Source organism: Helianthus annuus, chromosome 16, assembly GCF_002127325.2.
Source record: "Helianthus annuus cultivar XRQ/B chromosome 16, HanXRQr2.0-SUNRISE, whole genome shotgun sequence".
In the NCBI taxonomy this organism is placed as follows: Eukaryota; Viridiplantae; Streptophyta; class Magnoliopsida; order Asterales; family Asteraceae; genus Helianthus; species Helianthus annuus.
In genome coordinates this window covers 33,250,502-33,322,590 of record NC_035448.2, presented here as the reverse complement: position 1 = coordinate 33,322,590, position 72,089 = coordinate 33,250,502, and the positions used below count along the sequence as shown (strand labels likewise).

At 38.3% G+C, this 72,089-nt stretch overlaps 2 protein-coding genes and 2 long non-coding RNA genes across 5 annotated transcripts; all 4 read right to left on the bottom strand.

Annotated features, from left to right (window-relative positions):
- Positions 1 to 6,777: 6,777 nt before the first annotated feature.
- Positions 6,778 to 8,331, bottom strand: LOC110919194. The gene is made up of 2 exons (XM_022163472.1): positions 8,293 to 8,331; positions 6,778 to 8,178 (listed from the first exon to the last, which is right to left on the bottom strand). The coding sequence occupies exons 1-2, from the start codon at positions 8,329 to 8,331 to the stop codon at positions 6,778 to 6,780; spliced, it is 1,440 nt and encodes a 479-aa protein (XP_022019164.1).
- A 35,784-nt stretch (positions 8,332 to 44,115) lies between these two features.
- On the bottom strand, positions 44,116 to 46,264 carry LOC110915209. Its single transcript, XR_004884322.1, has 2 exons — positions 46,060 to 46,264; positions 44,116 to 45,628 (listed from the first exon to the last, which is right to left on the bottom strand). It is a non-coding gene; the product is annotated as an uncharacterized LOC110915209 (long non-coding RNA).
- Positions 46,265 to 53,519: 7,255 nt separating this feature from the next.
- Positions 53,520 to 56,239, bottom strand: LOC110917951 (serine/threonine-protein kinase prp4-like). Of its 2 annotated transcripts, XM_035985771.1 has the most exons (7): positions 56,056 to 56,239; positions 55,787 to 55,977; positions 55,506 to 55,696; positions 55,361 to 55,420; positions 55,207 to 55,275; positions 54,697 to 55,109; positions 53,520 to 54,580 (listed from the first exon to the last, which is right to left on the bottom strand). In XM_035985771.1, exons 2-6 carry the CDS (start codon positions 55,833 to 55,835, stop codon positions 55,023 to 55,025), a joined length of 456 nt encoding a protein of 151 aa, XP_035841664.1. In that variant the 5' UTR covers positions 55,836 to 55,977; positions 56,056 to 56,239; the 3' UTR covers positions 53,520 to 54,580; positions 54,697 to 55,022. The 2 variants fall into 2 exon arrangements, with proteins under 2 accessions (XP_035841664.1, XP_035841663.1); XM_035985770.1 differs by lacking the exons at positions 55,207 to 55,275; positions 55,361 to 55,420; positions 55,506 to 55,696; positions 55,787 to 55,977; positions 56,056 to 56,239 and having other exon boundaries at positions 54,697 to 55,027.
- A 112-nt stretch (positions 56,240 to 56,351) lies between these two features.
- On the bottom strand, positions 56,352 to 57,373 carry LOC118488350. The gene is made up of 3 exons (XR_004884321.1): positions 56,860 to 57,373; positions 56,714 to 56,776; positions 56,352 to 56,539 (listed from the first exon to the last, which is right to left on the bottom strand). It is a non-coding gene; the product is annotated as an uncharacterized LOC118488350 (long non-coding RNA).
- Positions 57,374 to 72,089: the final 14,716 nt, after the last annotated feature.

Below are 72,089 nucleotides of genomic sequence, written 5' to 3'. Positions count from 1 at the left end.
GAAATTGATCAGTTTTGCGACTAAATCTGACAAGTTGAATATTCCTTGTCCAAAACCGATCAATTCAGTTCCGATGAGTGAAAAGGCTACAAACTTTGACAAAGTCAAAGTCAAAGATTGTGATGGTAAAACTGATGAGGAAAATGAGAATTTTTATTCAGCAGATGAGTCTGTGACAGAGTCTGATGATGAAAATGTTAAGAAAGAAAAACAAAAATTGTTTTTAAAGTTGAAAGAAAAATTTCAGAAAACTGTTCTGCAATCAACTGAAAAAGGTGAATGCTCTAAGCAAAAACCTGTGAAGAAGATTGTAAAACAGAATCAAAACTTTAAAAATGAAGGAAAAAACTCATCAGTACGATCATCCAATCAAAAGAAAAAATTACAAAAAATAGAAAATGAAAATTCAAAATTTGTTGTGTGCAGGACGAACCACAGTGCAAAAGCGTCAAAACCAGCACATTTGAGGAAGGAATATCACCAAGCCAGACAATGCTATGATCTGAGCGTTTGGTGTGAAAATGGTAACTGGTATGATAACAGGGTGTGCTACAGCTGCGGATATCAGGGGCATATTGCTGTTAACTGCCAATACTGGAGTTATGAGACCAGGAGGTGCTACAATTGCAATATCAAAGGTCACATTGCCAGAGATTGCCCAAAGAGATCGCATGACAGATTGAGGGCTAATTCTCAGAAAATGGCAAAGAAGATACCAGTCGTTGTCAAGCCCAAAGAATTGAAAGTTTCGGGCCAAAACGTCAGAGAACAGAAGGTCAAAGAACCTAAAGTTCAAGAAACAAAAGTGAAGCTTTCTCAGGGGCAGAAAGATCGACTGAGGAAAAAGAGAAAGAAAGCGAGAGAATATTTCGAAAAGATTTTGTCCTCGGGTTCACGGGATAAACAGAATAACAGTTCTGATGAATCTACTCCCTCAGTTGCAAAGACAAGCAAAAAGAATTCATCAGATACAAATCTGGGGACAAAAGAGGATAAGAAGAAGAAGAAAGTGAAGTTTTCACTTCCTGGCGATGAATCTGTTTCTTCGAAAACAAAGGAGCCACATGTCGGCGATGAATCTGATTCATTACTGTCAGACAAGCCACATTCAGGCAATAATTCTGGTATGGTAAAACCAGAAGAGCCATGTGTTGAGGTAAAGGTCGAGAATTCTAGTTTAACAATGGATGAGAAAAATTTTCCACCATTGTTGAACAAGAATTCAAAATCACCCAAGGCTGGTCAGGCTTGGGTGAAACTTTTCAAATAGAAAAAAACCTGACTTGCCGGAGCTCCCAGGTTTGTAAGAGTGGAGCATGAATCGGCATCTTTTTAAATCTGTGTTTGAAGATTTTGCAGGAACTGCCGGAGATCCCAAGATGGTATCGTGGATCATGAATCGGCATCTTTCTTGAATTTTATTCGGTAACGTCAATCATGCAAACGGTAAAGAGGTTTGGTTGTGTTTGTGAATGTTTTACAAGTGGTACAGAGGATTCTGGACTGCATATGGTAAATCAAGGACATTAACTTGTACTTGGATTTTCCTGCTTATGTGTAGAAAATAAGATGATGAAGTAACCCCGTACCTAAATTGTTTGGTAAACAAACTTATATTTTTCGGAAAAGCCATTTTGATTAAAACAAACTTAAGTGTTTTGAAATCACAATGGGAAAATAGTTTGTTGTGAGGGGGAGTTCTGATTGTTTATGCCAGGTGGATAGAGAATTGAAGTGATTCTCATCATGTTGTCAATTTTGTACAGTTTGTTTCAAATTTTCCCAGAAAATCAAAATTGAAACATAGTTTGATTTTAGGGGGAGAAAAATTTTAAAAAAATTAGAAAATTTGAAAATGTCAAAAACAATAAAAATTTAAAAATGAGTTTTGTTGTGAAAAAGAGGAAATGATAGTAAATCAGTGGACTATCACAGCATGCTAAAGAAATGTAATGCCAAATGTGATAAACGGTCTCACTGATGATGTGACGATAGGTTTTTGTACATTTAGTAGATTTATTCGGGATATAAACCTAAAATTTCAAACTTGTGAAATTCGTGGGGAACACTACTTGGATATATAGGTAACCCCTGAAATCTCGTTTGAAAGGTCTCGTATTCTGATATACTAGGTGTTTATACTCTATGATGTCTGGGGTATTATTCCGGGACTTCTGCTGAACGGTAGTTCTGACCTAGTCCTTGGCTAATACTTTCCACAAAATGCTTGAAATATAGCATAAAGCCCTCAGTTGATTAGACAATAAAATTGATAATCATCTGTTGTAGCTGAAAAGATCCTCTAAAGGGGACACACTGCTAAGTCGAAGCTGATATCTCTCTGCTGAACGGAAGTTCTGACCTGAGATCCCTCAGTTCTCGCATCTTTCCCCTAATTTATGTACAGACATCATTGTAGTGTTCATACCTGTAAGACTGAATATTGGGATTCTGGATACGGGAGTATATTCAAGAGGTGGGACACATGAATTGAACAAAGTTCATAAAATACCTAAATAGTATCCTGAATAGATTGAAAATTGTATGAAAATTTAAGAGGACAATTATATCGTCAATCTACGTGAATCGTTTAGAACTTAAAACGATTAAAAGCTTAACGGTGCTTGTGTTATGTCTCAAAAACTGATATGATCCTCTTGCACAAACTCACAAAAATATGTTTGTTTTGCATTTAATTTTTTGTTTTTGCATTTATGTTTCATATTTTCAAAAATCCAAAAAGATTTTTGACAACTGATGGTGAAGAGCTGATTTTCAAAATCTCAAAGGCTAAACTTGATGAACATACAGGTTGGTTAAGACATTTGAAATGTTTAAAATGATTCAGTAGGTTGAATCAGTAATTGAAATGTTTCAAATTTGTGAAGCAGTGGTTAATTGAAAACGGTATCACATGATTTGTTGATTCATTAAGTTGAATCACAACTTTATTTGTTTGTGATAGAGTGTTTGAGATGATGCAGATGATGAGCTGAACAGAGAGAAGCCAGGAGATAATTTCGATGGTGGTAACAAAATCCCAGACAACTATCCTAGCAGAGTGATAGGGGGAGTCTGATGAAGGTTATAGCCAAAGAAAGTTAGATCCAGGCAGAATTCTTGAAGAAGACCGAACTATATCCGAGAATGTCATGTTGAAGACTCTCACTGAAGATTCTGTCAACATTCAATCTGTTGATACGCAAAGCCAGGTGTCGATCCCAAAAGCACGGAAGCTTGACGAAAGGGGGAGCCTGAAGATTCTGAAGATAGAGAGAGAAGTCCAAAGACTGTGAGAAAGACTGAAGTCGTTGAAGACTCGACACTTAAGACTCGTCAACATCTGAGGGGGAGTCTGTTGGTGCAGTCATCTGTCGACTACGTCTTAATATCGAGTCTCGGTCTCGTTGCGGATCTGGTCAAGCATGATGTCATCATGCTTAATGATGACATCATGTGACATCATCAAAAATCCTATGATCATCATCAACAGCAAACGACAAAACAAATCTAAAGTTGCAAAAGCTTAAATGCCTAGTTGATGTTGATTGGACCAACATGAGGTCCAATGGGGAGATGCCAATTTAAGGACCAATGAAAAAAGAGTATAGCTTTTGAAGTCAACCTTGTCGGATCGTTTATATGTCAACCATGTGGAACCGCTTTTATGAACACATGTGGATCGCCTTTACGGCATGGTGAGCTGAACCGCTTTTACGTACATGTCCTTCAAGCGGTTCACAGCTTCTATATATAGTGTCATTGTTCATGTCATTTGTAACAGAGTTTAGAATTGATACCGAGGTGCTGCCGGTATTGCCTCTTACTGTAAACGCTGTAATATTAATATACAAGAGGATTAAAGTGTGATACAAGCTGTGTTTACATCCGTTTCTTTGTTTCCGCCGCTGAAACGGATTTGAGCTCTTCCAAACGACTCGTTTAGGTCGAAGTCCGATCCTACAGGAAGTCTTTTTAAAACAGGATCTTTCAATATTTAAAACTGCCCATTTACATAATTTAGGGGTGAAACCTCATAATTTACAATAAGGTGATTTCACTGGGAAATCTTTATTTTACAAAACATGTTTCTTTTATTAATTTACATTGAGCCACATCTCTAAGCTTGTAGTGCTTCACGGCACTTTTCTTGGATCACAATAGATCACCTGAAACATGTTTGAAAAAGGTTTTGTCAGCAGGGAAATACTGAGTGAGTTCATTCAGGTTTTATAAAATGACTCTTAGTTATAAAATTACAGCATAAGAGCGATTACAATGGTTTATATCTTATATTTATATGGCGCCGTGTCACAATGGTGACATGTCACAATGGTGACGATGGTCATACCACTATTAGGTCAATGAACCCAAATAGTGATGATTATCCCTAGTAGGTCAATGAACCTAACTGGGAGAAAATTAGTAATGTGCACAATACCCCACTAGCCAGTGATTCAAGATATCCACGACTTAGTCCCTGTAATTATAGCTTTTGAAAATAATTTGGAGTATTGTAAAACAGTTGATAAAAAGAGAATGACTCACATTGCAGATTTAACGAGCAGTGTATAAGCCTACTGATTTAGCCTTGTTTAACCTAATTTAATTCACAATATACGCAAACGGGGTTAGTAACTAATACAACAGTTACGTCAATTCACAAGATTAAACCCTCACAACGATTAACAAAGTGTAATACTTAACAATTCAGCGGATTCATAACGATTGACAGGGCATAGTCCGAATTCGAACAACACTCAAACATTCAAGTCGAAATCACGATGAATAACAAAGTATAAACTCAATTTGAGCAGCACTCAAACAATCGTTGGATAGTTACAATCGATCGGACGTTGAATCGTAATAGCGATCGAGTTATTACCCTGATTGCGGCAGCGATTCGTGAATTGTGTGTGTTGTGAACGATTTCTTCTATAACTCAGCGTATACAGTGAGTTTTTTCATCGTTCTTGTGCCAAAATTCAAGTGCCAATGTCTTCTATTTATAGCCAAATTTTGACCCCCGTCGCGTGACGCGAGGGGTACCCCCATGGGCGTCGCGTGACGCGAGGGGTAACCTATGTTCATAGGGTAGCTACGTGTGTAACTAGGCTTGCTGTGTTGACAGTTTCTTAAATTTCGAATTTGATAGATAGTTATGAGGATAATCGTAACATAAGTCGCTGCCCCCCCCCCCTGAGTTTTAGGGGCCCTGATCCTGATTCTGATGATTCTGAAAATTATAGGGTTTGCGTAGAATCACTTGGGTGTCTCAATTAGGGTTTTCTTAATAGATAATTAACATCATAAGTAATGTTTTTAGTGAGAGTTGTTACAGCAACCCTATTTGAAACACCCGTCTTGTGTTTGACCACAAAAGTAAACTTCTCAAGAAAGGCCAACCATCGCCCATGCTTATGAGATACCTTATCTTGAGTACGAATATGTCTTAGGGAATCACGATCAGTGAATAAAACAAACTCCTTTTGAAACAAGTAATGGCGCCAATGCTTTACAGCTTGGACCACTGCATAAAACTCTAGATCATAAGTGCTGTACCTCAACTTAGGCCCAATTAACTTCTCACTGAAATAAGCAACAGGTCGACCACCCTGACTAAGAACCCCACCAATCCCAACCTTTGAAGCATCAGTATGAAGTTCAAAAACATGAGAAAAATCATGTAATACCAGAATTGGTGCTGTAGTGAGCTTCTCTTTCACAACTTGAAAAGCCAACTCTGCCTCATCCGTCCATACAAACGTCTTCCCCTTCATACAATCTGTCACTGGAGCCATAATAGAACTGAAGTGTGGAATGAACCGCCTGTAAAAAGAAGCAAGCCCATGGAAGCTACGAACTTCAGTAATGGTAGTAGGAGTTGGCCAAGTTTGAATAGCCACCACCTTGGATTCATCAACCTGTATCCCATCACCAGAAATAACATACCCCAAGAATAACACTTTAGGGGTCATGAACACACACTTCTTGGTGGCTGCATAAAAACAGGTCCCTGCGAAGTAAGGCCAAAACCTGCCTCACGTGCACAACATTGTCGCTGAAAGAAGCACTATAAATGAGAATGTAATCAAAATACACAACCACGAACTTCCCAATAAAAGGTCTAAGCAACTCATTCATCACACGCATAAAAGTACTTGGTGCGTTTGATAAACCAAATGGCATCACCAACCACTCATACAACCCTTCACGAGTCTTGAAGGCAGTTTTCCACTCGTCACCCGGTCTAAGACGAATCTGGTAATAACCACTCTTCAAATCTAACTTCGTAAAAATAGTAGCACCACTAATTTGATCAAGCAAATCATCAAGTCGAGGAATAGGAAACCTGTACCTCACAGTAATCTTGTTGATTGCTCGACTGTCAACACACATACGCCAAGTGCCATCTTTTTTTGGAGTCAATGAAGCCGGAACAACACAAGGGCTCATACTTTCACGAACGTGGCCCTTAGAAATCAACTCCTCAACTTGTCTTCGTAACTCTTCATGCTCAGCAGGGCTCATCCTGTAATGTGGTCTATTGGGTAACTGTGACCCAGGCTCCAAATCAATATGATGTTGGATGTCACGCAAAGGTGGTAATCCATCAGGCAACTCAACAGGAAAAACATCAGAAAATTCCTCAAGCAAAGGAACCATAGCTTCAGGAATTTCGACTTCCTCGGGCACTGTCTTCCCTATCAAAACAAAAACATTGTCTGCATCCTCCAACTCATCTTGAAACTGACTGATGGTCAACAAAGTACCCGACTATTTTGTGGCTAACTGCTTAGGCTTTCTAGGAACAAGAGTGATCTTCACACCACCAAACAGAAAGCTATAAGTATTGGCCCGCCCATTATATTCTATATTACGCTCGTACTCCCAAGGTCTGCCCAACAATATGTGACACGCGTCCATAGGGACCACATCACACACAACATCATCCTTGAATGTGGACCCAATGGAAATTGAAACAAGTGCCCTTTTAGATACCGTCACTTCACCTCCCTTTTTAAGCCATTGAAGCTTATAAGGTTTTGGGTGACTCTCTGTCTTCAAGGCCAACTTTTGAACTGCCTCTTCAGAAATCAAATTGTCACAACTCCCTGAATCAATGACAAACGTGCAAACCTTTCCCAAAATAGTACATGTTGAGTGGAAGATGTTATGCTTCAGCCAGTCATCTCCATCTGCCTTTGGTGTATAGCAAGAACGTCTAACCACCAAGTTCACCCCAACATCACTGGACACAACCTCTTCTTCGTACCCAGTTTCTTCATCATACACTGGGTTATTTTCATATTCCTCATATTGATCATCCTCAGACTCAGCAAACAAGTGTCTTTTACCGGCACACTCAGCTTGACGATGGCCCGTCTCACCACAATTGAAACATCTCAGACCACTACTACTAGCCCCCTTAGAAGTAGGCCCGGTATTGCTACCCCCCGGCTTCTGCTGACTAGGCCCGCCACGAGGTGCCCCACTGCCTGACCCAACGTTTCCCCCAGTAAGGGTAAATGAACCGCCCACCCGACAGTTTTGCTTCTCAAAGGCCAACGCCCGTTGATGTGCCTCAGGAATGGTTAACGGATCAAAAAGATTCACGGCCTCCATGATTTGAACCCTTAGACCCCCAATATACCGAGAAACAAGTTGCTCCTCAGGTTCTTGAATATCATCCCTCACAATCAACTGGTAAAACTCTGTGGTATAATCATCAACCGATTTAGCCCCCTGTTTCAAATTCAGCAGACGCTGGTACATCAACCTTTGAAAGTTATGAGGCAAAAAGTTGGACCGCAAGCATTTCTTCATCTTGGTCCATGTCACGATCCTTGACTTCCCGAGCCAGTTTCGTGTTAACTTCAATTGTTGCCACCACGCAAAGGCCCTACCGCGTAACCTGGTAGCGATCAAGGCCACCCGCTTATTTTCAGGCACCTCCTTGTATTCAAACACTTCCTCCACGGTAGCCAACCAATCGATGAACCCCTCCGGATTCAAACTAGACCCATCAAATTCTGGAATATCAATCCTTATCCCAGAATCCCAACGCCTGTTACCCCCTCCACGTTCACCCCTTGGTCGCCCTTCCTGATCGTCTTCGGAAGTCGAATCATCACCAAATGGGTTACTAAAATCAGAACCATACCCGTCATTGGGCCTCTACCTCCTATGATTGATCAAGTCAGCCGTCCGGTCAGTCAACTGATCGACCACTTGATCCAACCGCTGATCCACTCTCGCCATAAGTCGCTGCTCCAACTCTCATTCATACACCTCATCGAGAGGCCTGTTGTTGTTTCTCCTCGGAGGCATTTTGAGCCAGGAATTCGGCTCGGATACCAACTGATGTAGAGTGTATTAAGGAAAAATGAAGATCAACACGTTGATTCTACGAATACACGTGTGACTCTTCCCCAACCCCCAAATTGCAACCCAAATGCCACGGAATTTGAAGTGAAAAATCAGTTTTCTCAAAATTCAAGTCTGAACTTTTCATTAGCTTTAGCAACATATAAATAGTGACCAAAATTCAAAAACGGGCCTAAAACACACTTGGGCCAGAAACTAGAACAAAATAAAAGTCCAAAAAACCCACTAAAAATATAAAACATAAAATAACTCATGGAAATAAGTGTTTTTTGGCCCGGACGATGACCCAAACCGCCATAGGCTATTTGCAGCAAGATGAAGCTCGTTCTCACGTTCGTTTCGCTTGGTCGCACGCCCAAAACGGACCCCCGTAGCCCAAGTTAGAGCCATTTTAGTGAAGCCCCTTTTGTTACACGATCTTGGGCCTCCAAATACAAAATAGCCCGCTCCTCCACACTTGGGCCCGCATCATTCCCCCCTGGGTAGACAAAATTCGCCCTCGAATTACCAACAGGTTAATCATCAGAAGACTCTCCATAATAAAGGCAACAGATGCTTCACGTTAAACACATCAGAACAACGAATGTGACTAGGCAGTTTCAGACGATATGCATTCGGGTTGATCTTCTCCACGATTTCAACTGGGCCAATCTTCTTCGATGATAATTTGTTGTATTCCCCAACTGCAAAAGGATCTTTAGTCAAAACAGCCCAAACAAAATCACCTTCCTCGAACTCAACATGCCTACGCTTCTGATCAGCAGCTTGCTTATACTTCAGATTAGCTCGGGTCAAATGATCATACACAACATTATGAACTTCATGTAAACCCTCCACAAAATCTTGAACTTTCTTAGGAACAGATCCAGAAAGAGGAAGAGACATCAAATCAAGCGGTCCCCGAGGCTGAGATGAATAAACTATCTGAAATGGGCTATATCCGATGCTCCGATTAACAGCATGATTATGAGCAAACTCAGCTTGGCATAACTTTTGATCCCATGCCTTCACATGATCACCAACCAAACACCTCAGTAAATTCCCAAGTGACCGAATAACAACCTCAGTTTTCCCATCAGTTTGTGGGTGATAAGCACTACTGAAGTTGAGTTGAGTATTCACCATCTTCCACATGCTACGCAAAAAATGACTCAGAAATCGGGTATCCCGATCAGACACAATAGAAGAAGGTAGCCCATGCAAACGGTACACATCACGAAAAAAAAGTTGGGCTACATTAACAACATCAGTCGTCTTCTTGCAGGGAATAAAATGGACCATCTTAGAAAACCGATCTACCACAACAAAGATGGAATCATTGAAAAGAAGGTGATTTGGAGATGAAACAGAGTTTAAATTAGAGGGTTTTTAATATGTTGGAAACTGTTTTTGAGAATTTTGAATTCGAGATTGTAGTGGTGAACCTCGATTTAGGGATGAAACAACTTTTATATAGAGAGAAGAAGTGAATGCTGACGTGGCGGTAGTTACAATATTTAATGGCTAAGATCTGTCCACATCAGAACCTCTCTTGCGCTGAGTACGAGGTAACCCCAACACGAAATCCATACTAATATCAACCCAGGGCTGTGAGGGAATTGGCAAAGGCATATAGAGACCTGCATTGGTAGCCGTCCCCTTTGAAACCTGACAAATACGGCACCTCTTCACATAACGATCCACCTCTTTCCTCATAGTAGGCCAATAATAAGAAGCTTGAACCAGCTCTAAAGTTCGGTCACGACCAACATGCCCTTCACCATGTAGCTCCTTAATAATCTGCAAACGAAGACTAGAATCGGGAATACATAGCTGATTCCCTATAAACAGAAAACCATCATGCAAAAGAAAGTCTGACTTCTGCCCAGTTTCCACATCCTGCAAAATAACTGAGAAATAAGGGTCAAGGGCTAACTGTTCACGAATGACTTCCAGACCCGACACATCAACCCTCATAGATATAAGCAGATTACTCCTCCTGCTTAAGGCATCAGCAACCCTATTTGAAACACCCGTCTTGTGTTTGACCAAAAAAGTAAACTTCTCAAGAAGGCTAACCATCGCCCGTGCTTATGAGATACCTTATCTTGAGTACGAATAAGCCTTAGGGAATCATGATCAGTGAATAAAACAAACTCCTTTTGAATCAAGTAATGGCGCCAATGCATTACAGCTTGGACCACTGCATAAAACTCTAGATCATAAGTGCTGTACCTCAACTTAGGCCCAGTTAACTTCTCACTGAAATAAGCAACAGGTCGACCACCCTGACTAAGAACCCCACCAATCCCAACCTTTGAAGCATCAGTATGAAGTTCAAAAACATGAGAAAAATCAGGTAATACCAGAATTGGTGCTGTAGTGAGCTTCTCTTTCACAACTTGAAAAGCCAACTCTGCCTCATCCGTCCATACAAACGTCTTCCCCTTCATACAATCTGTCACTGGAGCCATAATAGAACAGAAGTGTGGAATGAACCGTCTGTAAAAAGAAGCAAGCCCATGGAAGCTACGAACTTCAGTAATGGTAGTAGGAGTTGGCCAAGTTTGAATAGCCGCCACCTTGGATTCATCAACCTGTATCCCATCACCAGAAATAACATACCCCAAGAATAACACTTTAGGGGTCATGAAAACACACTTCTTGGTGGCTGTATAAAAACGGTCCCTGCGAGGTAAGGCCAAAACCTGCCTCACGTGCACAACATGGTCGCTGAATGAAGCACTATAAATGAGAATGTCATCAAAATACACAACCACGAACTTCCTAATAAATGGTCTAAGCAACTGATTCATCACACGCATAAAAGTACTTGGTGCGTTTGATAAACCAAATGGCATCACCAACCACTCATACAACCCTTCACGAGTCTTGAAGGCAGTTTTCCACTCGTCACCCGGTCTAAGACGAATCTGGTAATAACCACTCTTCAAATCTAACTTCATAAAAATAGTAGCACCACTAATTTGATCAAGCAAATCATCAAGTCGAGGAATAGGAAACCTGTACCTCACAGTAATCTTGTTGATTGCTCGATTGTCAACACACATACGCCAAGTGCCATCTTTTTTTGGAGTCAATAAAGCCGGAAAAGCACAAGGGCTCATACTTTCACGAGCGTGGCCCTTAGAAATCAACTCCTCAACCTGTCTTCGCAACTCTTCATGCTCAACAGGGCTCATCCTGTAATGTGGTCTATTGGGTAACTGTGACCCAGGCTCCAAATCAATATGATGTTGGATGTCACGCAAAGGTGGTAACCCATCAGGCAACTCAACAGGAAAAACATCAGAAAATTCCTCAAGCAAAGGAACCATAGCTTCAGGAATTTCGACTTCCTCGGGCACTGCCTTCCCGATCAAAACAAAAACATTGTCTGCATCCTCCAACTCATCTTGAAACTGACTGATGGTCAACAAAGTACCCGATTGTTTTGTGGCTAACTGCTTAGGCTTGCTAGGAACAAGAGTGATCTTCACACCACCAAACAGAAAGCTATAAGTATTGGCCCGCCAATTATGTTCTATATTACGCTCGTACTCCCAAGGTCTGCCCAACAATAAGTGACACGCGTCGATAGGGACCACATCACACACAACATCATCCTTGTACGTGGACCCAATGGAAATTGAAACAAGTTCCCTTTTAAATACCGTCACTTCACCTCCCTTTTTAAGCCATTGAAGCTTATAAGGGTTCGGGTGACTCTCTGTCTTCAAGGCCAACTTTTGAACTGCCTCTTCAGAAATCAAATTGTCACAACTCCCCGAATCAATGACAAACGTGCAAACCTTTCCCAAAATAGTATATGTTGAGGGAAGATGTTATGCTTCAGCCAGTCATCTCCATCTGCCTTTGGTGTATAGCAAGAACGTCTAACCACCAAGTTCACCCCAACATCACCGGTCACAACCTCTTCTTCGTACTCCGTTTCTTCATCATACACTGGGTTATTTTCATATTCCTCATACTGATCATCCTCAGACTCAGCAAACAAGTGTCTTTTACCGGACTTCTTACACTCAGCTTGACGATGGCCCGTCTCACCACAATTGAAACATCTCGGACCACTACTACTAGCCCCCCTTAGAAGTAGGCCCGGTATTGCTACCCCCCGGCTTCTGCTGACTAGGCCCGCCACGAGGTGCCCCACTGCCTGACCCAACGTTTCCCCCAGCAGGGGTAAATGAACTGCCCACCCGACGGTTTTGCTTCTCAAAGGCCAACGCCCGTTGGTGTGCCTCAGGAATGGTTAACGGATCAAAAAGATTCACGCCCTCCATGATTTAAACCCTTAGACCCCGTTGGTGTGTCTTTTACCGTACATCAACCTTTGAAAGTTATGAGGCAAAAAGTTGGACCGCAAGCATTTCTTCATCTTGGTCCATGTCACGATCCTTGACTTCCCGAGCCTGTTTCGTGTTAACTTCAATTGTTGCTACCACGCAGAGGCCCTACCGCGTAACCTGGTAGCGATCAAGGCCACCTGCTTATTTTCAGGCACCTCCTTGTATTCAAACACCTCCTCCATGGTAGCCAACCAATCGATGAACCCCTCCGGATTCAAACTAGACCCATCAAATTCTGGAATATCAATCCTTATCCCAGAATCCCAACGCCTGTTACCCCCTCCACGTTCACCCCTTGGTCGCCCTTCCTGATCGTCTTCGGAAGTCGAATTATCACCAAATGGGTTATTAAAATCAGAACCATACCCGTCATTGGGACTCTGCCTCTTACGATTGATCAAGTCAGCCATCCGGTCAGTCAACTGATCGACCACTTGATCCAACCGCTGATCCACTCTCGCCAAAAGTCGCTGCTCCAACTCTCGTTCATACACCTCATCGAGAGGCCTGTTGTTGTTTCTACTCGGAGGCATTTTGAGCCAGGAATTCGGCTCTGATACTAACTGATGTAGAATGTATTACGGAAAAATGAAGATCAACACGTTGATTCTACGAATACCCGTGTGACTCTTCCCCAACCCCCAAATTGCAACCCAAAGTCCACGGAATTTGAAGTGAAAAATCAGTTTTCTCAAAATTCAAGTCTGAACTTTTCATTAGCTTTAGCAACATATAAATAGTGACCGAAATTCAAAAACGGGCCTAAAACACACTTGGGCCAGAAACTAGAACAAAATAAAATTCCAAAAAACCCAATAAAAAACATAAAACATAAAATAACTCATAGAAATAAGCGTTTGTTTGCAGCAAGATGAAGCTCGTTCTGACGTTCGGTTCGCCTGGTCGCACGCCCAAAACGGACCCCCGTAGCCCAAGTTAGAGCCATTTTAGTGAAGCCCCTTTTGTTACACGATCTTGGGCCTCCAAATACAAAATAGCCCGGTCCTCCACACCTGGGCCCGCATCATATATATATATATATATATATAAAATTCTTTTGAAATATTTATTAAAGAATAAATTACAAGTTTTGTCATTTAAATAAGTAAAAAGACTAAATTACCCATTTGTAATAAGATTTAACAGAAAAATCTAACTGGGTTAGGTTCAAAGGACGTAACTTGCAACAAAATTCTCTATAAAGGGCAAAACCTGTCAAAATTCGTTGAAAAGGACACCAGCTGAAAATGGTATATACATAAAGGACAAAACTTGTAATTTTTCCTATTATTTATAGTATACGTTGTGTAATAGATATTAATAAGTGAAAGTTACTATTCACGTAAGTTGATAACTATTACATACATGTTAAAAACAAATAATATTTATAGAATAAGGTGTAATTTAAAAAAAGAAGAAAAATAGTAATAAAAAAAGAAACATGTTAAAATTATTAACACAAGTTGGTTATTTTATATACGAGTTAACGCGACCCGCGCGTTGCAGTGGGATGTTGATTCTGAATGTGTTTAGTATCATTTTATGCAATACTAATATTCTAAAGTTTATGCAAAACATACTTTTCATTTTGATTTATCCCTAGCCTACAAACTAACCCTTGGTCGTGTGGTCGTTGTTTCGTACTGCTTAATTTCAGGCATAGCCACCAGATTTCATTTTGTCTGGGGTGTGTTGATGGAGAGAACTTTGATGAGATGTGTATGATCTCTCTCTCTCTCTCTCTCTCTCTCATTCTCTCTCTCTCTCCACACAAAGGATATAGTCATCATATATAGAATTCATTCTTAGAAAAGTCACATGAGAGTTGCGACGGAGCTATTAAACCGAACAGAAATTAGACGTATTAACATTGAGCCATGCACGCACGTTGCTGTATGTTAAGTTGCCAAATTTAGATTAAAACGTATAACACTATCATGAAAAAGAATAACTTTGGTGGATCCGCACTATATGCCAGGGAAACCAATTTCAATAAATTTTAACTAAAAACGTACATATATTGAAATAAGCACATCTTAATGCAAAATTTATATAAGGACAAATAAAACCTAACACACGTACGTTGCGTAGAACTAAATCACGTAAAAAGAAATTGTAAAGAGAGAGAATTTAGTCTGACGTAATAACGAAGTTAAAACATATATAGAATTATTATGACAAAACACGATTTAAAGTTTAAAAATATAAAAAAAGTTTACTTGTAAATATTAACACAATTAACTAAGTAGAGTTTAAATAAAATTAAATAAGAATATAATTCATTGTAAATATTAAAACAATTAAAATCTTCTCTAGGAGGATAACCAATCAACTCAAAACATTTGTCAACAGTATGACCCAACATATTACAATGAGTACATTTCAAGTTAGGATTAGGTCCTCTAGTATTTTTCCTCCTAGAATCAAAAGACTGACCAGATTTAGAGACAAAAGAAACATTCTGACTTTTAACACCTCAACTAGACATTCTGTGAGACTCTTCCCTGGATACAACAGTAAAGGCAACCTTGACAGATGGAAATGATTCTCTTGTCAACAAGTTTGTTCTCACTGTCTGATAAACATCATCAAGCCTCCTGAGAAACTGCATTAGTTTTATTAACATAGAAAAATCATTATAGTCTTTAGCAGCTTTACAAGAACATGTGGGCAGTTTGAGCATAACATCAAACTGCTTCCACATGGGTAATTTTGTCTTTTTTACTTATTTAAAGGACAAAGCTTGTAATTTATTCTTAAATAAATATTTCAATATATATATATAATGTACGTATCTATAGAAAACCCACTTTAATTTAGAAAACCCGGGAAACTCAAAGCTCCCGATGTTTTTTTTTTTTTTTTTTTGAAAAATTTTACACATGTTATATACATGTTTTAAGGGTTTTGGGCAAAAAAAATCAAAAAAGCGCCAAGTAGATATTTTTTAAAAAAATAAACAAGTTTTGGTGTAACACATGTTACAAATATGTCAGATGAATGTAACATGTGTTACACTAAAACTTGTTTATTTTTTTTTAAAATATCTTCTCGGCGCTTTTTTGATTTTTTTTTTTGCCCAAAACCCTTAAAAACATGTATATAACATGTGTAAATTTTTTCAAAAAAAAAAAAAACATCGGGAGCTTTGAGTTTCCCGGGTTTTCTAAATTAAAGTGGGTTTTCTATACATCCTTCCCCTATATATATATATATATATATATATATATATATATATATATATATATATATATATATATATATATATATATATATATATATATAGATGTATAACAAACAACAGAGATATTTATCTCTCCCCCTCCCCCTCTCTCTCCTTTCTCCTACCACCACCACCGTCTTCACCAACACCACCATATGCTGCCACCACCATCTTCACTCGCATAAACAGGGGCAAATTAAATATTCAGACAATTTGAATCCAATTCAATCGCATAAACACCCGATTCAACTTGCTTTTACATTAGAGAAACCACCCTTCATTAATCCCAGTGTTTTATTAATGCCTCTGGCCTAGCGTACAAGCTCAGGTAGACAGTGTCGACCCAACCCAACTTGCCATTTTTCCACCTCTATTTGTAGCTATTACAGCAGCAAGCTTCCACAACTTCAGTAGCTATTTGATTACCTGAAACAAAAGCTGATAGTACCATTTTAAAACCTCTATCTGGGTTTTTTTTAAGATCCATGATTTGTCCAGATTATTTTGACTAAGTAATATGTAGATTGATTTTCCTGAACAAGTGTTGACCCCACCCAAACACCCATTTTGTAAAATCATCAAGAAAGTCACTCAAATAACAGTTTGCAAACATGTGCTTTTTAGATATAAGCAGAACTTGAACTAAAACACAAAATAACATAAATTTAGCCCTGAGACATAAAATTGAGAAGTTAAAGATTGTTGTTTTAACACCAACTGTAACAATTTACAACACACTAACTATAACAATTTACAATACTCAAACTACAAGACCCTTAAGGTATTTGGTTACATAAAAGGCTAAAAAAAGAAACCATTAAGCAGACAAATATTCTCTTTCTAAATATGCACACAGCGATTTAAAGACAAATCGCTAAACTATACAAAACGCTTGCATACTCGTTGCCAGTTCTCTTCCTGTTAGGGTTGGTCTGCGGTTATCGCCGATTCCGGTGGAAGCTTTGAAGCCAGTTAGGGTTTTGAAACGTGATTTTGTTCCTCGTAGCTGCTCGTGTTCTGTTGTCGCCGTTTTATTCCCTCCTTATCGTTTCTATTTCTCGTCGCCGTTTTATACCCTTTGGTGACTGAAGAGCATACCAAATACGGCGACATTGCGGGTGATTCGATATGATGACATTGCCGGTGATTCGATACGACGACATTGCGGGTGATTCGAGATGAAGACGGTGGTGGTGGCGGCATACGGTGGTGTTGGTGAAGACGGTGGTGGTGGTGGTGGTGGTAGTAGGTGAAAGAGGAGAGAGGGGGAGGGGGAGAGATAAATATCTCTGTTGTGTTGGTGCACTGAATGTCTGTTTACTACGCCTTAAACGAGTCTTAGGTCTAGATAGGTTAGATTGGAGTTGGAAATGAAAAAGTGGATATTAGATTGTAATTCCGCTCGAAATGACTGGTAAGTCATTTCAAGCGAAATCAGGGTTTAGTGTAATTCCGCTCCAGATAGGTAAGTTCATGATTCCGCTCCAAACGAACATGGTGATTCCGCTCGAAACATCATCATGGGGTTCTGCTTGAACCATTTCAAGCGGAATCAGACATACTATAAATAGGTCAGTGATGATTTCAGTTGTAACGGTTGGAGCGGAATTAGGTCATGTGCTAGGTGTCGAATTGCTGTCAAAATCTACTCAGAAAGCGTTAATAGAAAAGGAATTAAAAGGATAAAGCTGTTGTGACTTTGATTACTTTGATTCCGCCTCTGTATTCAAAGATGAACTGCCTTAACTGACTATTTAGGGTCGCACACGGTCCAACAAGTGGTATCAGAGCTCAGGACGAGGAGTTCATACCATAGCAGCTTGATTCTACCGGATTTTCTCATTTCTACTCTCTTCTTCTCATACTTTTCTGATTTGAACTAGTTCTAGCGGTTGAAATGGACTGAATTTCGAATATATTGTGTAAAACATAGTATTAACAAACCCTAGAAAGAATCAGGTTAAAATTCGAAGTAAAAATGGTAAAAATGGCTTAAAAACTCGATTCCGCTCGAAAAATATTTTCGGTGATTTCGCTTGAAAATTTTAATTCCGCTCGAAAATAGTGGCCATTTGCAGCGAAATAGCTAAAATTCTGATTTCGCTTGAGTTTGACTTGTGATTTCGCTCGAAAACAGGTCAAATTCAGATTCCGCTCGAAAGTTATCTTCTGATTCCGCTCGAAATCAGAACAGTTTTATTTCGCTTGAAACTGTTAAGTCTGATTCCGCTTGAATTCAGACTATTTCTGATTTCGCTCGAACATCTTTTGTTGATTTCGCTCGAAAGCTGATTCCGCTCGAATTAGCTGTTTTTCAAAATTTCGAAAATTTTCTAAGTGTTTGCTGATTTTTCAGGTACATACAAGATGGATGATCTATTCATGAACCCGTTTAGCGACATGTATGCTTTTGCTGGAAATTCTGGAGACGATACTTCTTCTAGCAACATAAATGAAAACACGCCAAATACAAAGAAAAAGTTATCGGATGCTTTGGAAGTTGAAAGCGCATTTGGAACATATAATAAAGCACCGAAGTTGATGGCTATCGAAGAGTAGAGTCGGTGGGCCAAGAAGTTTGAAGATTGGTTGAGGGCCTTTGCTTATCCTAGCTGGAAGAGTCTAAAAAATGGATACAATGATGGAGGCAAAAATGGTGAAAGCCTAACATCACCTGAAGAAATTGAATCGTTTGTTGCTGAGCAAAAATGTGTTGCATTGCTGTTTCAATCTGTTCGAGAAGATATAATATCTTTGATCGAATACACTAGTGCTAAAGATCTCTGGGATAAGTTGAAAAACAAATGTTTAGGAAGTGCAGAAATAGTGAAAAACAAAAAGAAACTACTTAGAAAAGAGTTTGATTTGTTTGGGTGTTTAAAGAATGAATTAGTTTCTAAAATGATTGAGAGATTTGGGCACCTGAAGCTGGAACTGGAGAGACATGAAATTGTTTATTCTCGAGAAGAGCTAGTCGACAAATTATTTGATGCGTTGCTAGATGAGATGGATTGGCAATATTATGCGTTGATGCTGAAAAATACTATCAAGCCGCCAGAAGTGTTGACTGTAGATTTGCTGATTGAGAGACTAGAGAGTCACGAGTTGGAGTTAAAGAAGACACACAAAGTAAATCATTCGTCTTACCAGCAGAACTTGGATTTGTATTATCCAAAAAGCATGATGCCAAAGAGTACTTCTCCCAAGACAGCTTTTTCTGCTAAGAATTCCAACACTTCAAACAAAGAAAGTCAAAGCAGTGGATTTCATAGTGGATCTTCATCATCTGCAAATCATTCTGATGCAAAGAATTTATTTCAATGCAACATCGCTGTAGACTTAAAGAACGCTCAGAATTTCAGCGAGGAGTCTGCTAAACAACAGATGGTTTTTCTAGCATCTGTGCTAGAATCATATGAAAGTCTTGTAGCTGGCAAGATAGGCAACACCAACCTGACAAAGGAAGACTATGATCAGATAGATCCTAAAGAGATGGAACTGATCGACATAAGGTGGTGTATGGCCAGTGCAGTTCGTCGGGCACAACGTTTCATGGAGATCACAGGGAGGAAGTCTATTGGTGGACCTTCTACCAAGTTAGGCTTTGACAAGTCTAAGGTGACGTGCTTCAAGTGCAAGCAGAAAGGTCACTTTAAGCGTGAATGCCGAAATGCGTATGCTGATGAATCTGAGAACCCGTTCAGAGAAGATTACTACAAGAAGGCGATTTATCATCAGAATAAATCAGAGCCGCCAAGATTGAAGCAGCTTGAGGAGAACAAAGAGAAGTCTAGAGCTCTTGCTGTAATTCACGACGATGAAGGTTACGACTGGAGTGAGTTGTTACCTGAGGAGGATGCGGTTGGATATGCATTCATGGCAAAATCTGAACCTGTTCCTTGGAAAGACAACAGGACTGAAGAACAGAAGTATGGTCACAGAAAGCTGTTGTCCACGAACAGAATAATCACAATAGCTGGTATCTTTTCTGAGGCAAAAAGAGCAAATAGATGGGATCCAGACAGAGAATGTTATCTTGACCCCCAGGGAAACATTGTTATTGATCATAACACTCTTGATTTGGAAACCATAATCAAAGAGTTTAAAGAAGAAGATGATTATTGGCAGAGGAAATTGTGGGGAAGCGGAGAAGAAAAAGAGAAAGAAGAGAAGGAGAAAGAAGACAAAGAGAAATCAAAGAAGATTGACAATGGAATCATTGACATGATAAAGGAGTTGAATGCTGAAAACATGGGAAAGATGGCTGACAAGGTGCTGGCTGCTAAGGTGCTTGAGGTAGATTCTAATCCGTTTCTGAGTCTAAAAGCCAGGTCTGTTCAAACGCGTCAACGACTGAGTCAGGTAAGAAAGTCAATGGTGATGTTGACTGCAAAAATTGCATCGAGGAATGCAAAGTTTGTAGCACAGTCACTTATCTCAACGGTAAGAAGGTTGAAGATCTGACTGCTAGAGTCAGAAGTGTTGAGGATCAAATTCTTGATCGTGATAAAATGGTGAAAGCTTCAACTGAATGGTTAAAAGAATTAACTAACAAAATTGAAAATGATAAAATTGACCATGAAAAGGTTAGGCAAGAAAATGAAAGGTTAGTTCTTGAAAATCGTCAAATCACTGAAAAATTTGAGAAGCTTAAAAGCACAATGAAAGATAATGATGACAGAAATGGTAAAACTTATAAAGAAAATGTTCATCTGTCGACAGTGCTTAGCTTAAGAGAAGAATTAATCAACCAACAACTGGATGAAATCACAAAATTAAAGCTTAAATTTCAAGAAGCTGAAACTGAAAATGAGCAAATCCAGTTGAAACTTAATAGTTACAACTCCGCAAGCTTTGTTTTGCAGCACATTGTTCCCAAACCCATCGGGAAAAACAAAGCAGGTGAAGATGTGTACTCCGATGGAACCGGGGTGGGTTTTCATCAAGTTCCACCACCAGTTCTTGACAATTATTCGAAAAAGCAATCTGGGTTGGTTGAAATTGAAGAAGAGAATGAAGTTAAACTTCCTGATTCAATTGATGTTACATTTTCTTCTACATCATCTGATGATAGTGTTTAGACATAGATTGTTAAAAGCACAGCTGAAAGTGTTTTGATGTCTGATTCAGCTGAAGATGATGGATGTTTCTTGGACAAATACATTCCGAAGCAAAAGTCCAAAAACAAATTAAATGATGAACCTACTCTTGTCATGTACAAGATGTCGGGATCTGATAAGTTGTATTCGGATTCTGAGTTTCCCATTGAGAATGTTAATGTGAACAAGTTAACAAATGTTTTCAAATTGGTTGAAGTTGAGTTGTCAGAAGTGAACAGTTTGAGTCAAACAAAGAGACAAATGAATTTTGAAAAAGATAAAGCTTACTATAAGAAACCTATTGTTTCACCACGTTTTTACAACAATAACCGAAACAGATGGTCGGGTGGTTATCAGGGTGGTAAGTCTTATCAGAAAAAGAATGTTCAAAACAAGAAGTTTGCTAAGAAGAAAGTGTTTGTGAACAGTTCGAGTTCACTTTCTGATGAAGAGAAAAAGATTTTTTCAAAATCAAATGAAGAATTCTTTGAGAAGAAAGCCTCATAATCTCAGTCTGAAGGAACAAGTCGAGTAGTTGACACTCGAACTTGCTTCAGATGTAATCAAGTTGGACATATTGCACAAAAGTGTACCAACTTGAAGCCTAAGACTGAGGCTGTGAAGATTCAGAAAAAGAAAGATGATGCGAAGGGAAAAGCTCCATTGGTTGTTGAGAAAAAGAGTTTGAAAAATGACAACACCAAAGTCAAAACTGAACCTGTAATGAAAATGGTAACTAAAAATGACAAATTTTACAAACGGGTTGCATCAGCTCAACAAACATGGAAGCCGAAAGTTGTTGAACAGAAGAAAGAAAGTGTTTCTAAACCAAAGGTTTCGGAGATTGAAAAATTTCCTTTGGATTATTATGTGAAACTTGAAAAAGAAATGCAAAAATCTGAAAAGAAAAATGTTCAAAAGAAAGACCAACCATCTGGTCAACCACAAAAAGATGAATTTTTCCTATATAAAAAGGTTGAGGTTGGGTCTGAAGAAAGTTTGAAAATGAATGATAAAAATTTTCCGCCACTTTACACTACAAAATCTCACATTAAAGTTGAGTTACCTGAGTCAATGTAGGCTTGGGTAGCTTCCAAATCTAACTAAGTGTTTGTGGTGTTTGCCGGAGCTTCCTTGATCGCGAAGCATGAATCGGCATCTTTATTGAAATGAGTTTTTAAATCAGTTTGTGATATGTGCAGGAACTTCCGAGGTTAGTTTCACAATGGATTATGGATAGTGGAGCGTCTCAACATATGACAGGGAAGACTGCGTTGCTGTATGATGTGAGGAATTTCAATGGAGGATATGTAGGATTCGCGGGTAATCAAGGTGGTAGGATTATTGGTGAAGGAACGTTATCCAATGGGATTGTGACGTTTGAAAGAGTTAACTACATTGCTGAGCTGGAGAATAATCTGCTGAGTATCTCGCAGATCTGTGACAGGATGTATACCACTCACTTCACTGACAAAGAATGTTTGATCTTGAAGCCAGGATTTGTTATCCCTGAGGAATGGATTATCATGAGGGCACCAAGAGTTAATGATCTGTACGTGTTGGATATGAGCGTAGCTACTACAACCACGGGTTAGGCTCATTGTTTTGTGTCTAGAGCAACGGAGAAAAAATCAAGATTGTGGCATAGGAAAATGGGTCACATTCACCTACGGAAGATGAATCACCTGGTTCATAACGATTTAGTGTTGGGTGTTCATGTGAAAGGTTTTCATCTGGAAGGGGAGTGCATCAGCTGTGTAAAAGGAAAGCAGAAGAAAAAGTCACACCCTAAAAAGCAAGTCAATTCAGTTTCAAGACCTCTGGAAAGACTTCACATGGATTTGTTTGGTCCTGTGAATGTCAAAAGTATTACAAGAGATATTTACTGTCTTGTAGTTACTGATGATTATTCCAGATTTTCGTGGGTTTCATTCTTGAAGTCGAAAGATGAAACATTTGACAGCTTGATGGCATTGTTCAAAAAGATTGAAAATCTGTACCAAAGGCGTATCAAAAGAATCAGAAGTGATAATGGTACCGAATTCAAGAACAACAAGATGGAAGAATTTTGTGATGAAAGAGGTATATTGCATGAGTTTGGTGCTCCGTACACTCCGTAGCAGAATGGAGTTGCAGAACGCAAAAACCAGACACTAATAGAGACGGCTAGAACAATGCTCGCAGATTCAAAGTTACCGATAAATTTTTGGGCTGAAGCTGTTTCCGCCGCATGCTATACGCTCAACAGAGTTCTCACTGTCAAGAAGTTCTTTGAGTTGATCAATAACCGCAAACCGAATCTGAAATATCTTGAACCGTTCGGGTCACCCTGTACTGTTCTAGAACCTTATGGAAAGTTTGGTCCGAAGTGCATTGAGGGAATATTTGTTGGTTATGCAAGTCCTATGCGACGTGTCTTCGTTCCAAGTGAGAAGCGGATTATTGAAGCTGCAAATGTTGAATGTCAAGGTTATACAATGCCGCCGCAGAATCCTGGAGATTCATGGCGGTACAATTACGACAAGTTGATGGATTCGTTTGACATGATGGAAGAACAAGAAGAAGAAGAAGATTTATTTGATGAGTTTGATATTTTGCGAGAGTACGAATCGCAGGAAAGGTTCCCAGCTGAGTATTTTAGACGACCACGACAAACTTCGAACGACGATGAAGCAGGTCCAAGCAATGCTGGTGAACATGATGATGTCCAACAAGATGAAGCTGCTCAAGATAATCAGTCGGAATAGAATGATAACCAGGAATCTGAGAACATGCCAGTATTTGATCATGGTGATTCAGATTCTGAGGGGGAGCAAATTCAGCTTTCGAGTCAAACAAACCCAGTCGGTGAACATGGTGAAAATCAGAATGTTACTAATCTGGAAGGCAATGTAGATGTTCCAAGCGAAATAATGCCACGAACTCTTTAATACCATCCAGAGGAGCTGATCATTGGAGAGTTGCAATCAGGCGTTCGCACGAGACGTCAAATTGACCAAGGGCTTACATGTTTTTTTTTCTACAGTAGCACCTTTACAAACAGAATTTTCATTGAGTTGTTTTATTTCGCAGATCGAACCGCGAACTTACAAAGAGGCGCTTACTGAAGATTCTTGGGTCAATGCGATGCAAGAAGAATTGAGTCAGTTTGAAAAGTTAGGAGTGTGGAAGCTAGTGGATTTACCGGATGGTCACAGAAAAATCAATACAAAATGGGTATTTAAATGTAAGAGAGACGACAGAGGAGTTGTTGTACGAATCAAAGCTCGACTCGTTGTTTAGGGCTTTAGTCAGCAGGAGGGGATTGATTTTACCGAAGTCTATGCTCCTGTGGCAAGACTAGAAGCAATCAGAATTTTCCTGGCATTTGCATCTTGGAAGAACTTCAAAGTATACCAGCTAGATGTAAAATCGGCGTTTCATTATGGGAAGGTTAAAGAGGAGGTATATGTCGGACAGCCACCGGGCTTTACCCATCCGATCCACAAGAACAAGGTCTACTTACTAGATAAAGCGCTGTATGGTTTACACCAGGCCCCGAGAGCTTGGTACGAGACTTTGTCTCAACACCTACTAGCCAACAGATTTATCCGAGGGAAAGTGGATGCCACTCTTTTCACCAAAGAGGTCGACGGACATCTTCTGATAGTGCAGATTTATGTGGACGACATAATATTTGGGTCTACGAATGAGATTCTGTGCAAAGATTTTGAATCAGTGATGAAGCAAAAATTCGAAGTGTCATCAATGGGGGAGATGAAATTCTTTTTGGGACTTCAAGTTGAAAAACTACCTGAGGGAATTTTCATTCACCAGACGAAGTACGTGCATGATATTTTAGAGAAATTTGGAATGTCAAGTTCTACTCCAGCTGCTACCCCTTTAGCAACAAATCATGGGATTCACCCAGATCTCACCGGAGACAGGGCTGATGAGACATTTTATCGTTCCATGATAGGTTCATTGATGTACTTAACTGCTTCACGTCCTGATATCATGTACCCAACGTGCCTCGCAGCAAGATATCAATCTAACGCGAGGGCTTAGCACATGATTATTGTGAAGGGGATATTACGCTACCTGAAAGGAACTCTAACATTGGGGTTGTGGTATCCTAGAAAAGGCGACTTTACGCTCAAAGGGTATTCCGACTCGGATTTCGGATGCTGCAAAGTCAATGCAAAATCAACAACTACAGGATGCCAGTTCTTTGGATCTCGCTTGATTACCTGGCAGTGTAAGAAACAAACGTCTGTGGCGCTATCCACATGTGAAGCGGAGTATGTTTCTGCTAGCAATTGCTGCTCTCAGATCCTGTGGATACAGCAAAAGATGCGCGACTACGGTTTGCAGTTTCTTAACACACCTCTATTTGTTGATAATGAGGCCGCTATTAATATAACGAAAAATCCAGTACATCACGCTAAAACTAAACATATAAAAATTCGACATCACTTCATCCGAGATTGCTTCGAGAAGAAGTTGATTCGAATTGAGAAAATCCACACTGACAACAGAAAGCTGATTTACATACCAAAGCTTTTGACAAAACACGTTTTAAATATCTTTTAAAACTGAATGGTATGAAGCTTCTTTCGGTGTCCGGTGGCATTATTGGCGTTGATGAGGGTACTATTGTAGATGAAGATGAGAAACAATCTGCAATGGTTTGTCGATTTTTTACTTGTTTTGGTATTTAGGGGGAGTAGATATATTTTCAGAAAATATAAAAACAGTAAAAAATTCAAAAATACAAAAACATGATAAAATTTCAAAATCCAAAAACAATAGAAAACTGAAAAAGAGCTTGTGTAAAAAGGGAAAATGATAGTACATCGGCTTGACAGTTACAGTACGCTAGAGATTTGTAAAGTTTAAAAGCGTTAAACAATCTCGCTGATGATGTGTCGATAGGGTTTTACACATTTAGTAGATTTGTTCGGGATATAAACCTAAAATCTCGTTTGAAAGGTCCCTCTTTCTGAAATACTAGGTCTTTATACTCAGTGATATCTGGGGTATTATTCCGGGACTTCTGCTGAATGGAAGTTCTGACCTAGTACCTGAATAATACTTTCCACATTGCTTGAAATATAGCACCACCCTCAGCATAAAAAACGATGAAACATTGCAAAATGTTAATCATGTGCTGTTGTAACAAAAGATCCTCTAAAGGGGACACACCGAAAAGACGAAGCCGTCATCTCTCTGCGTATACGGAAGTATCGACCTGAGCTCTCACGGCCCTCGCATTTAACCCCTTACAAATATCATTTGTGGTATACTCACCTGTAAGACTGAATATTGGGATTCTGGATACGGGAGTATATTCAAGAGGTGGGACACATGAATGAGTTAAGTTCCTAAAACATCTAATCCGTATCCTGAATAAATTGAAATTTGTGTGAGAATTTAAAGTGGATCAATATATCGACAATCTACGTGAATTGTTTAATTCTGAGTATGAAATTAAGCTTAACGGTACTAGTAACTTGTCTGATAAGCTGATATGATTCCCTGACACGCTCACCAAAAATATGTTTGTAAATAGTTTAATTTCTTTACATTCTACAATTTAAGTTTATGTATTTCATTTCCTAGTTTAGAAACATTTTTAAAAATCTAAAAAGATTTTATTTCTGCTTTATTTTCTAACAAACCAAAGTGGAGAGTTGATCATTGGATTCTTGAAAGATTGAAGCAGATGCAGGAAAAGTTCTGGACTGGAGAATGAGGAGAGCTTATTTTGATGAAATTTGGATTGTTGAAAAAGTCAAAAACAAGTTCATTAACTTGATGCTTGTTATTTTCAGAAAAATGTTTGAAATTGTTAAACAAAAATCAGTTTGTTTGTGAAAAAATCAACCAAGGTCATTAAATTGGACTTGGTAGTTTAATTGAATAATCAGGGTCGTTAACATGGACCTGAATACTTGAGTGGATTTCTAAACTGATAGATATTGTGATTTATTGTTGAAAATCAATAGATTGTAATGTTATTTGTTTGAGTAACAGGTTGTGGATTTTATCATCCCCATAGCTCAAAATGTCAAAGTTTGAACCAGATCAAGACCCTAGATCCCAGCATACCGAGAGGGGGAGTCTGTGAAAGGGGGAGTCTAGAGTTCTGGATCAACAATCAAAGGGGAGTCTGAAGATGGAACTAGGTTAAGATCTTGAACCTGTGAAGAGAGAGCTTGTGCAATGAGAAGACAGAGTCGGAAAAAGACCAAGATTGTAGACTCGACGCCGAAGACTTAGTCAACATCCAAGGGGGGTCTGTTGGTGCATTGAATGTCTGTTTACTACGTCTTAAACGAGTCTTAGGTCTAGATAGGTTAGATTGGAGCTTGGAAATGAAAAAGTGGATATTAGATTGTAATTCCACTCAAAATGACTGGTAAGTCATTTCAAGCGAAATCAGGGTTTAGTGTAATTCCGCTCCAAATAGGTAAGTTCATGATTCCGCTCTAAACGAACATGGTGATTCCGCTCGAAACATCATCATGGGGTTCCGCTTGAACCATTTCAAGCGGAATCAGACATACTATAAATAGGTCAGTGATGATTTCAGTTGTAACGGTTGGAGCGGAATTAGGTCATGTGCTAGGTGTCGAATTGCTGTCAAAATCTACTAAAAAGCGTTAATAGAAAAGGAATTAAAAGGATAAAGCTGTTGTGACTTTGATTACTTTGATTCCGCCTCTGTATTCAAAGATGAACTGCCTTTACTGACTATTTAGGGTCGCACACGGTCCAACATATTGTTTGTTACACACACACACACACACACACACAGATATATATAGGGCTTGGCTATATAAGAAACTCTATCTTTTTAAGAAAACTATGCAAACCTATTGTCAATCATTGATTAGCTTACATCAAACTTGATCAATGGCTATGATAATTTTTGTATAAATAAAATTAAAAAAAAATGAATTAACTGCCATTAGTACAAGTGAAGGGCATTTTCGGAAGTGAACATACACATTGGAAAACAAAAATCACTGCCATGCAGTAGCCGTCGAATCAAAGAACTTCAAAGCAAGTTCAAATTTTTTTCTTCTTTATCATCAACACAGTATACCCATTACTCCCCTGTTCATGTTTCTCTCTCATCAAAACAAACATCGAAACGTACTTCTCTAACCCTAACACAGGAGCCGATAGTGTCGATCTTGGAGAATGAGGAAATCGTTCATAATCTTGTCTTCGTCGGTTAAGCTGAAACGATTAAGGAAGATTAAGAGTTCAATTAAAAGGTTAGTTGTTGTAATCGGTCATGTAAAAAGGAGGTTTTGTTCAATCGATTTATCCAAAAATGGCAACTGAGTTTGTTTTGATTTATGTATATAGGACTTCGAGACCTATATTAGGGCAAAAAAGGTCTGAAAGCCGTAGTGTTGTGATTATCTCCGACGAACCCAAGGCAGGACCTTCCAATCAACAATCTGTCTTTGGTCCGACCCAAAGGAAGTTAGGTTAGAATTTATATGTGTATGAACCTTGAACATAGTTGAAGGTGATGTATATATGTATAGTGTGTTGGATTAGTAATTTTTCATAACAGACTTTTGTTGGCTGCGTTGCAGTGTATGATGATACCGACAGTGGGTCACCAAGCCCTGGGAAACGACGGAAAACGGGTAACGGCTAACCAGTAATATTTTGTATAGTTTGTATAATTTCTTGTTGGAGTAATCGTTTTCGTTACTAATTTATCAGGGCGTAATGAAGGTTGTGTGGAAAGCAAACGGGGACATACCAAAAATCACAAGGGTAAGTGCCTTTGGTTACTATAGTGGGTATTTTCGTATCCAGTTTAACCTGAGTAACATGTGTTAAACGGTAGGGAAGAAAAGCATTGCCGTGGATAGTTCTGGCTGTGGAAATAAAAGAAAACGTGGTTAGTTAAATATTATTGTCTTTGATTAACATGTGTTAATTGGGCTCACCTTGAAGTTTCCCTGACATGTGTTAATTGACAGGGAAAAAAACAGCGCGGATGATAACTCTGGCAATGGAATGCGAAGAAACCGTGGTTAGTTAATTTTTAAGCCCTTGAAATGAAAAATTGTTACATGTTTGTTCGTATAACTGAAATGTTACCGTTTGGGTTAGAAAGATTTGTCATAGATGGTTGTAAAGTAGACTAATTTATTGGGTTGTTGTGGTTGCGTATAAAACGATATTTCAGTAAGTAGGGCAGATGTGATGGCTACATCGAAGGGTGGAACGTTAAGGACAACAAAGAAGAAGGATTCAGAGGACACTGTGAAAGGTGAAGCAGGGAAGCCAAAGGTAGTTGGTAAAGGCAAAGGTTCCGAAAGCCCGTAAGCGAGCAAAGAAGGATGAATTTCCGGGAATAAGGACAAGATCCGCACCACTGCAGTTTTATAAGTGTGTACGGGCATTGACAGACCAACAACGTGAGGCAGTCAGGGAAATGGGCTTTGGTCGTTTGCTTACTTTCAGCGTTGATGGGTTACCGGCTAAGTTAGGTATTTTGTTGTGGACAATTTTAATCCCGATAAGATGGTGATATGTACGCCTGCAGGTGATATCAAGGTGAACAGGAAAGTGATACATAATTTATTAGGGATTCCGACTGGTGGACCAAAGATTAGATCGATTGATAAGCTGCCGATGCTAATTGATGCCCTTGCGTATTGGAGGGCGAGATACCCGGGTGTAATGGTGCCTCCAACAAAGATGGTGAAAATGATAGATGAGTCCGATGGCGAAGACAGTTTTGATTTCCGTATGGATTTTGTAATGTGTTTTGTGGCAGTGCTGGTTGACTGTCATAAACAAAGTTGTTTACGGGAAGAAATCTTAGAGTATCTGGATGACGAAATGGACTTTGCAACAATAGACTGGTGTGACCTGGTGGTAGATAAGTTGAAAACTTGCAAAGATACCTGGGATCGGCTTGACCCACAAAAGGTGGATGCTAACAACTGAGGAAGGTGGAGTCGAGGCGCGGATGAACAAGTTTCGGCTTGGAATAAAAGGTGGGGTTAACAGCGCTGAGAAAGTTCCTGACTTTAGAAATCATGACATTGTTTTCTTCCCGATATTGGAGCACAAACATTTTTACTTGCTAGTGTTTGAGTTACGCGACCCCGGAATTTATGTTGTTGATAATGACAAAGCCAGCCAAGGTTAGGTGATAGAAGATAGTGTCTACTACCTCCACAAGGACACACCGTATAAGATTGAAAGTTATTAAAATGACCATTGTTGAAGCATAAGTGTGATAATATATACAAGATGTGTTTTTTTATTGAGCATGGCTTGTATATGTATATGCAGAAAGATATGTTTGTGCAATACCTTCGGGAGGTTGGGAATCCGCGAGCCGATGACATAGACTACTGCAACATCCAGTGTATGCCAGTTAGTAGGTCGACCACAGCAAACACAACTGATTGTGGGGTCTTCTTGATGCGACACATGTAGTGCTACATGGGGAAAAACAAAAGTTTTAACTGTGGGTTCAGCATGAGTGGGGCGAGGAAGATGGCAGAGGTGCGGAAGTTGAGAAAGAGGTATGTTGCGCACATCTTATGTTCGGAGGCCAATGTGCTGCTGCCTAAAATCAAGCAGGATTGCCGAATAGAGTAACATGTGTTAGGGGGTGAATGGTATTTACCGTAGGATATGTGGGGCGTTAACTGTGCCAGCTTTGTTTTTGATGTGTCATGTACTTTGTTTTGGGGATGTTGCTTTAAACTAATTGTTGGGTAGGTGTTTTTTGGGTATGGCATGTACTAGGTCTTTTGGGATAGAATATCTATATGAAATTTGATGTTTATTAACTTGGTAATTGTATACTCTAAAGAATATTGATGTATTGTTGGATGTGTTAGAATGTTATTGATGTAGTTGATAATGTTTTAAATGAGGTTGTTTTAAATTATATATTAGTACGTGTAACATTTAAGAAAATGAGAAAATGCTGCTTCCTGTTTCCAAGGGGGCCACTGTTTCTAAAAATGTAGTAGGATTATTGGAAATTGGGGAAAGTAGGTGGCAGAAGTCTACTAACATAGGGGTTGGTGGCTAGAAAACAACTTTATTGGAAAAGGAACCATTGCTTTTTTGCCCCTTATGGTCACATCAAAGTCAAGTCACAACACCTATATTAAATGTATCCATGATATACCTCTATAAGTAGTGTAATGTAGAACCAAAGTCATATTCTGTAATACTTCACTACTTCAGTAAACCATAAACTTTTAGGGGTTCAAAAGTGTGCTAATGTGATGGACCCTTACAAACATAAGGTCACGGCTACACCACCAGGCATGGAGAAGCTGAAGCAAAAGGGGAAGGAAGCATGTGAGGGTCGGTACGGGGTGTGCTACGAAAGAAAAGTGTTTCACAAGAAGACAGAAGACGTGAAATCTGGAGGAGCTTCTGGTGACGATGCTTCAGATAACGGAACAAAAATGTAGCTGATGTAGCTGGTGTTTCGCAAGAAGCGTCACGCCGTAGGGAACACGTTTTACCAGAAGCTGAAAAGTTGAAGGGGCTACCAGATGAGTTTGTTAGGTTGCTGACAGATCCAGACCATGAATTATGTGGTTGCCCGTTGTGTCCATACTCACCCGAAACAATCCAGTCCTGGTGTTACCATGACCCATGGGAGAGTGAGCGCAGCCCCTCTCCTCTGTACTTTCATGATGAGGATGTTGCCACACCATGATGAAAAGCTTCTTAGAGATGGAGGATAATAAGGGGTAGTTAGGATGTTGTAAGTGGTTAAAGTTGGGTTAACCTGATGACCCTATGTTTGTAGAGGACATACTAACGTCGTTTTGTTGGTATTTTATTAGTAATAATTTTTTTTTTTGGGAATGGGTTGATGTCATAGCTCGGTAGTTGATCCATTGTTTTAGACGCGGTTGTAAGCTAGTAGTAGAATGTGTGGTTAAGTTGGCTAGATGTTAAGTTTACTTCTATAACATGATGTGTCTTAATATATAAGCTATTGGTGTGGTTAACACCCTTTGTTTTGATCCTTTCCAGTTAAGAAAACCCCATTTATGGGGGCTAACATGTGTTAAGCATCTGTTTTTATGTTGTGGTAAAAATATAAACCAAAAACACAATTATCAATGCATATAATAATAAGATAAGCCCATTAATAGCAAACAGAGGTCCACAAAAAAGTAGGGCTACAAACACAAAAGTGCCCAAGGCCATAGAGTTTCTTACAAGACTATTTATGATAAATGGGATCAAAATAGTTCCACCTTCTTACACACGTAACAGAAAAGAGCAGGAGGATGTTAAAAAACTGTTACATGTGTGTAAGAAGGCCAAAATGAAGAGAGTCTCCCATTACATAGTACTAGAAAACGGAAAGAAAGACTTTAATCAGAGGGGGAGGCGCCAGGGGCGTCCTGCCTTTGTTGTTCAACAGCTGCCTTTGCTGCTTTCATTGCAGCCACCTTAACGCAGTTGCGTGAGTGGTGGTCGTCGACATACAGACCACAACGCTTGCATAAACGAAGCTGCTTTGGACGTTTTGGTGGTTTTGCCTTTGCCTTCTCACCGGGCCCGGAAATGCGAGTATGAGTACCACATCCTTTATTGCGTACAACTTCTGGATTAGCAACTTCGACTGGAATGTTGATTGGTTGCCCAACTATTTCTTCCATTTCACATTCGTTTGTTTCATTTTGAATTGTACCGGTTGCTTGGAAAGCACATTGATCTTGAAATCCCGGAGTTGGTCAACCAATTTTGACAACGAATCCTCATCGGTTCTGGCCACATCAACGCATTCAGTAACGAGGTCGAGTATTTCATTCCGCATAACGGACGGTGCGTGTGGGTTGACTCCGTATCGGCTGGAAAGTGAAAAAACCTGTTTGGGGAGGGCATCTTGGCGCCACCTATCGTTTATGTATTGGGGTGGTATCTTTGCAACATTTTTCAATCGATAGACGCAAAAGACATGGCGACACAGATATCCGATACGTGTGAAATTCCTGCATGAGCAACTGGCGGAGTGGTCTACAGTGTTATACGTAACCTGTTAGGAACAGAACGAGCAAAAAAAGGACTTTAGATCTAACGTATGTTAGAGGATGGGTAATAATGAAATTGCCTAACATGTGTTACCTGATACACGTTTGTGATGTTGTTCCTTTTATCCAAATGAGTGACGTCTATCAAAAGAGTGGAATTGCTGGACTCGGTTTGGTTTGTGATGTAGCATAAAAACTTCCCTTTAATTATCTCCTTTTGAACTTGCGCGAAAACAGCGTTTGTGTAAATGGCGAACGCGTGCTGTCCTATCGCTAAATCAGTAATGCCCTTGAACACCGTGGATGAGGTTTTGTACTCCAATACACGTTGCCGATATCGTTGGCTGTCTACCCTATTTTCATAGCACATCATAAATTGTACAAGGGTGTTTGCGCTTGTTGAGTTGACCTTGAAGGCAGCGTTAGAGCTTTCGCAGCGTGAAGTGGTCTTCATCAAGCAACACATGGGCAGTTCCCTGAAGTAGGCTGGTACCCAAAGATGTTTGATGTTGTACATGTCGTTCAACCAAGTGTGGGATTGTAGTCCAAATGTTTGTAGGGGGTCATTCCAGCGGGACTCAAACGTTTCTGGTTTGATATAAACATTCCAAACCAACCGGTGAATGCAGGACCGAAGATCAGTGTTATCAAGAACGTCTGCAAAGATCTGATAAATTTAAGAGTTACTAACATGTGTTAGATTAAAACAGTTTGAAAACACATATAAAAGTATGTTATGTTGAATAACACATGTTAGAGGCTAACAATTTAACCTAACCTTGGAGGGTAGTTTTTTCATTATATGCCACATGCATAGACGGTGGCGTGATTCGGTAAAGACCATAGGAACAGCTTGAAGCATGGATGGGTCTTGATCACTCAACACGAGAGTTGGTTGAGTACCGTGTGCCTTCAAGAAAGCCTTAAGCAACCACACATAAGATTCAATGGACTCGGTTGATATCAAACCCGCACCAAATGTAACACATTGGAAATGATGATCCACACCCGTGAATAGCACAAAAACCATCTTGTACCTATTAAAAAAATGGATTTGAGGTTAACAAAATGTAAAACTTTTTGGGTTACGTTTGTATACTTGGAGATCAGGCCTAACACATGTTAAGGGGGGGGGGGACTAACCTGTTAGTGTTGTAAGTCGCGTCAAAGGCGAGAACATCGCCAAAAGCTATGTAGTTTAGCTTTGAAATCTCATCAGCCCAGAATACAGAAGACAACTTTCCATTTGATACAGTGTAATCTAAATAGAAGTTGGGTATGTTGTCAAAGCGCTCACGCAGGCGTTCGAGGAAAACTTGTGCGTCGCGTTCACCAATAAAAATTCGCAACTGGTGGCTAAAATTTTTAAAATCCACCAGAGTCCCATTGACATTGTGATGCCCCCCTTTTAAAGCTAAAAGACATCTATAAGCTCTCATGGGTCAGATACGGTTTAGACTCATATTGTGAATGAATTGTTTGGTGGAGAATGACAGCTTCCGTGATATCTTGCTAAGATCACGGTTGTAATTCTCAACAAGTTCATGATTATGGATATCATTGAAACTTAGAACTGTGTATGAATCATTCGAGATTGAGACTAGAATGCTTGCTTTACAGTCACACCATGTGAAGTTGGTTCTCCGAGGGTTTAGAGAAGATTCATCTAGGGTGTCAAAAGTCCTCTTGGGTTGTGGTTTTCCATATTTTGAGCATCAAAGATACTTGTGTGTGGGAATTCCACTCCAGACTTTAGTTTGCCCTTTTTAACAGAAAAACCAGCTTCAAACGCATAAAGTTCATACATGGAAAAACCAGCCTCAAATGTTGGATAAGATTTCCCACACACTGGTATGAACTTATCAGCGACGGTAGGAATCCAGTAACGGGTTCCCTGAGGGGTATCAAAAACGAAGTATGGATGCGCTGGCCCTGCATCAGAAAACGAAAAAGGTTAGGAATCTGGTATATGGCAGGACAAAAGGTTAGAAATCTGATATATGAGAATAAAGTGTGCTCCCATGTAATATAAACAACCGTCTAAAGGGCCGCGTGATGATTCAGCAAACACAGAAGGGCCATGAGATGATCCAGAACCAGCACCCGGCATGTTAGCGTAGCCAGAATCTTGGGATGCTACATTTGAACATTATGGAATATGTTTCAACTATGTCATATCTGGTGAAGAAAAGTCAAAACCAGTGTATAGAAAAAAAAACCTTGTTCATTATCCATAACCTCGTCATCATGAAAAGCGCTGTTCATGAACTTGTTGGAGATCAGAATATCCGGTGATCTAACAGGGACTTCAGATGATCGAGAACCATCAACAGGCATGTAAGTATATACAGAAGCTTCGAAGGGAATAGGTGAACATTGCCATGCAGTATAGTTGGATTATTCGATTAAAAAGTTGTAAAAGACAAAAAAAACATATATTCAAGAGAGTTAAGTTACATAAAGAGACAAACCTTGAGCATTTAATTCCTCATCATTATGGAAGTCGCTGCTAAGGAACCTGTTGGGGAAACTATGGATTGGCGAGATTAACTCGGAGGTTGGTGGATTTGTCTTCATGGATATTAATGGAGAAATGATAATTTGGAGTATAATATGACTAGGGTTTTTCTGTTGAATGTTGAAGAAGATATAAAGGAAATATTGTAAAAGATATATGGGGGTGGGTGAATGGTACATACGATTTGATTGGCATTAAATGAACATGTCAATTCATATTGGGGAAATATCTTGGGTGTTAACATAAATTACTAATATAGCCTTGGAAGCAAAAAGTAAGAGTAAGTGACTATTGGCAACGTGGCAAAATGTAGGCTACAAGTAGAGTGTGCTAAGTTTTCTAAAAAAATGGGGTTTCTTATAGTGCATTATCCTATATATATAGGGGAAGGTTCATTTGAGAAGAAATTTAATGTGAGAAGAAAAAGAAGAAAGGGCATAATGGTAAAACATTAAATAGTTTATAACTCATCTCATTAATTATGTTCTCTCTCATTAATAAAGCAAAAAAAAAAACATTTTATCTTACACATTTCAAAATTTATCCTACATATATCTTACACTTACCGAAATTTACCCTACGCATATATAAATTTATCATACACATTTAAGAATTTATCCTACACATACTAAAATTTATCCTTCACATACTAAAATTTATCCTACACCTGTCGAAAATTGCCATTCACCCTAAATTATTTTATTTTGAAAGAGTATATTTAGAATGGGAGTTACAAGTTTAATAAATTAGCTAATTAATTACAATTAGAAATTTACCTATATGCCCTTATTGACAACATTAAATACACATACTAAACAAACTAAAATGGAGCATTTCTATTGGTTTAAAATTTATTCTTTTTATTCTTAGAAAAATTTTCTTCTCATTTGAACCTTCCACTATATATATATATATATATATATATATATATATATATATATATATATAGGTAGAGGATCCTGTAAAAAAGACTAAAAGTGTGAGAAGGATAAGAAAGAATACACACCATTAGATCTTTGATCTAATGGTTTAGATTAATAGGGACCAAAATGTAAGATTTATTTTATTTTTTGGACTGAATTGAAAATTATAGGGGTAATAAAGTCTTTTAAATCCATTCAAAAGAGGTAACTGTAATTAAAATCCCTACAATCTCTCTCTCTCTCTCTCCAATCGCACTACAACCAGAGAGCTCTCTCTCTCTCTCCAATCGCAGAAATCGTTGGTAACATGAAACGAAAATCGGATTTCAGCAGTTGTTCTTGTGAATCGGCTTTATGTAGGTCATCGATTGGAGTTTTTTTTGTGGTTTTTGATCCGATTGATGAAGATCGCATGTTTATTGTGGTGGTTCGAGCGGCGGCGGTGGTGGTTCGAGCGGCGGCGGTGGTGGTGGTGTTGGATCGGCAGTGGTGGTGCCGGAAGTGGCAGTGGTGGTGGTGCCGGAAGTGAATAAGATGATACAGAGGTTATATTTTATTTTCTGAATGGTGTTTTTTTTTTCTGAATGGTGTTTTTTTATTTTCATTAATGGTGTTTTTTTTGTATTGAATGGTGTTATTTTTGTACTGAATGGTGTTATTTTTGTATTGAATGGTGTTATATTCTTTGTACTGAATGGTGTTATATTCTTTGTACTGAATGGTGTTTTTTTTACTGCTGAATGGTGTTATTTTGTTTACTGAATGGTGTTATTTTGTTTGCCGAATGGTGTTATTTTGTACCGAATGGTGTTATTTTGTTTGCTGAATGGTGTTATTTTTTTCTGAATTGTGTTATATTTAAAACACCATGTATGAACATGCTATGAATGGTGTTATATTTATGGACGGTTATAAGTCCTAAAATCCAGGTTTTTCTCTCTCCAAATCCTTAAATCAAGGATTACCATATTTGAATTTACAATCTTACCCTTTTCAATTAATTTAGATCTAATGGTTGAGATTCTTTCTTACCTTTCTCACACTTTAGGCCTTTTTTACAATAACTCCACTCTATATATATATATATATATAAGGGATCGCTAAAATGAAAACCACATCTAGTAGTAAAAACCATACAAACCACTTTCTAGCCTTTGGATCAACAAGATAAATGGATGAGATTAAAAGTAACAAAAATTAATATTAAATAGATTTTGTCTTATTATGACTTTATTATTTTAATCCAAAAGGGTATTTAAGTAAAATAACTTTTTTTTTGTCTTTTTACCTTTATTATTTTTTTATTACTTTTTTGTTTTATTATAATACTTTTTAGTTTTATTATGTTACTTTTTATTATTTTAAAAGATTTTTTTAGTAAAAACATTTTTAAATTCAATTTTTTTTAACAAAAGACAATTTTTTTTGCGGGCCGGTTTTTGCACGCCGGGTTTTTTCAACCGTCGTTTTTACGCGCCGTTTTTTACCGCCGTTTTTTTTACGCCGTTTTTTTTAACGCGCCGTTTTTTTACGCGCTTTTTTTTAACGCCGTTTTTTACGCGCCGTTTTTTTAACACGCCGTTTAGCGTCCCGTTTTCATGTCCCGTTTTTACGCGCTGTTCATACGGCCCGTTTTACGCGCCGTTTTTTACGTTAACGTTTTTTTTTTACATTTTACGCGCCAATTTTTACGTTAACGTTTTTTTACGTTTTACACGTCGGTTTTTTACGTTTTACGCCCCGATTTTTTACGTTTTACGCGTCGGTCTTTTACGTTTTACGTGTCGGTTTTTTACGTTTTATGTCACACCCCCAAAATCCACCTGCGGAGTATCACCGCTCGGGAGCGTGACATGACCAGGATCAAGCCACCAATCATATTGAACATGTAATTTAATAAGTAAAAGTAATGTCATTCAACCACCAATATGAAAGGTGTTCAAAATATAAGTGTGTCATCACTGTTTAGTGGAAGCGTATAAATAAAACCCAACATAAGTACAGTATGAAATGTCATAAAGTGTTTAACGAAACATTCACGATCCGTGCCCACAACGACAGCGCCTCCCGTGCAAGCTCCATAGTACCTAAGGTCCTGCAAGGCATGTAACAGGGAGTCAACAACTAGATGAGCGAGTTCACAGTAAGTAAGTTCGTTGCATAACCATGCGATGTTAACTAATCAGTTGTACATTCAATTAGTGGGGGCTTCCCATGTTTAATACACTAGACTATTCGTAACCATGAGTGTTCTTCTTAACCCGAGAACAGGAGTACGTACGGGGTTTACGTAGGCTTTACGTAAGTGTCCTTCTTTACCCGAGGACATTGGTACGCGGGGATTTACGTAGGATTTACGTAAGTGTCCTTCCTGACCCGGAAGACAGTGGTAAGTATAAGTTTACGTAGGTTTTACGTAAGTGTCCCTCGAATCCTGAGGACAGTGGTAAGTACTGGTTTACGTAGGTTTTATGTAAGTGCCCTGCCTAACTGAGGACGATGGTAGATAGTCTAGCAATAGCGTAGGTATGAGTAATTGTTCAATTCCAATATTCCAACCCATTCCCAACCCCGGGAATCCCATGCCTTGGTATGAGTGTGAACTCACCTTGGTTTGCTCGGTATGCTAAGTATGTGCCCACAGTTAATCAATCACGTCCTAAGGTATGCACGTATACATAATCAGTTTGCATTCATGAGGTTCACGTAGTAACACAAATCAATGTTCACCAAGTAGTACATATCACCAACAACATCGTACAAGTCATGCATAGTGTCTAACAGTCATTCATTAGTTAACTCAGTTAAGTTCAACAGAATAGTTAAGTTACTGTGCAAGTTATCCAGATCGGCGAAACACCCTTTGTTTCGCCGTGATCCCTCTTCGACGAAACCCTTCCCTTTCGTCGTTCATATCCTTGGCGAAACACCCTGTTGTTTCGTCGGTTACCTTTGGCGAAACACAAATCCTGTTTCGTCGATTACTCTTGGCAAAACACCTTTTCTGTTTCGCCATACATTCCATTTCGTGAACCAATCAGTTACGTCGCAATATGTCAGTTACAAACATTAACACATAACCCTAATTGCCGTCATCAACATTAAGCAGCAATCATATAGAAAAAGTTCAGCATACAGTCATCATCTAATTAACACATGAATAGCAATTTATCTAAACGTAGGTATGTTCATGACAATAACACGTATACAATCCATATTGAATCAACAAGGTTTAACAAACATCAAACCGACATGAGCATCATTAATTCTAGTTCCACCAATCACATAATCACATCAATCCGATCAGTTTATTAGTATCCCTAAATCAACATCATGATTCGCATAAAGTTGTATAATCAATTCATCATGCATAACTACATCTATTCTGGAAATCAATGTAAACGCAAACATGAATCAAGTAGCCAAAGAATCATGAGATCAAATTAACCACAAGCAACTAACCGAGATGAAGGGAGAGATGGATGGGATGATTGTTTGATGGCTAAAAGGCCTGGGGAATACACACGGCTGCCGTCACACTTGGGAGGGAGTTCTAGGGTTTCGTGTCTGCAAAAGTGTGACGAAGTAAACCGTTCCGTGTAGCTTATACGCGTTATAATGTACTGGGCCGTATTGGGCCTCGGCGAATCTGGGCTGGCGAAACACTTGTGTTTCATCGAGATTAAAATGACGAAACAGGCTTCTGTTTCGTCGAGTTGGGTCATGGCGAATCATTGTTCAGCAGTTTAAGTTTAAGTTTTTCAACAGTTCTCACGTTATACAACCAAACACATAATCATGCGAACACAATACGTTTCATCATATCACAATGTGTACATTACAAGTCAAACCAGTCAAACAACTAAACAGTCAAAGTCAACAGTCAAAGTCAACGTGCAATAAATGCGAAAGTGAAAGTCGGAAACTCGAATTGTCACATTTTACGTGTCGGTTTTTTATGTTTTACGTGTCGTTTTTTACGTTTTACGCCCCGGTTTTTTACGTTTTACGCGTCGGGTTTTTACGTTTTACGTGTCGGTTTTTTACGTTTTACGCCCCGGTTTTTTACGTTTTACGCGTCGGTTTTTTACGTTTTACGCGACGGTTTTTTACGTTTTACGTGTCGGTTTTTTACGTTTTACGCCCCGGGTTTTTTACGTTAACGTTTTTTTTTTTACATTTTACGTGCCAATTTTTACGTTAACGTTATTTTACGTTTTACACGTAGGTTTTTTACGTTTTACGCCCCGGTTTTTTACTTTTACTTGTTGGTTTTTTACGTTTTACGTGTCGGTTTTTTACGTTTTACGCCCCGGTTTTTTACGTTTAACGCCCCGGTTTTTTACGTTTTACGCGTCGGTTTTTTACGTTTTACGCGTCGGTTTTTTACGTTTTACGTGTCGGTTTTTTACATTTTACGCCCCGGGTTTTTTACGTTAACGTTTTTTTCGGTTTTACGTTTTGCGTTCTACGTAAAACATTTTACGTTTTACGTTAAACTTTTTATGTTTTTAAATTTTACGTTTTTTTAACCCCGCCGTTTTTTACGCGCCGTTTTTTTAACGCGCCGTTTTTTAACGGCGTTTTTTTACGCGCCGTTTTTTACCGCCGTTTTGTTAACGCCGTTTTTTTAACGAACCGTTTTTTTTGCCCGTTTTTTACACGCCGTTTTTTTCCACGCGCTGTTTTTTACCACGCGCCGTTTTTAACGCCCATTTTTTGTTGCCCGTTTTTTTAACGCCGTTTATTTAACGGCGCTTAAACATTTGATTACAACTTTATAAGGTTTTTTTGTACTTTTTACAATTCAAGTTTTACGTTAAACTTTTTAAGTTTTACGTTTTTTTGACGCGCCGTTTTTACGCCGGGGTTTTTCAAGCGTCGTTATTTTTTACGTTTTACGTTTTACGTTTTTTAAAATTTTTTACGATTTACGTAAAAGTTTTTACGTTTTACGTTTTACGTCAAAAAGTTTACGGTTTAATTTTTTTTTTTTACAAAAAACTTTTTTACGCAAAAACGAACGCACCCAGAAAATCGCAAACTCGGTGAAGCGTCTCAGATATATTATTATCATCCTCGACTAGGGGGAAAAATAAAAAACCAACAACGTCAAAACAAAAGTGTATCTAGAAAAAAAAACGGGGTTTGTCTCAGATTATCCGATAATCAAAAGGCTACAAAAGTGGGGTTGCAGGTTTAAAAAACCTACCCTCCTCCGTCCTTGCCGCGCCATCGTCATCGAAATTTGCGTTTTTTTTTTGCATCATCGCCACCCCAATCCACCATATCAAAACAGATCAACCCACATATCAAAAATTTCCCCAAAAACAGATCAAACCCACATATCGGATAAAACCCACGTATCAAAAATCAGTCTTCAAATCAAAGTTCATCAAACCCACATATCACTAGAGATCTGTTTTTGTAAAAAAAAAAATCACTAGATTCAAAAATCACCACAAAAGTCAAACCACAAAATTCAAAGCAAAAATCACCACAAAAGTTCATCAAACCCCATATCAAAAATCACAGTTCATCCAAAAAATCACTAGATTCGAAGCAAAAATCACCACAAAAGTTCATCAAACCCCCATATCAAAAATCACAGTTCATCCAAAAAAGCACCAGATTCAAACCACAAAATTTAAACCCAACAAAAACCCAGATTCAAACCCAACAACATATTCAAACAGATTCAAACCCAACAAAAGCACTTACCAACAACCAATCAAGAAAGTCAAAACCACAAAGATTCAAACCCAAGATTCAAACTCGGTGCACATCAACCGCCACCGCCCCCTTCACCGCCACCACCGCCGTCGACACACCCCACCACCGCCGTCGACACACCGCCCCCACCGCCGTCGACACATCAATCGCTGCCACCACCGCCGTCGACACACCGTTCTCAGGGTTAACCGGCGCCGTACGTATAAAGAGGGGAGGTGAGGGGGGTGGCTGCTGCTGGTGGTTATCGACGGAACGGAGAAGAAATGAGGTGTTGGTGTCTCTTGTCTGTACCGAAAACAACAATCTGAGGGATGGTGATGAATGAGTTTGAGAAAGATGGTGGTCAAGATGAGGGATGATGGTGATGAATGAGTTTAAGAGATGAGTTTATGTTTTGATTTGGGATTTTTGTAGAATCTTTCGAATCATTTCAAGAGAGAGAGAGAGAGAGAGGGAGAGAGAGAGAGAGAGAGAAATGAGAGATAAATGAAGAGGGGAGAAGATGAAACTGATAAATAATGAGGAGAGAGAAAGAACTTTAAATGAAGAGAGATAAGGGAGATTTGACATTTGGGGTAAAAGACCAAAATAACCTTTTGGGTGGCATAATCTTATTGGTGGAAAGTGGTTCTCGCGGTTCTTACAACGGGGGGTGGTTCTCATTTTAGCGGCTCCCTATATATATATATATATATATATATATATATATATATATATATATATATATATAATTCTTTTGAAATATTTATTAAAGAATAAATTACAAGTTTTGTCCTTTAAATAAGTAAAAAGACTAAATTACCCATTTGTAATAAGATTTAATAGAAAAATCTAACTGGGTTAGGCTCAAAGGACGTAAATTGCAACAAAATTCCCTATAAAGGGCAAAACCTATCAAAATCCGATGAAAAATGATAACACCTGAAAAAAGGTATATAGATAAAGGACAAAACTTGTAATTTTTCTTATTATTTATAGTATATGTTGTGTAATAGATATTAATAAATGAAAGTTACTATTCACGTAAGTTGATAACTATTACATACATGTTAAAAACAGATAATATTTATAGAATAAGGTGTAATAAAAAAAGAAGAACAATAGTAATAAAAAAGAAACATGTTAAAATTATTAACCCAACTTGCTTAATTTCAGGCATAGCCACCAGATTTCATTTTGTCTGGGGTGTGTTGATGGAGAGAACTTTGATGAGACGTATATGATCTCTCTCTCTCTCTCTCTCTCTCTCTCTCTCTCTCTCTCTCTCTCTCTCTCTCTCTCTCTCTCTCTCTCTCTCTCTCTCTCTCTCTCTCTCTCTCTCTCTCTCTCTCTCTCTCTCTCTCTCCACACAAAGGAAATAGTCATCATATATATAATTCATTCTTAGAAAAGTCACATGAGAGTTGCGACGGAGCTATTAAACCGAACAGAAATTAGACGTATAAACGTTGAGGCATGCACGCACGTTGCCATATGTTAAGTTGCCAAATTTAGATTAAAACATAAAACACACTCGTGAAAAAGAATAATTTTTGTGGATCCGGACTATATGCCGGGGACAACCAATTTCAATAAATTTTAACTAAAAACGTACATACATTAAAATAAGCACATCTTAATGCAAACTTTATATAAGGACAAATAAAACCTAACACACGTTCGTTGCGTAGAACTAAATCACGTAAAAAGAAATTGTGAAGAGATCGAATTTAGTCTGACGTAATAACAAAGTTAAAACATATATAGAATTATTATGACAAAACACGATTTAAAGTTTAAAAAATATAAAAAAAAGTTTACTTGTAAATATTAAGATAATTAATTAAGTAGAGATTAAATAAAATTAAATAAGAATATAATTCATTGTAAATATTAAAACAATTAAAATCTTCTCTAGGAGGATAACCAATCAACTCAAAAAATATGTCAACAGTATGACCCAACATATTACATTGAGTACACTTCAAGTTAGGATTAGCTCCTCTAGTATTTTTCCTCCTAGAATCAAAAGACTGGCCAGATTTAGACACAAAAGAAACATTCTCACTTTTAACACCTCCACTAGACATTCTGTGAGACTCTTCGCTGGATACAACAGAAAAGGCAACCTTGACAGATGGAAATGATTCTCTTGTCAACAAGTTTGTTCTCACTGGCTGATAAACATTATCAAGCCTCATGAGAAACCGCATTAGTTTTATTAACATAGAAAAATCATTATAGTCTCTAGCAGCTTTACAAGAACATGTAGGTAGTTTGAGCATAGCATCAAACTGCTTCCACATGGTAGTTAACCGGTTATAATAATCTGCAGCTGTACTTCCATTTTGTGAGATACAATTAATTTTTTTATATAGGTCATAGACAACAGAACCATCTACCTTGTCATAGGTTTCCCTAAGATCATCCCGCACTTCTGAGGCAAATTTAGAAAACACTTGAGCTAAAAACAGTTCATCAACACAGAGTTTAATAACCTTGTTAAGACCACAGAGTTGCATCTATCCCACTGACTTGCTAATACATGATCAACAGTGGATCTTTCACACTTGCCACCTATGAAACCAAATTTATTTTTGGCTTCTAAAGCCAATTTCATGGCACTAGACAAAACAGAATAATTTTCAGTACCTTTTAGCTTAATACTAACAATAGTTAAGGCACTAGAATCACTAGGATGAAGATATAACGGATCAGCTATATCCAGTTTACTAATAAGTGTTTGTGAAGTACTACCACTATCACCCATCTTGACCAGTAACAAGAAATAGCAAACAAAGACAAGCAATTAACAACAACCGGAAACAACAGATAGTCATAAGTAATAAACAAACAATCAACAGAATAACAGAAACCCTAGGGCGAAGCTGAGTCAGGGACCAGATTCCAGGATCGTCACTCTATGGTGCCTGGACAAGACTTTACTCGGGAGCCGAAAAACAAAAAACAAGAACAACCATCAAGTATCACAGAACAATACACAACAAATAGACACAAAGATAAACCGGTCCTCACTACCCCGGTATCAACTAGATCAACAAAAGATACATAACAGATAGACACACAATAAAATCAGTCCTCTCTACCCCGGAACTAAACCAACAACAAAAGCTAAAAAAAAATAGAACAAGCTTACAGAAGTGTTTAACTCCCTCCTTAAGCAGATCTGATTAATAACCTTCTAAGGTTATAAAATGAGATCAAAAGATGCAAATATCACAAACACCCAGTTAGTTTGCCTTGTAACCTTCTAGGGCTACAAAGACTAATGCATACCTTCAAATTCCAAGATCAAGACGATCTAGATCCACAACAGTCAGATCCGCAAACCCTAGAACACAAGGAGCGAACCTAAACCACAAATCAACAAACGGATCAAATATCACAGCAGAAAAAAACACAGATCAGGAGCGATTTCGCTCTGATACCATGTAAAATTATATAGAACAATAGCAAATGAACAATAACACCTAAGTAGTGACAAAATGGCGATGGAAAAATTTTATTAGTTTACCAACCCAGAAAACGCCCAACCAAACCCTAGATCTTACCAACAGTAAGATCTAAATCAACAAGATACAAAACAAGATCAACTGATGTCAGTTGATCAAGAGAAACAATACAACTATACAAGATCCCATAGGATCAACAAGAATACAAGACAACAGATCAACAAATCGTAACAACTAAAACCAGAGAGAAAAGGGTTGTGGGTGAAAAGATGAGAATGGTGAATGAATCATCCAGAACCCTTATCTCTTCCTTTTATACGAGAATCTCACAAGTTACAGATTGCACCCTTGAACACTTCCATCCAGCACCTACAGGTTTGCCACTTACAAAAACAACACCCTTCAAAATATCTGCATACAAAGGCCTTGTAACAACTTGTAACAACATGCGTAACAAACTGGCCCAACTGATATGAAGCTCTAGTGACAGAGATACAAGCCCAATAAATAATAAAACATAACAACCATATAGTATATGAAGTAAACTTATTTTCAACACTTTTCCACCTCGTTGCTATTGACAATTTATCATTTCGTGCATGCCAGATACATCACTACTGTTTAAAAAGAATACCTTCTTTTGAGGTTTTTTTTTTTTTTTTTTTTGAATGTTTTGTCTGTACAATCTAGTAGTTTGGTCACCGAAACAACTACAATATAAGGTATTTTACACCATGGCCAAATCTATTCCCATTTGTCTTGAGCCAATCTAGTAGTTAAAAGATGATCCATCACTTCTTGCCCGATTCCACATAAGGGGTATGATGTGGAGGTGATACCCACTACTTTTTTTCAATAGAGACACCAATGTTGGAAATTTATATAAGAGCACCCTTCAAGAAAAGAAGTTCACCTCGATTGGAATCCATGTAATTTATTCAAAGTGTTGATTGAATTGCGAACAATAATATATAGCTCTCAATTAGTTACCAAAGTAACTGAGTTGAGAAATTTCCCATTGTCTAGTACCACTTGTATTTAGCATCTGATATGGTCACTTGATTGAAAGCATTGATTCCAAGACCAGATTTCACAATTGTCTGTTGCCACTTGTCATTTCCATTTACATTCCTATCTCTAATTTTATCAGAGCCCATGAATCCAACCAAAATTACCCAAGTGACTGAGAGCTTTGCAAATCCTGTGTCACTAGAACATATAGATTCTCCCAATCCATTCTCGATCTTCATTAGCATTTACCAAGTAAGGAAAATTTAATAGCCCTCAAGCTTTGGTGCCATTACTATTTCACAAGAAATAGACTTTTTTTTTTTTTTTTTTTCATTCTAACCACCCATGCCTTCTAATTCTCTCCAAAATTTCAGTGACTTGAAGTGGTGCTTTAAGCAACAAAAAGAAGTATATAGGGAGACTTCCAATGCTAATTTAGCCAATCTGATCCGACTTCTACTAATAGAATGGGGATTTGCTGTGCATAGCAATCTCATCTCAAAAGTATCAATAACCACCTTCTTGTTTTTTATGTGGTTCATGTTAGCTCCAACTAGCATGCCTAAGTATTTAAAAGCGAAAACATAAAGTGACATAATTGAGATCTATGATCGATGTCGAAAAGTTGATAAAAAATGAGTAAAATCAGTGTTTCCAACTACTGTTACTAGTAAAGGTAAGTAGGGTTACAAACTTATAGGGAATCGGTGAAAAGTGTCAAAAGCCAAGTGTTTCATCAAACTAAACATTAAACTTTAAACTGAGAAACTGGTTGATTGATTGATTCTAATAACTTAACAAAAGTTAGATTAGGTTTGTAAACAACATGTGCAAAGAAGTAATCCACTCATGGTTTCAGTTGTGGGGAAACAATAATTGGCCTAGTTTAAACCAGTGGAAGGTCATCAATGGTGACTATATATATGATTTAATCAAGTGTTAGTTACATAAGCGAATTTAATAGATTCTATTCACAAAACCACCAATTCAATTATGTAAAACAGAAACCAGCATCAAACAACTAATGACGTAAAGAAATCAATCAAATGAATATTGATTTAGTGTTTTTAACACAACCAAACTTTTTAAATGCATAAACCACTATTGAATTCAATCTTAGAATAATGGGTTAACAATTTCAACCCAAAAAAGCTAGGTCAAACTGCTAGGATTAAAATTCGGATTGAATTTGATTGAAATAATAAGCTTGAGACAGAAAACTCTTCGATATATAAACATTAACGAAATCGACACAAATTCATTAATACCGAAAGAGTTTACATCGACGCTGAAAACTAGGAGATTACATCTCTGATCTCCTCTCTAACTGACTCTCTCAATCGCACGCGCGCGCACACACACACACTCTAAGACAAAACCAAGATATGACAAAAAGTTATGTAAACATTAGGGGTAACAAGCCTTTCAGCTAAACGGGTTCGTGGGTTCAACCCAAAAAAATATAATATAATAGGGGTACCCAACCCTTTTAGCTAAACGGGTTCGTGGGTTCAACCCAAAACTGACCCGAACTCGTTTAGACTAAACTCAAAACTCCCAAATTTCATGTTAATTTGTGTCGTGCTTTCAGGACGTGTCAGAAATTCCCAACCCTACAAACCCTACACCCAGAGAAGATCATATGTGATTTAGCCTTGTCTCATTATGATTTGATCTTCGATTCTGGATGGACACATGAAATCCTTGATTAGGATTACTGGAACTCTGAAAATCTTCATTTGTTCGGTCAAAAAATGCTAGAAAAGACGGTAATTTTGAAACCCTAGAGTTTGGTTTAAATATGGCTAAAATTCCCAAAATCGAAAACTACCATCCGCTTACGATAAATTACAAGTCATCTATAATTTTCATGGTGAAAGCTTTCTACAAACGATGAAACTCCAGTCACTCTTAGACCTGGGGACCCTAAATTACGATCAATGGACCATAAATTACGGCAGGACAAACCTCACTTCTCAAACTTTTTCCAACTTCACTACTTGTTAGTTTTGGTGTCGTATAGGGATTCACTAACCAATTTTGAATCAATTGCAAGTAAACTGATATGAAGAAAAAGCTGGATTTCTACATAAATCGTGTATTCAATGTCAGATTAAGCTATTTGGTGGTACTACCAATGATTATTCGGATTAGATGTGTAGGTCACTCAAGAACCAATTTAATTATTTGGATGAGAATTAATGATATCGTACTACACAAGCGTATCAATTTTTTTTGAACGGTTAATTTTTCCGCTTAAATACTTACGTCTCTCAAGGATTGAACATTTGTCTCCTCACAAAAGATAATTTCTCTTGACAACTAGGCTATAACGTAAATGACACACATGCGTATCAAATAATACCCGTTACTTATTGTATTGTCGACCAAAAAGTTCATCCTAATCATGCTTACATCGGTTGGTCCTTTTATTGGGTTTCAAAAAACTAGAGCAACTTAATCATGTGATCCAATCAAAATTTTAAGCCAATCCCAAAAGGACACTTAGGCCCAATTAAGGCTCCACTTAATTAATTTGAAAACCTAAATACATAAGATTTGCTCTAGTTTTAATCATATAACCATACCTATAAATTAGTTGTAAATATTTATAAAATCAAAAACCGATACCCGATCGTACTTAAATTAAAACGAGTCTACACTCTCGTATCTCCTAACTCGTTTAATATTTAATAAGATTCGCTTGATCGACGAGTTAATCCAATATCACAAAAACCGTCGATAACACTAAAATTACCTACATTTGGTTCCCCAACTTCCTTCCAATTCTTCTAAAGAATACTTTCCAACTTGTAATTTGCCAACATACTCAAAGTGATGATATTCTAAGCTAAAAACCAATAGAAATGATCAATTAACTTGATTTGCCTCGAGTCCAACTCTATACAACTTACTCTTGACACAATTTGAGTTTCAACTAGGATGCCACATAAAAACAACGTACTATTCTTGCAAGGTTAATTGGAATTTTGCATTTAACCATTCTCCAATAAATACGACGTCATTTTAGCTAAAAAGAAAGTCGACACTTGACCATTATTGTGGGGTAGCGATACTGGGTATTATTCCCATCTCAACTGCCTTATTCGGTACTGCCACCAACACCTCCATACTTTCCTTAAGATCTATGAAAAAGAATGTGTGGTGGACTAAATGCATCCCTCTTTTACTTTCTACACCCTCTTTCTATTAGTGTAGAAGTTGTCAAATTTTATCCTTATAAAAAAATCCTTATTTTTAGCGTTATACATATATAATTGATAGGCATTCAGTCCATACAAACTTTGGATGTTATTGGCTATATACTTTCTTTTAAAGTTCTGAATTATCCACGAATGTTGGGAGGTCTAGCATATGTTGTCTTAACCGATTCCGCGCTAGAGAGCCCACTCGCACAGTAGATCCCCAATTTAAATCTCTCAATGAGAAACCCCTATCATTCAGACTCGAACTTGAGATCTGAAGGGAAAACTCACCCGGACCCACCATATGTGAAACTTAATACCCATGGCCACCACTAGAGAACTAGTGATGATTGGTACCTGGCTATATACTTTAAATAATTTTTTAAATGTTTAAAAGAAGATTGCTACAGATTAATTTTTGAAACGGTATACATCCGCAGGAACAAAACAGATGCAATTTACATTAAAAAATATTTAAAGAATGAATGTTCAAAGTATGTTAAAAAATAAGATTCCTACAGATTACTTATTGAAGTTTTGCGTGTGTGTATATATATTCAAAGAACGTTAATATTTTTAGAATTCAAATCAAATAACTAGTTTGTATATATATTGAAGTTTTGCATGTAATAACGAATTTCCTAAAATTTGTTTACATTACTTTAAAAAGAAATATTATTTATTCATCTTATATTATAATTTAACAAATATTATAATCATATTTAAGGTGTTACTAATAAATTCAAATTTTTAAAAATAATAAATTCAAATTTTTAAAAATAATTCTATACATACATAATTGATACAATTTCAATCTTTATAAAATTTTGAATAAGTTCTGTTTATTGTTTTTTTAAATTGTTTAAAAACTTAAAGTAGATGCAATTTAAATAAAAAATACAAGGCAAATTGGATTTAAATAATCACAACTCACTGTTATTGGCCAATAATAATCCCAACTCATTTAATCACCAATAATAATCCGAACTATTCAATTTTGTTTGTAAAATACTCTCAGTTAAAAAAACACTAACTAGGTTAAAAATTTGCTGATGTGGCATCTGATGTGGCCCTTTTAGCTGATGTGTCATATGACGTGGCAGTTGTTGTGGCATTTTTGATGATGTGGCAACTGATGTGGCAGTCTACGTCCCATTTTTGATGACGTGGCAGCTGATGTGGCAGTCTACGTGGCATTTTGATGACGTGGCAGCTGATGTGGCAGTCCACGTGGCATTTTTTATTACGTGGCGACTGATGTGGCAGGTGACGTGGCAAGCCATATCAGCAAATTTTTAACCTAGTTAGTGTTTTTTTAACCGGGAGTATTTTACAAACAAAAGTGAATAGTTCGGATTATTATTGGTGATTAAATGAGTTGGGACTATTATTGGCCAATAACAGTGAGTTGGGATTATTTAAATCCAATTTGCCAAAATACAAAATAAAATGTTTAATGTATTTATTTGAAAACTTTAAAGGGGGAATACGACCAGTAAAAATTAGAGAAAAAGAATAGAACATCATGTAAATGAGGGTGTGGGCGGCCATCAGTGTTTGGTGCAACATTCCTCCGATTTTCGCTTTTAAATTCAAAGATTTAATGGATATTAATAATTCTATTCAACGAGGGGAAAAATGAAGAAGGTTATTCGAGGTTTGGTTATTATCTCGTGTTGGTGTATTTGGAAAAGCAGGAACGAGTTGGTATTTAATCAGATCAGAAGAATCTCGCAAGATATTTTGATAGAGATTAAGTCGAGAGGTTTTGGATGGTTTAAAAATAGAACATCATGTAAATATATTAGTTGGAAGGAGTGGTGTAAATACTCTATGTATCAGGGGCGGAGCTACCTTTATGCCGGGGGCAACGCCCGCTACGGCTTGGTGCGGAAAAAATTGGAAAAATTAGTGTAAATTTTGGAAAAATTTGAGGTTTTTTCGATTTCGTTACGGCTTATTTATAAAACGTTACGGCTTGGCGGATTTCCTAGATCCGCCACTGCTATGTATATATTGTAATTTGGCTCTTAGCCCGTTTAGGTCAGGGGTGTTGTTTTGTATTGGCCTTTTGTCCGTTTGAGTCGAAGATTTGTTTAATGAAGTTTAATTTAAAAAAAAAAATTAGCAACACCCAAATAATTTAAATCCCTTCGTCAACCATTTCACCCAAATGGAGTTATCATCCAACCCCTAACATTCCACGATGGCAAAGTCATCATAATGATATGTTCTCACCTTCTCCAATAACTGCTTCTCATACAAGATTACCCCAACAACCCATTTGAAAACAAAGGCACTCACTGATTGAGATCTTATCTTGAACCTCTTGATTAATTCCATCTGTCATTTTGACACGTTATTAATTGCGTCATTTACGTCACAACATGTTTTGTTTAGAAATCATTATCGACCAGTAGCTAGTTTAAATTCATGTCGACTCATGTATACTATAAGAAAAGTAACTATTAGAGACTAAACTATTAGAAACTAATATATGATCAGTCTCGATTACATAATATTTAGGAATGATTCATCAGATAACATTGGGGACTGATTTTTGAGTCCCTAACCAACATATTTGGGACCGAAATAGTGTGGTATCATAACTAATGCCTAGTCTCTAAACATGAAATAGCGTGATTCAAATTGTCTATTCATATATACTTATCATGGTTTATAATCAACTTTGGTGTGAATACAATTGTTTTTATGTTTGTATGATGTTTTTGGGGTTAATACAACTGCTTTTAGAAAGAAAACTAGTTGTACACCCGTGTGAATACACGGATATGTTTAATAACGATCAAAATCAAATACTAAAAAACAGATTATAATATATCATTTAAGTTATTTGCATTTAGTTACATATCTTTATAAAACAATGTTAAATACAGTTAGTTTTAGTGTACATGTTTGATATAGAAATAAAAAATTTAGTATCAGATTATACCAGATTATAATATATCGTTTAACTTGTTTAACTAAAGTCAACCACTGTTGGTAAAGGGTAATCTCTGTTTCGCCAAATCACTGTTTCTCAAGACTCTGTTTGTAACCAAACAGAGGTTTCAAACATGTGTTTCTCATACCATTGTTGGAAATCCTAACCTCTATTTGTAACATCTGTTTTAAAAACTATACCTTTGATTAATAAACAGATTTTAGGTTTCAAAAGAGTGTATCATTTGTTTGAGGTATCTAAAACTTTGTTTGACTAAAGTCAACCACTGTTGGTAAAGGGTAATCTCTGTTTCGCCAAATCACTTTCTCAAGACTCTGTTTGTAACCAAACAGAGGTTTCAAACATATGTTCCTCATACCACTGTTTGAAATCCTAACCTCTGTAACCTCTGTTTTAAAAAAACCAAAGCTCTGTTTGTAACTTATGTTTTAAAAACGAAAGCTCTGTTTGTAACCTCTATTTTAAAAACCAAAGCTCTATTTCCTAACCTTTGTTTGTAACCTCTGTTTAAAAACAAACATCCAAAGCTAGTGGCATTGATAATCTCTTCAAGACTCTGTTTGTAACCAAACAGAGGTTTCACTTATATATGAAAGTATAATAAAAAATTTAAGATTAACATCCATACATCCAAATTAAATTAACATTAACGTCAACCAAGTATAATAAAAAATTTAAAATTAAACACTACAATATCCCTTATAGCAAACAAAACAATCATTAACTAACCACATAACAATAACTTAAAGGTCTTCGAATCTTTGAAAGATACAGCTTAAAGGTCTTGCATGCTCAAACCTGCATTAAACACAGTATGAAGAAAAAAATGTCAAATAGACGTAAAATACCGCGTTTTTGCGTAGCAGTCCCGACTTTTTATTACAAATTCGGGTCATTTCTGTAGTCAAGAGGAAGAGATTGCTTCAACTTATCAGCATTCTTTTTGTCATGAACGCATAGGATGTAGTCGATGTCTTGAGCATTCGGTCACAGGTCGTTCGTAGTCGATGTCTTCTGGTCTCATCCAACAACTATGGTCATTAGGATCACTTTCCCCTCCTGATGTATCACCTTTCCTAACCTATGGTGTTCTTAGCTGGGACAATAAACTTACAGGAGCTCAAGTAAGTAGCCAATAAAGGTGTTAAGAAGCCAAGCTCAAGTCCGGCTCCTTCAACTTTCGAGAACTCAAGATCGGCTCATTTCGAAAACTATTTATAAAGCCTGTGATTAACCAAAATTTTTGATTTGGTCCCCAGCTTTTGAAAAGTACACGAATGGTCCCCGTGGCTTGCCCTTTGTAACACATTTACTCCCCAGCTAACAAATCTAAAGGTTTCAGCAGGACTAAGTTATGGACTAAATGTGTTAAAAAGTGCAAACCACAGGGACCATCCATGTACTTTTGGAGACTATATGTGTTACAAAACGTAAACCACAGGGACCATTTGTGTAGTTTTGGAAAGCTAGGGACAAAATCCACAATTTTGGTCAACCACAGGGACCATCCGAGTACTTTACTCTATGATAAATTATCATAATTATAGTGCTTACATATTTCAGGGGCACGATAAAACCGACTCACGAGGTACGGTGTGATCTCGTTTTTCCCAGCAAACATAGCATTCCCAAAGTCACAAAGCTTTAGAACATTTTTGGCGTCATTGACCTGATTATCATACGAAGTTAGAATGTATGAAGGAGTACTCCAACATTATAATAAAACAACATTATAATAAAACAAAGAAAAAATAAATGATAGTTAAAAATTTAAGGAGTACTAACCAACATGTTATCAAGCTTGATGTCTGTATGAAGGACTCCACAGTTTCTAAGATGTTTTAGAGCAATGAAAAGCTGTTTACCATAGGCCCGTACAGCAGTTAATTTCAGACCAATATTACGACCAAACTTCTTTAACACTTCATGAAGATTCATATGAAGAGATTCAAAAACTAAACAAAGATGATTCCGGTGCTTGAAACTGGAAAGAAACCGAACGCAATGACGCATGTCCTCCAAATCAGCACCGACTAATTTCTTCAGTATCACCAACTCCTCTAAACCAGCTTTACACCTGTTTAAACCAAATAAATCGATAAAACCGATCATCACTTAATATTAAGTGCATAACTAAACCGATCATCCCAGTTATCCTGAAGACCACTTCTCTGAACGGTCAAACCGTCACCCTTTCCCTGCAAGCACAACAACCAAGTGAGCATGCAGAAAGCTAGTGTACTAAATATTTAATCCACTATTAAAATTTAAGAAAATTAATGGCATGTGACTTACAGATATTCGCACTCCAGCTGGTGATTCTCCGAATATATCATCAGAGAACATGTCATTTGATCTCTCATTCTGTATATTTCAAAGGAACAAAAATCATTAATTGAAACATTACAGAGCTAATGAATAAGAACTTTAATAACTATAAATAACTTACCATTTCACGTGCTCTAGGTGTAGATTCTCCAAATATATCATCCCCGTTTGATCTCTCACTCTGTAATAGTCAGTAAAGGATAAATGAGTATGCATAGAGTGATAGAGAGCCTGCTTAAATCTAAATTAAAAAAATAAAAACGCACCTTTGGGGTACCCTCTCCCAGACCACCAGCACCAGATGCCCTCTGAACGCCAGAATTGCCATTTTGTGGTGGCAATCTCCTAACCAAAAACGGCGTGTCACCAATGTTAGTATCAGACCCTTCTCCTTCACCGTCAAGATCGCGTGAGTTTACATTAGCTGCACCTACAGACTCTTCCACATTCTCTTTACCTGTTTAATGCAATAGATATCAATGCCAAATGAGTATCAAATTAATCATAAATCATCATATTTCAGCACGGGGCTTAAAAAAAGACGTACCTTCATCCCCTAACTGAGGTGGCAGTGGCTGCTGCTGCTGCTGCTGCATTAGCTTAGTCTTGTACTTTTCAAGAATGGCTTGAATACGTCTTCTACTCTCTTCCTTTATTCTGTTCAAATCTTCTTCTTCATCGTCCTCCTCAACTTGCAAGGCACTTTTGTCTTGATATGCCTCTTCGTCAACCTCCTCCCTATAGCAAAGTTTATTTCAGCACATATGTATGAGCATCAACTGACAAAATAATAATATGAAACTATAAAAGCAATACCTTTTAATCTTCTAAGTTTCTTCATGTCTATGGTATTTGTAATCATTGTTCCTGTCACGATCACCATCATTGTAGTTATAATAATCTTCTATTTCTATTGTTTTCTCTCTCTGAATCTACGCCACGCTCCCGCTCCCGCCTTCCCCTCTATCTTTCTCGCTCCCGCTCCCTATCTCTCATGACCATTTCCCTTTCCCTATTCCTCTCTCTCTCATGCCCCTCTCCCTCTCCCTATCCGTTTCCCTTTCTCTCTCTTTTCTCATTCTCTCTCTCTCAAACTCTCTCAAATCCCTCTCTCTATATCGATCTCTTTTCTCATTCTCTCTCTCTCAAGCTCGGGCTCGGGATCGTTTACTAAATAAGCTTGTTTTTAGGCTCGGATTCGAGCTCGAGCTCGTTTTAGCTCGTCTACAGAATTGCAGAGTGCTTTGCGTTTCTTGTTTGCACAAACTGGCCCGTTCGTCTTCTTAATCAATAAAAAAACCTACATGAGCCAAAAACAAAATCTACATGAACCAAACAGCTCTAATTCACATATGCCCTGATCAACTTAAACTTTCATAAAAACTATTTCAATTACAAAATCTATCAGATTTCAGTTTCTAGAGTGTCTGTGCAAAAGTCAAAGGACAACAGTCTGTTCAACATAAATAAGCACCTGATTCTTATCAGCCAATAATGCTTGAATTGTAGAATCAAGCACGTTTTGAAGACAGGCTCCCTGTATAATTGATGCCACAAATTAATTAAGATGCTTGAAACCTTAATGAAGATCAATAACCTAATTAAAAGAAGATTAATAACCTGTTCAACATAAATTAAGCACGTTTTGAACACAGGCTCCCGGATTCTTATCAGCCAATAATGCTTGAATTGTAGATCAATAACCTGTTCAGCATAAATAAACACCTGATTCTTATGAAGAATTTTGTTTTGTGAAACCTTATTCTATTACATTCGAACAAAAACCAGTCTGATCCACCCGCTTTCACATAATCTTCCTTTTCTGCTTCCGAAACCCCTTCCTTCACCGCTACACAGTTATCACTCTTAGCGCTACACCTAATCCTTTTCAATAACGATGACGGAGAGGATTACCCTTATGACATGATAAGCTGTCAAAGTAGTTGAGACATGAGGGTAAAATGGTCAATATTATGTGCAAATCACCTCCCGTTAACAGTAGACTTTAAACGACCTCAGATATTGATCAGTTTTAAGTAAAAGTGCTGAAATTGCCATCTATACATATACTCGATGCAGATCACATACCTGCAACTTCTCCGTTTCAAACATGATGTTCAGCAGATAACGTTACATTCATTTTTATAACAGAAGTGGGTTTTTCAATTCCTGGTGTGTTGATGCACTGAATGTCTGCTGACTACGTCTTATTGAGTCTTGTGTCTAGATAGGTTAAACGGGTGCATAAACATGATTAAATTAGGGTTTGTATAGGTTTTAGAATGCTTGGCCGTTTGAAATGATCCTGGCCGTTTGAATCATGTGTAGCCGTTTGAACCCTCGCCGTTTGAACAATCCTGGTCGTTTGAACACCATTCAAACGGAAGGGTGGTTGTCTATAAATAGTTGTTCAGTTCAAACGGTCAGCAGAGTGTATGTGTGTGTTTGTGAGTCGAGGTGCTGTCGGATTTGTATCGGAATCATTGTAAAGACTCGCAATCAGTAATTGAAAGAGAAATTGGAAGGAACAAGCTGTTTTGACTTAGTTTACTTTGTTTCCGCCTTTGTAAACTGGGATGAACTACTTCTACTGACGTTTAAGGTCATCAGAACGGTCCAACAAGTGGTATCAGAGCTCAGGACGAGGAGTTCATACCAAATACAGCTTGAAATCGCCGGATTATCTCACTTCTACCTTTCTTTTCTGATTTGAACTAGTTGTCACGGTTAAAATGGCTTGAAACGTTCACATATCAAACGAAATTCACTTTTAACTAATCCTTGACAATTTGGAACTAAAATTCGATCTAAAACTAATCGAAATAGTCGTTTCCGTTTGAAACTGTTCGAGAAAAATGACGTCATCCGTTTGAAAAGGCACAATCTGTTTGAACGTATCGTTTGAAAACAAGTCCTATCGTTTGAAAACATACTGATCATTTGAAAAATGAAGACCGTTTGAATTTGTCGTTTGAATTAGAATCATATCGTTTGAAGTGTAACCGTTTGAAGTCACTTCATTTGAAGGTGGTCGTTTGAATACCTTCCGTTTGAAACTATTGTTATTTCAAACGGACAAGTCCATTCCATTTGAAAATAACCTGCTCGTTTGAATCACCGTTTGAAACCATTCCGTTTGAACAGGTTCCGTTTGAATCTGATATTTTTCAAAACCAAAATTTTTCTAAGTATTGTCTAATTTTTCAGGTACAATCAAAATGGATGATATTTTCATGAATCCCTTCAGCGACATGTATGCTTTCACAGGGAGTTCTGGAAACAATGACACCTCTTCAAGCAATGCAAACAAGAGTCCACCGAAAGAAAGAAAGAAGGAAGCTTGGGAGTCCGAAAGCGCATTTGGAACATTTAACAAACCTCCTAAGCTGATGGCTATAGAAGATTACAGCAGGTGGGCAACAAATTTTGAAGACTGGTTGATGGCATTCGCTTTTCCTAGCTGGAAAAGTATAAAGAATGGTTATGCCGAGGGAAAGAAGAATGGTGAAGCATTGAGATCGGTTGATGAGATTGAGAGTTTTGTGGCCGAGCAAAAGTGTGTGGCATTATTGTTTCAGTCGGTGCGGGAAGATATCATTTCGCTGATAGATTACTCCAATGCTAAAGATTTGTGGGAGAAACTTGAAAAGAAGTGTCTTGGAAGCAAAGAGATTGTAAAGAACAAACGAAAGCTTCTTAGAAAAGAATTTGATCTTTTTGGTTGTCTAAAGAATGAATCGGTGTGTAAAATGATAGAGAGGTTCGGTCATCTGAAACTAGAGTTAGCAAGACATGAAATCAAGTTTTCTGATGAAGAACTAGTTGACAAACTGTTTGATTCATTACCAGATGAGGTTGATTGGAGATATTATGCGCTTATGTTGAAGAACACTATTGCTCCTGAAAAATTAACTCTAGATTTGGTGATTGAGAGACTTGAAAGTCACGAGCTGGAACTGAAGAAAACTTACAAAGTCAATCACTCTTCTTCTCAGCAGAATTTGGATCTTTATTATCCGAAAAGCATGATGCCAAAAGCAACTTCTCCAAAGACTGCATTTTCAGCTGAGAATGTATCTTCAGCAAGCAAAGAAAGTCAAAGCAGTTCTAGCAGCGGAAGTCATAGTGGTTATCACAGTGGATCTTCGTCTTCTGCAAATCGTTCTGATGCGAAGTTTTCTTGCAACATCGCGATAGATCTGAAGAATGCACAGAATTTTGATGAGGAGTCGGCCAAGCAACAGATGGTCTTTTTGGCATCTGTGCTAGAGTCTTATGAAGGATTGGTGGCTGGTAAGATCGGGAACACAAATCTGACGAAAGAAGATTACGATCAGATAGACCCCAAAGAAATGGAGCTTATCGACATTCGTTGGGCGATGGCGAGTGCTGTTCGACGTGCTCAGCGTTTCATGGAAATTACCGGGAGAAAGACGATGGTGGTCCGTCTACAAACTTGGGGTTCGACAAATCCAAGGTGACGTGCTTTAAGTGTAAGCAGAAGGGTCATTTCAAGCGTGAATGCAGAAACGCATACGCTGATGAGTCAGAGAATCCGTTTAGAGATGATTACTACAAAAAGGCAATATACCATCAGAATAAATCCGAGCCGCCTAGATTGAAGCAGTCTGAAGATAACAGAGACAAATCAAGGGCTCTAGCTGTGATTTACGATGATGAGGGGTATGATTGGAGTAAGAAAGTTCTACCGGAAGAAGATGTGGTGGGTTACGCATTCATGGCAAGTAACGATGAACCCATTCCGTGGAAAGATACTCGAACAAAGGATCAGAAGTATAAATACCGAAAGATGATTGCTGTAAACAAGATTATCAGACTTTCTGTTATATTTCTGGAGGCAAAAAGAGCAAATAGATGGGATCCAGATAGAGAGTGCTACCTTGATAAGTATGGCAACATCGCGATTGATGACAAAACGCTAGATATCGAAGCCATCATCAAGGAGTACAAAGAAGAAGATGAATACCGGCAGCACAAGTGGTGGGGAACGCCAACTGAGAAGATGATTGAAGAAGAGAAAGAGAAAGAGAGAAAGGAGAAAGATAAGAAAGAGATGAAAGAAAAAGAAGAGTTTGAGAAAGCAAAGCAGATTGATACTGGCTTGATTGATACTACGCAGGAGTTAACGGCAGAGAACCTCGGAAAGATGGCTGATAAGGTGCTGGCTGCGAAAGCACTTGAGGTAGACCCTAATTTTGTTACTGAGTCAAAGGGGCTGGTCAGTCAAAGTGTGTCAACAAATGCGTCAGGTAACAAGATTGATGGAAATGCTGACTGCAAAAATTGCACTAAACAATGCAATTTTTGTAGCACTGTCACGTATCTTAACAATGAGAAAATCAAGAATCTGACAACGAAAGTTAAAAGTGTTGAGGATCAGATTCTCGGTCGTGACAAAACTGTAAAAGCTTCAACTGAACGAATAAAAGAATTAACGGCTCAAATTGAACATGATAAAACTGAACATGAGAAAGTTAAACGTGAAAATGAAAAGTTAATTCTTGAAAACCGTCAAATTTCTGAAAAGTTCGAAAAACTTAAAAGTATTGTGAAAGATAGTGATGATCGAAATGGCAAAACATATAAAGAAAATGAACATCTAAGAGCTGTGGTAAGAATAAAAGAAGAATCAATTAACGAACAACTGGATGAAATTGCTAAACTGAAACTCAAAGTTCAAGAAGCTGAAATTAAAAACGAACGGATACAGTTGAAGTTAAACAACTATAGCTCAGCAAGCTTTGTTTTGCAGCATATTGTTCCTAAACCCATAGGAAAAAACAAAGCTGGTGAGGATGTGTTTTCTGATGGAACGGGTGTAGGGTTTCACAAAGTTCCACCGCCAATTTTAGACAACTACACGAAAAAGTAGTCTAGTTTGGTGGAAATTGAGGAAGAAAGTGATGTTAAACTTCCTGAGAACATTGATGTCACGTTCACGTCTTCCAATGACGAGGGTGTCCAAAATGATGTGGTGAAAAGTGTGATAGACAAAGTGCTTAAACCGGATTGTGACACTTCTGAGGAGGATGGGTGTTTCTTGGATAAATACATTCCGAAACAAAAGTCCAGGAACAACTTAAATGATGAGCCTGGTCTTGTCATGTACAAGATGTCAGGATCGGATAAGTTGTTTTCGGATTCAGAGTTTCCGATCGAGAATGTAAATATGAACAAGTTGACAAATGTTTTTAAACTGGTTGAAGTCGAGTTGTCAGCAGTGAATAATCTGAGTCGAAAGAAAGATAGGGTTTACAACAAGAAATCTGTTAATCCACCACGTTTTTACAATAACACCAGAAACAACTGGTTGGGTGGTTATCAGGGGGGTAAACCATATCAGAAAAGAAATGTTCCAAACAAGAGGTTTGTCGAAAAGAAAAAGTTTGTGAACAGTTCAAGTTCACTTGCTGATGAAGAAAAAGAAATTTTTTTCAAAATCAAACAAAGAATTTTTTGAGAAGAGAGCTTCACAGGCTCAGTCTGAAGGCACGAGTCGGGTAGCTGATACTCGTACATGTTTTAGATGTGATTATGATGCAAATTTTCCACCTCTCAAGGCTGAAAATTTCAAAATTCAAATTGCGAGAGTCAAGGTTGCACCTAAGGCTGATGAGGCCTGGGTGGACTCGATGTTTGACTAAACAGTTTGAATTGCCGGAGCTTCCTGGTTCGCGAAGCATGAATCGGCATCTTTCTTGAAGTTGTTTAAATGATGATTTGTTATGTGCAGGATCTTCCAAAACTTGTATCCAGGTGGATCATGGATAGTGGAGCATCGAGACACATGACAGGGAAGACTGCGTTGCTGTATGATGTGAATAACATTAACGGTGGTTACGTGGGTTTTGCGGGTAATCAAGGAGGAAGGATCATAGGTGAAGGAACGTTATCGAATGGCATCGTAACGTTTGAGAGAGTTAACTACATCGCTGAGTTGGAGAACAACCTGCTGAGTATCTCCCAGATCTGTGACAGGATGTATACTACTCATTTCACCGACAAAGAATGTTTGATCTTGAAACCGGGATTTGTGATACCTGAAGAGTGGATCATCATGAGGGCACCAAGAGTAAATGATCTGTACGTGTTGGACATGAGCGTTGCTACTACAACCACGGGTCAGGCTCATTGTTTTGTGTCCAGAGCAACGGAGAAAGAATCAAGGTTATGGCATCGAAAGATGGGGCATATTCACCTAAGGAAAATGAATCACTTGGTGCATAACGATTTGGTGACAGGAGTGCATGTCAAAGGTTTTCATCTGGAAGGGGAGTGCATAAGTTGTGTCAAAGGCAAACAGAAGAAAAAGTCACACCCTACAAAGCAAGTCAATTTAGTTTCAAGACCATTGGAACGACTTCACATGGATTTGTTTGGTCCAGTGAATGTCAAGAGTATAACAGGAGATTACTACTGTTTGGTCGTGACTGATGATTATTCCAGATTTTCGTGGGTTTCATTCTTGAAAACAAAAGACGAAACGTTTGACAGCTTGATGGCGTTGTTTAAAAGAATTGAGAATCTGTACCAGAGGCCAATCTGTAGAATTCACAGTGATAATGGTACTGAGTTCAAAAATAGTAAGATGGAAGAATTTTGTGATGAAAGAGGTATACTGCATGAGTTTAGTGCTCCGTACACTCCGCAGCAGAATGGAGTTGCAGAACGCAAAAACCGGACGCTAATCGAGACAGCAAGAACGATGCTTGCAGACTCTAAGTTACCAATTAATTTCTGGGCTGAAGCTGTTTCTGCTGCATGCTATACTCTCAACAGAGTTCTTACTGTAAAGAAATTCAACAATACGTGTTTTGAGCTACTCAATAAACGCAAGCCGAATTTGAAGTATCTAGAAGCGTTCGGATCACCCTGTACGGTAATAGAGCCTAATGGAAAGTTTGGTTCGAAGAGCATTGAGGGAATCTTTGTTGGTTATTCAAGTCATATGCGATGTGTCTTCGTTCCAAGTGAGAAGCGGATTATTGAAGCAGCGAATGTTGAATGTCAAGGGTACACTATGCCGCCACAGAATCCTGGTGATTCATGGCGTTATCATTATGACAAACTTTGGGATTCGTTTGACATGAGAGAAGAATCAGAGGAAGAAGGTCCTAGTAATGCTGGTGAACATGATGATGAAGTTGCTCATGGTAATCAGTCGGAGGTGAATGATGATCAAGAAGCTGATAACATGCCAGTATTTGATCATGGTGATTCAGATCTTGAGGGGGAGTAGATCCAGTTGTCAAGTCAAACAAACCAAGTTGGTGAACAAGATGCAGATCAAAATGTTACTAATCTGGAGGGAAATGTAGATGTTCCAAGCGAAGTGATGCCGAGAACTCTTTCTTATCATCCAGAGGAGTTAATCATAGGAGAATTGCAATCGGGCGTTCGCACGAGACGTCAAATTGACCAGGGCTTAACATGTTTTTATTCTACGGTCGCACCTTTACAAACTGAATTTTCTTTAAGTTGTTTTATTTCGAAGGTCGAACCGAGAACTTACAAAGAGGCGCTTACTGAAGACTCTTGGGTCATAGCGATGCAAGAAGAGTTAAGTCAGTTTGAAAAGCTGGGAGTGTGGAAGTTAGTGGATTTACCAGAGGGTCAAAGGAAAATCAATATAAAATGGGTTTTCAAATGTAAGAGGGATGACAGAGGAGTGGTTGTAAGGAACAAAGCTCGACTCGTTGTTCAGGGCTTTAGTCAACAGGAGGGGATTGATTTTACCGAAGTCTATGCTCCTGTAGCTCGACTAGAGGCTATCAGAATTTTCCTAGCATTTGCGTCTTGGAAGAATTTCAAAGTATATCAGTTGGATGTAAAGTCAGCGTTTCTTTATGGGAAGGTCAAAGAGGAGGTTTATGTTGGTCAGCCGCCGGGCTTTACTGACCCAATCCACAAGAACAAAGTTTATCTGCTGGACAAAGCGTTGTATGGTCTACATCAGGCGCCGAGAGCCTGGTACGAGACTTTGTCTCAACACCTACTCGCTAACCAGTTCATACGTGGAAAAGTGGATGCCACTCTCTTCACTAAAGTCGTTGATGGTCATCTTCTGATAGTACAAATTTATGTGGACGATATAATTTTTGGGTCAACAAATGAGAAATTGTGTAAAGATTTCGAACAGGTGATGAAGTAGAAATTCGAAATGTCATCAATGGGGGAGATGAAATTCTTTCTGGGTCTACAAGTTGAACAACTTCCTGAGGGAATTTTCATTCATCAAACGAAGTACGTGCATGATATTCTGGAGAAATTTGGAATGTCAAGTTCTACTCCAGCTGCTACCCCACTTGCGACTAATCATGGGATTCACCCAGATCTCACCGGAGACAAGGCTGATGAAACGTTTTACCGTTCCATGATAGGTTTTTTGATGTATCTGACTGCTTCACGTCCTGATATTATGTACCCAACGTGCCTCGCAGCAAGATTTCAGTCTAACCCGAGAGCATCGCACATGATTATTGTCAAGAGGATATTACGTTACCTGAAAGGTACTCCGTCATTGGGGTTATGGTATCCTAGGAAAGGCGACTATGGTTTGCAGTTTCTTAACACCTCTGTTTGTTGATAATGAGGCCGCAATTAACATTACTAAAAATCCAGTACATCACGCTAAAACTAAACATATAGAAATTCGTCATCACTTTATTCGCGATTGCTTCGAGAAAAAGTTGATACGTGTTGATACACGGAATGTCTGTTGACTGCGTCTACAAAGAGTCTGAAGTCAAGATTGGTCTATAGGGGTCAAAGTGTAAATATTAGATTAGACATGGTTAGGATCGCTTATATGTCAGTGTATTGATGTGGACCGCTTTTAGGACATTAGTTTGGATCGCTTATGTGACAAAGGTGCTGGATCGCTTATATGGCATGTCACATAAGCGGCCCTGGATATCTATAAATAGGCAGGAGCGGTTCATTTGATGTAACAGTGTGTGTGTGTGCTACGGTGCTGAAACTCTGCCAAATTTTCATCAGAAAGCAATAGAAAGATAAGGAATTGAAAGGATAAGCTGTTGTGACTTCATATATGTTGATTCCGCCTTCGTATGTGAAGATGAACGACCTTGACTGACTTTTCGGGTCATAGAATGGTCCAACAAGTGGTATCAGAGCTCAGGACGAGGAGTTCATACTACGACAGCATAGATCTGCAGAAATCTCTCTTTTCTACTCACTTTCTCTCATATTTTTTCAGTTTCTAGTGGTTCCAACGGTCAAAATTGTCTGAAATTCGAGTATAACGTGTAAAACTCACTATTAACAAACCCTAGAAAGAATTAGGTGAAAATTTGGACTAAAAATGGTTAAAATCAGCTAAAAACAGTCGATCGCTTTTTCGGACAATTGGATCGCTTATTTGGACTTAAACTGTCTGGATCGCTCAAAATTCACCTTTAGGATCGCTCTTTTGGACAATTTTGCTCTCAGGATCGCTCGAACGGACTTTCTTGGACCGCTCGAACTATCACCTCTGGACCGCTCATACGAAATTTGCTGAACCGCTCGAACGATCATTTTTGGATCGCTCGAACGTTCATACTCGGATCGCTCATTCAAACATATTTGTGACTCGCTTTTCTGACAATCTGTCTGGTCCGCGTATTTGGACATTTCTTGATTCGCTTATCTGTCTTCAATATTATCAGGATCGCTTTTGTGGTTCTGTTTTTCAAAGCCAAAACTTTTCTAAGTGTTGTCTGATTTTGCAGGTACATTCACGATGGACGATATGTTCTTGAATCCATTTGGCAACATGTACGCATTTACGGGAAGTTCAGGAAACAACGATTCGACATCGAACAATACGAATGAGAATCAACCAAAAGAGAAAAAGAAAGAAGCTTGGGAGTCCGAAAGTGCATTTGGAACGTTTAACAAACCTCCTAAGTTGATGGCTATAGAAGACTACAGCAGGTGGGCAACAAAGTTTGAAGATTGGTTGATGGCATTCGCTTTCCCCAGTTGGAAGAGTATGAAAAACGGTTATGCTGATGGAAAGAAAAATGGTGAAGCTTTAAGAAATTCTGAAGAAATTGATCTTTTTGTAGCTGAACAAAAGTGTGTAGCTCTGTTGTTTCAATCAGTTCGGGAGGATATTATCTCATTGATAGATTATACCAATGCTAAAGACTTATGGGAAAAACTCGAAAAGAAGTGTATTGGAAGCACAGAGATTATAAAGAACAAAACAAAGTTGCTTAGGAAAGAATTTGACATGTTTGGTTGTCTAAAAAATGAATCGGTTTGTAAAATGATTGAACGATTTGGTCATCTGAAATTGGAGCTTGCACGACACAAGATCTCGTATTCTGATGAAGAAATTGTTGATAAATTGTTTGATTCATTACCGGATGAAGTGGATTGGAGATATTATGCGTTGATGTTGAAGAACACTATTGCTCCTGGAAATTTGAAACCAGATGTGGTGATTGAAAGACTTGAAAGTCATGAGCTTGAATTGAAGAAAACTTACAAAGTCAATCACTCATCCTATCAGCAAAACTTGGATCTTTATTATCCGAAAAGCTTGATGCCGAAAGCTACTTCTCCGAAAACTGCATTTTCTGCTGAGAATGTCTCTCCAGCAAGCAAAGAAGGACAAAGCAGTTCAAGCAGCGGAAGCCAAAGTGGTTATCACAGTGGATCTACATCTTCTGCAAATCGTTCTGATGCGAAGTTTTCCTGGAATATCGCGATAGATCTAAAAAATGCACAGAATTTTGATGAAGAGTCGGCCAAGCAACAAATGGTTTTTCTGGCATCTGTGTTGGAGTCCTATGAAGGTTTGGTAGCCGGAAAGATAGGGAACACAAATCTGACAAAAGAAGATTACGATCAGATAGACCCTGAGGAAATGGAACTGATCGACATCCGTTGGGCAATGGCAAGTGCAGTTCGACGTGCACAACGCTTTATGGAGATTACTGGGAGAAAAACGATCGGTGGTCCATCTACAAAGTTGGGGTTCGATAAATCCAATGTAACGTGTTTCAAATGTAAGCAGAAGGGTCACTTCAAGCGCGAATGTAGAAACGCGTACGCTGATGAGTCTGAGAATCCATTCAGAGACGACTATCACAAAAAGGCAATCTACCATCAAAATAAATCCGAGCCGCCCAGATTAAAGCAACAGGAAGAGAATAGAGACAAATCGAGGGCATTAGCTGTGATTTATGACGATGAGGGGTACGATTGGAGTAAAGAAGTTCTACCAGAAGATGATGCGGTGGGTTACGCATTTATGGCAAGTCATGATGAACCCATTCCGTGGAAGGATGATCGTACGGAAGAATAGAAGTATAAATATCGGAAGATGGTTGCTGAAGCCAAAATCATCAGACAGTCTAGTGTTATCTTGATAGATATGGCAACATCGCGGTTGATGACAGAAAGATAGATATCGAAGCCATCATTCAGGAGTACAAAGAAGATAATGAATATTGGCAGCACAAGTGGTGGGGAACACCAACATCAAAGATGATTGAAGAAGAGAAAGAGAGAAAGGAGAAAGAAGAGAAAGAGAGAAAAGAGAAAGAGAAGAAAGAGAAAGAAGAAGTTGAGAAAGTAAAGCAAGTTGATACCGGGTTGATCGATACTACACAGGAGTTGACAGCTGAGAACCTGGGAAATATGGCTGACAAAGTGCTAGCTGCAAAAGCACTTGAGGTAGATCATGTTTCTGTTACTGAGTCAAAGGATCAGGTCAGTCAAAACAAGTTAACGAATGTGTCAGGTAAAAAAGTTGAGGGTAATGCTGATTGCAAAAGTTGCACCAAACAATGCAATTTTTGTGGCACTGTCACGTACTTAAACGATGAGAAAATCAAGAATCTAACAACTAAAGTTGGAAAGCTTGAGGATCAGATTCTTGAACGTGACACAAAATTAAAAGCTTCAACTGAACAAGTAAATGAATTAACGAATGAATGTAAGAAAATTAATGCTGAAAATGACAAAGTATTTCTTGAGCACCGACAAATTTCTGAAAAATTTGAAAAATTGAAAAGCATTGTCAAAGATAGTGATGATCAAAATGGAAAAACAACTAAAGAAAATGAGCATCTAAGAGCTGTTTTGAGGTTAAAAGAAGAATCAATTAACAAACAACTGGATGAAATTGCTAAACTAAAACTTAAGGTTCAAGAAATTGAAATTGAAAATGAAAGAATTCAGTTAAAATTAAACAGTTATAGCTCAGCTAGCTTTGTTTTGCAGCATATTGTTCCCAAACCTATAGGGAAAAACAAAGCTGGTGAGGATGTGTTTTCTGATGGAACGGGTGTAGGGTTTCACAAAGTTCCACCGCCAATTTTAGACAACTACACGAAAAAGCAGTCTAGTTTGGTGGAAATTGAGGAAGAAAGTGATGTTACACTTCCTGAGAACATTGATGTCACGTTCACGTCTTCCAATGAAGAGGGTGTCCAAAATGATGTGGTGAAAAGTGTGGTAGACAAAGTGCTTAAACCGGATTATGACACTTCTGAGGAGGATGGGTGTTTTCTAGATAAATACATTCCGAAGCAAAAGTCCAAAAACAACTTACATGATGAATCTGATCTTGTCATGTTCAAGATGTCGGGATCGGATAAGTTGTTTTCGGATTCTGAGTTTCCATTAGAGAATGTTAATTTGAACAAATTGACAAATTTTTTCAAACTGGTCGAAGTCGAGTTGTCAGCAGTGAACGATCTGAGTCGAAAGAAAGAGAGGGTTTACAACAAGAAAACTGTTTATCCACCACGTTTTTACAATAACAACAGAAACAATTGGTCAGGTGGTTATCAGGGGGGTAAACCATTTCAGAAAAGAAATGTCTCAAACAAGAGGTTTGTCGAAAAGAAAAAGTTTGTGAACAGTTCGAGTTCACTTGTTGATGAAGAAAAAGAAATTTTTACAAAATCAAACAAAGAATTTTTTGATAAGAGAGCTTCACAGGCTCAGTCTGAAGGCACGAGTCGGGTAACTGATACTCGTACTTGTTTTAGATGTGAACAGGTTGGTCATATTGCAAGAAAGTGTACATATGTGAAGCCTAAGACTGAAGCTGTGAAGGTTCAACAAAAGAAAGTTGACGTGAAGGGTAAAACACTGATGTATGTTGAGAAGAAAGTTGTTGGGAAGAAAAATGTTCAAATTGACAACTTGAAAGTAAAAACTGAACCCGTAAAGAAGTTGGTAAATCAAAATGATAAATTTTATAAGAGGGTTGCAGTAGCTCAACAGGTGTGGAAACCTAAAATTGAACCTAAAGTTGAGAAGAAAGTTTCAACTTCTGAGGTGAAAAAGGCTGAAGAATCAATTACGGTTGATTATGATGCACAATTTCCACTTCTTAAGTCTAAGAATTTCAAAATTCAAATTGCTAAAGTCACGGTTACACCTAAGGCTGATGAGGCCTGGGTGGACACCATGTTTGACTAAACAGTTTGAATTGCCGGAGCTTCCTAGATCGCGAAGCATGAATCAGCATCTTTCTTGAAGTTGTTTAAATGATGATTTGTTATGTGCAGGATCTTCCAAAACTTGTATCCAGGTGGATAATGGATAGTGGAGCGTCAAGGCATATGACAGGGAAGACCGCATTGCTGTATGATGTGAATAACATTAATGGTGGTTATGTGGGTTTTGCGGGTAATCAAGGAGGAAGGATCATAGGTGAAGGAACGCTGTCAAATAGCGTTATAACGTTTGAGAGAGTTAACTACATCGCTGAGCTGGAGAACAACCTGCTGAGTATCTCCCAGATTTGTGACAGGATGTATACTACTCATTTCACCGACAAAGAATGTTTGATCTTGAAACCGGGATTTGTGATACCTGAAGAGTGGATCATCATGAGGGCACCAAGAGTCAACGATCTGTACGTGTTGGACATGAGCGTTGCTACTACAACCACGGGTCAGGCTCATTGTTTTGTGTCCAGAGCAACGGAAAAAGAGTCAAGGTTATGGCACCGAAAGATGGGGCATATTCACCTATGGAAAATGAATCACTTAGTGCATAACGACTTGGTCACTGGAGTGAATATTAAAGGTTTTCATCTGGAAGGGGAGTGCATAAGTTGTGTCAGAGGCAAACAGAAGAAAAAGTCACATCCTACAAAACAAGTCAATTCAGTTTCGAGACCTTTGGAAAGCCTTCACATGGATTTGTTTGGTCCAGTGAACGTCAAGAGTATAACAGGAGATTCCTATTGTCTGGTCGTGACTGATGACTACTCCAGATTTTCATGGGTCATGTTTTTGAAAACAAAAGACGAAACCTTTGATAGTTTGATAGTATTGTTTAAGAAAATTGAGAATCTGTACCAGAGACCGATTTGTAGAATTCGAAGTGACAATGGTACTGAGTTCAAAAGCAGTAAGATGGAGGAATACTGTGATGAAAGAGGTATACTGCATGAGTTTAGTGCTCCGTACACTCCTCAGCAAAATGGAGTTGCAGAACGCAAGAACCGGACGCTAATCGAGACAGCCAGAACGATGCTTGCAGATTCCAAGTTACCAATTAATTTCTGGGCTGAAGCTGTTTCTGCTGCATGCTATACTCTTAATAGAGTTCTTACTGTGAAGAAGTTCAACAAGACGTGTTTTGAGCTAATCAATAAACGCAAGCCGAATTTGAAGTATCTAGAACCGTTTGGGTCACCCTGTACGGTGATAGAGCCTAATGGCAAGTTTGGTTCAAAGAACTTTGAAGGAATATTTGTTGGATATTCAGGTCCTACACGGCGTGTCTTTGTTCCAAATGAAAAGCGTATTATTGAAGCAGCGAATGTTGAATGTCAGGGTTATACTATGCCGCCTCAGAATCCTGGTGATTCATGGCGTTTTCATTATGACAAACTTTGGGAATCGTTTGACATGAGAGAAGAATCAGAGGAAGAGGAAGATTTCTTTAATGAGCTGGATATTTTACGAGAGTATGAATCGTCGCTCAGGTTTCCAGCAGAGTATTCTAGAAGACCTCGGGAGACTTCAAATGATGATGAAGCAGGTCCTAGTAACGCTGGTGAACATGATGATGAAGTTTTTGACCATGGTGATTCAGATCTTGAGGGGGAGCAGATCCAGTTGTCAAGTTAAACAAACCAAGTTGGTGAACAAGATGCAGAGCAGAATGTTACTAATCTGGAGGGAAATGTAGAAGTTCCAAGCGAAGTGATGCCGCGAACTCTTTCGTATCATCCAGAGGAGTTGATAATAGGAGAATTGCAATCGGGCGTTCGAACGAGACATCAAATTGACCAGGGCTTAACATGTTTTTATACTACAGTAGCACCTTTACAAACTGAATTTTCATTAAGTTGTTTTATTTCGCAGGTCGAACCGAGGACTTACAAAGAGGCGCTTACTGAAGACTCTTGGGTCATCGCGATGCAAGAAGAGTTAGAACAGTTTGAGAAGTTAGGTGTGTGGAAGTTGGTTGATTTACCGGATGGTCAAAGGAAAATCAATACAAAATGGGTTTTCAAATGTAAGAGGGACGACAGAGGAGTGGTTGTAAGGAACAAAGCTCGACTCGTTGTTCAGGGCTTTAGTCAACAGGAGGGGATTGATTTTACCGAAGTCTATGCTCCTGTCGCACGACTAGAGGCTATCAGAATTTTCCTAGCATTTGCGTCTTGGAAGAATTTCAAAGTATTTCAGTTAGATGTTAAATCAGCGTTTCTTTATGGGAAGGTCAAAGAGGAGGTTTATGTTGGTCAGCCGCCGGGCTTTACTGACCCAATCCACAAAAACAAAGTTTATCTGCTCGACAAAGCGTTGTATGGTCTACATCAGGCGCCGAGAGCCTGGTAC

Excerpts from the sequence above, each read along its gene's own strand:
- LOC110919194 (XM_022163472.1), bottom strand. The coding sequence starts at position 8,331 with ATGCCTCCGAGGAGAAACAACAACAGGCCTCTCGATGAG. Across the intron at positions 8,179-8,292 it reads ACAACAGGCCTCTCGATGAG|AGGCCCAATGACGGGTATGG; the intron begins GTGTATGAATGA and ends CATAGGAGGTAG.
- LOC110917951 (XM_035985770.1), bottom strand. The coding sequence starts at position 55,023 with ATGATCGGTTTTATCGATTTATTTGGTTTAAACAGGTGTAAAGCTGGT. Across the intron at positions 54,581-54,696 it reads TCAAGCTTGATAACATGTTG|GTCAATGACGCCAAAAATGT; the intron begins GTTAGTACTCCT and ends TATGATAATCAG.